The 72089-nt window shown below is 41.7% G+C and overlaps 1 protein-coding gene across 1 annotated transcript; it reads right to left on the bottom strand.

Moving 5' to 3' along the window:
• Positions 1 to 17646: 17646 nt before the first annotated feature.
• CLDN1 (claudin 1) lies at positions 17647 to 34281 on the bottom strand. Its single transcript, XM_063442794.1, has 4 exons — positions 33909 to 34281; positions 23003 to 23167; positions 21294 to 21378; positions 17647 to 19464 (listed from the first exon to the last, which is right to left on the bottom strand). The coding sequence occupies exons 1-4, from the start codon at positions 34129 to 34131 to the stop codon at positions 19302 to 19304; spliced, it is 636 nt and encodes a 211-aa protein (XP_063298864.1). The 5' UTR covers positions 34132 to 34281; the 3' UTR covers positions 17647 to 19301.
• Between the last annotated feature and the right edge of the window lie 37808 nt (positions 34282 to 72089).

Below are 72089 nucleotides of genomic sequence, written 5' to 3'. Positions count from 1 at the left end.
ACTTTCTTGATACATCCACAGAGCAGGTGAATGTAGGTTTCATCCGTGATAAATCCATAATAGATACCCCCCTCAGGGAGTGGAAGAAGAGTGGACGGATTAAGCACCTGACATCTTTGGATGGAAATGTTGTCAGGCAAAAGAAGATGACACTGTAAGCGCAGGTGTCTGGCTGGAGACACGTGCTTGAGCTGGACTTGGTTGATGATGGCAGAGATGTCATGAGGGGCCAAAACAACCAGAGGGTGGCCAAGGACCAGGTCTGAGGTCTTCTCTATGAGTTCTCTCGCAGCAAAAACAGCCCTGAGACAGGAAGGAGTCCCTCTGGCCACAATGTCCAGTTGACATGAGAAATATCCAATAGGCCTCTGGCGGCCTCTTAAGTCATTAGTTTGGGTGAGCACTCCTGTTGCGTGGCCTTGTCTTTCAGAGACAAACAATTTGAAAGTTTTGGAGTAGTCAGGGAGGCCCAAGGCAGGAGCAGAAGCAATGGCTCGTTTGAGAGCATTAAAATTGTCCATAGCTTCTTTAGTTAAACAGAAAGGGTCAGACTTAAGTGCGTCATAGAGAGGTTGCATGAGCAGAGAGGCTTCTGGGATCCATGCTCTGCAGTAGGAAATGAGGCCTAGGAAGGCATGAAGAGACTTAGAAGTCCTTGGAGGCGGAATATCCAGCACAGCTCTTACCCGGTCCCGAGTAAGATGTCTGGTACCTTGAGATAGGCAGTGTCCAAGGAAAATTACTGAAGGTTGGCAGAACTGTAGCTTGATGAGCGAAGCTTTGCATCCTTGTTCTGCCAAATAACAAAGCAGACTAATTGAGCACTCTTCGGTAGTGGGTATGTCATCTCCACAGAGCAGCAAATCATCCACATACTGAAGCAGAACAACTTCTGGGTGCTCGGCTTGCCATGGGTCAAGGATGGTGGCCATGGCCTTTGCAAATTGACTTGGTGAATTTTGTGCCCCTTGGGGCATGACAGTCCAGGTATACTGTTGCATCTCATGAGTGAAAGCAAACAGATATTGGCAGGATGGGTCCAGTGGGACACTGAAAAAAGCATTTGCTAGGTCAATAACTGTGAAGAATTTTGCAGATGGTGGGACTCCAGAGAGCAGAGTATGAGGATTTGGTACAAGAGGGGTGTCCAGGACTGTAGCTTCATTAACAGCACGGAGATCCTGAACCATCCTGTACTTCTCTGGCTCACCCTTCGGAGTTTTCTTTTTCACAGGAAATAACGGGGTGTTGCATTCAGATTTACATTTGACAAGGGCACCCTTCTCCAAGAGTGCCTTAATGTGGACAGAAATTGCAGCAGACTGTGCTGGTTTTAATGGATATTGTGGTTTTCTTGGTAATTTAGCTCCTGAAATAAGCTTTACCACCACAGGGGGAACATTTAGGTGACCTATGTCCTCTGGGCCTGAGGACCATAACTTTGCGGGCACCTGTGTTTTTAATTCCTCTGGGAAATTGGACCTTAATTCTGCTGTCTCCTCACGGGGCTTTTCTAAATGCAGCATCAGAGGCAAAGAGCATAGGGCTGAAGTGTCTGATACAGACAGAGGTGTAAACATTTCTACCTGCCCATCCGGGGTAAAGGTGATGGATGCTTGCAGGCGTGAGAGAACATCAGCACCTAACAGGTTAATTGGGCATGTGGAGGATACTACAAAGCGAGCGAGCAGGCTAGAACCAACTCGTAGTGGAGTTGTTAGAGGGCTATGTCTCGGTTGGCCATCCACTCCAACACAAGAGACATCAATATTTGACAGAAAAGATGGGTCTGGCAAGTCTTGTTCTCGTAGAACACTACGGGCTGCACCTGTGTCAACTAGAAATGTGGTGGGGTGGCCTTCAATGGGCAAAGTCACTGTGGCAAGTGGCCCCCCCTTATCCCCTGTAGACACTGCCATTACAGGGGTTACAGACACAGGCTTGCCAGTTTCCTATTCATCGGGTTCCTCAACTATTGGGACCCCTTTTTCGGTCTTAGTGACCGGGGCAGGTCTGGATGGCTTCCTTATCTCTCTTTTGGGTTCCGGGCAATCACTTTTAAAATGACCTTTAGCTTTGCAATTAAAGCAGAAGCTATCCTCTGGTCTGGTGCCCCTGGGAACAGGGATACTGCGTGATACCATAAGAGGAGCAGAGCTTGGCCTTTTGGGGGTCTGGGCAGATTCTAGGCCCCTAGCGACTAAAAGCAGGGTATCCAGGGGAACAACCTTATATTCAGGGCGTGCAGCAATGATTCCCTTGCGTATAGAGTCTTTAACGCCTTGGACAAACGCACCTGACAGCATTTGTGAATGAATTTTGTCAGTAAGATCAAACCCCAAATCTGTGAACATTTGATACAGTCTTGCATGAAACTTTTCCACTGATTCTCCTTTTTCTTGAACAACATCAGTAAGGCCAGCAGCCTGATCTGCAAGTTTGTCCTTAGCCCATTCTCTTAATTGGGTGCAAAAGGTTACCCCGGAGGGGTAATCAACATCACTGGAAAGCAGATCTGTACTGAGGTGACGGGCCATACTTGGCCAATAGGCATCCCCTGCTTTAATAGCACAAATGCTGAGTAGATCACGCCATGCGGCGGAATAAGTCTTTTGAATTTGAACTATCCCTCGGTAAAAAGGCATAGGCTGTTTTTCTGGGTCGGGGAGCGATTTCATTAATGCGCTAGCTTGAGTGGGGTTAAAGGCAACATATTTAGAAGGGGCCTGTTCTCCCCGACCCTTGTGGCCAAAAGGGTCATCGATAGAACGGTGAGTTGGGGCTCCCGCGGCAAGCTCCGATGAGACATGGGACACCCTGTCCATCTCGTCATCATCGAATTCTATGATATTGGCTCTTTTGCGTGGTGCAGGGCCCGAATGAGGTGAAAGGATCGGTGGTTGGGAACGAGCCCCAGATGCGGGGGTGGCTAGTGAGTCATAACCTGGGGATAGGTAGTCACCGGGGATTACCGGCATCAGGGCCGAACTGGGGGCCGCCATATTGGTGGCCGGAGAAGGTGCTACATTAGGGTTAAGGGAAGAAGCGGCGGCCATGTTGGAAGAGGGCACATCCGGGGCAGACTGTGTCGGACTGGGCATGACCGGGACCTGGGGAGTGGCTTGGGGAAGGGGTAGTGGATATCCGGGATAGGGCAGAGTCATGGGATACGGGAAGGGGTAGGGCCAGGCTGGGGAGGGGAAGGAGGTGGGGTATTGGACTGGGGTGGAGATGGGAGGGGGAGGAGTCGGGGCGAGGGTGGAAGAGGTGGTTAGTTGGGCGGATGAGGAGGGGAGGGGGTCATGAACGGAGAGGGAGCGTAGGGAAGGAATGGCAGATGAAATGTTAGGGGGAGGTACAGCAGGTAGCGTAGGGATGGACGAGGATGATGGGAATGTTAGGGACGGGGAGGGGGAAAAGAAAGATCCATCAGAATTCAGGACCGGGCAAACAGGGGAGGTGGCGGGATGAGTGTTAGGAGGATTGGGAACGGGGAACATAGTCAGCTGGCTATCACCTACTGCTGACTGAACCTTGGGGATAGACGTCCCCTGGGCGCCACTTTGGGGCGCTGGCTGAGGGTAGACCCCAGCAACACAATTCTGATGATACACAAACAATTTCACACCCTTGTGATTTATTTCTTCCTCAACCCAACCTTCTAGCTGAATAGCCTTCGCTACTCTGTACCATGCTTCAGCAGTCTTTAATAAACCATTATCTGTAAGCTTGCCTTTCATTTCTGCCAGTAACTTACGCCAACTTTCTGGTTGCAATCTTCCACCCGTTGGTACAGTAATTTTACATACTTTTGCAATCTTTACAACACCTTTAACCATCTCCTCACCCTCTCTGTTTTCTACCAAATCACATGCTAACCAGCCCTTATTGGGCTTGCTTAAATCCTGCCCCATAATCCCTTTACCCCTATACCAGCGTCCTAGATATAGGGAGAGAGAAGGAAAACGGAACAAGAACGTCTACAATGCTCGACTGCCACCCGAGAACCGTAAAAACTTTCTCAGGTGCGTCTTCCCAAAACGTAGACTAGTCACTGAATCCGCCTACCCGGGGTGGTAGACACGGATTGGAGCGAGGTGAGAAGTGTGTGACCAATCACTTCTCCTTCAAGAGGAATGGGAGTGGATAGTATAATAATATAGGAAGTACAGAAAAGATGAAAGGCAAGGAAAATCCTTAGAGACAGACACAGGAGTTCATGAGACTCCTATTAAACAAACAAGACAACAATACAGTTGAAATACAGTGCATGCATCACAATTCAAATGAAATCAACAATAATTCCTTTCCTTTACTCGTGTGCTTACTCCAAAGTCACCTCCCTCAATCCCGTAGTATCTTACTACCAACGGCCAAGGATAACAGCTAACACCGGTCCGAAATCCATATGCCTCCCTCGTCACAGCAGCCCACTCGTAGTGTCTGCGCTACCCTCACTCTTGTAGTGCCCCCATAAAGACCCACTTTATAAGTCCCACTACTCCGTGGTGATGAAGACAGCAATGCCTGCCCGAATTCACACACCACAAAATAAAAAATTGGAATGGCTCCAGCTCAGCGCTCAAAGCTGGAGGGTACCACCACTCTGCAAGCAGAGTAACGTGCACAGAGAAGCTAGCTAGGCTATCAAAGTGGCACAAGAAGGATCCCCAGGAAACTATGAGTCTACACAATCTCCACAGATCCAACACACCTCTTTTTCCCTACAGCCCCAGCCACGAGGCTCCTAAAAGAGTTAAACAGGAAAAGATGACCCCCAGGAACACATCCACAGGTCAACCCCCCTTTTTCCTTACAACCACAGCACCGTGGTTCCTAAAAGAGGTAAAACAGGCAACAGAAGACCCCCAGGAACGAATCCACAGGTCCACCCCCCTTTATCCCAAAAGGGGTAAAGTACAAACAGATAGACAGACACACTGAAGACCCAGGCAAATCCCCTCAGGTCCACCCCCCTTTATCCCAAAAAGGGGAAAACAAGCAAGACAGAACCCCAGGCAAATCCCCTGCAGGTCCACCCCCCCTTTATCTCAAAATGGGGAAACAGGCAAACAATTCAAACACACCCAGGCAACAGATAGACTAAAATGCAGGTAAACAAATGAGTAACGAGACACCGGGCAAGATATTACCTGTCTTTGATGTCCTCCCGGGAAGCAGTCACAGACACGTGGACGGGTCAATCAAAGGGGCCGGAACGTACCGGTGGCTCTGCAGAAGTCTCTACCGTGTATCTGGAGGTGATCAGTCTCCCTTCCTTCCCCCTGGATTTCTCCGTCCACCCTTGTCTTCCTTAGGACGGCTCACCGGCCAGACATAGCCCGATGCCCCACGTTGGGCGCCAAGTTGTTATGGTACTTTTTGAAAGTAAACCAAAATGTTCAAAGTCTATCTGTTCCTGTCCAAATCAATAAAATTAAATTGCGTATATACGCTGAAGTAATTAAGTCTGACACACGAGGTTCAGGTTAAAATAACTTCGAGAAAGTTTATTGGCAAGTGAAGTAAAAGCGGGCGCGCAGGCCCTTTTAAGAGGCATTTTGCGTCATCATTGATTATTAGAATATCAGCAAATAAACATCATCAATTGGATTAATTGTTAAGTGACGGAGTTAGTGTCTTACCTATTGGTTAGTAAAATTAAGAGGTTAGTCCCGTGCCCACCCATCAGAGGTGGGATTATTCTGGACACGGGTGGGGGACAAGGGGGTCCTAAGCGTCATTTTACACGGTCAATGATATCAGGCTTTATGTCCAGGTGCAAGGTCTCTTATGAATAGAACATTTCATTACTACTGTGTTCTGTGGCCTTCAAACTGTACTATCTTACAAGCTCTTAAGGAGTAGCCAGCAAATCTTAAGGAGTAGCCAGCACCTCCTGGTACTTGTCCTTGAAGGAAACACGGTCTTTGTCTACTGTATTAATTGGGTTGAGAAGTTCAGTCACGTAATGTAGTTTTAAAATGAACAAGTTAAGTCATGAGGACAAAATGGAGGATTGAAGAAGTCAGGTTAGGAGGACAAGATGGAGGACGAAGTCACAGTATAAAGTTAAAATGGAGTTAGTACAATAATTCAATACAAGTACAATAAAGATTTTTAATAATTCCACATCACTTCTAAGCTTGTAAGTATATTTCTCTTGTTTTTGCAAGCAGCAATTGTCAGCTACTTACATATTGCTTTAAGTACATACATCACTAAAGGGGACTTAGGAGGCATGCCCTCATGGCAAAGGGGCCTTAACAGATTGTGGGCTTGGTGAGATGTGAGCACTACATACAACTCCCACACAGCACTACCAAGCACACATAAGCTTTACCATACATATGAATATAGTGTATGTCCCAAATATGATACACCATAACTACTACAAACATACAGGCCCAAAACACACATACACAAACATGTACCATTATGCTCACACATGTAATACTACTATATATACAACAAATAATGCAATATTTGTAAAACTGGCCAGCTGGAGATTTGTTTCTTGCATGAATTTTGCAAATTCAATGTTTAGTAAATATATCTCATATCTTTTCTGCTTGCTTTGACATGATAGATGGAGCCCATTTACTAGCAGTGCATGCAGGCTACATAATCCCAGGGATTCCAGTAGAACAAAACACACAAACATATTATCTCAGGGTATGTAGACTCACTATGTCCTGACATGTTTGCAGCGTAAGGCCAGACATTTTGATTTTGTGATATACAAAAACACAGCTAACAATTATGTGTTTATCTGAACCGTCTGTACACCAGAAAAAAAACACGTGGTGTTCTGTGGCTTTCAATCCACTTATTTGTTCATATTATCTACTAGGTGTGGATAATGTTGCATTACTGAAGGATGCTGAAGGTATCAATTTCATACATGTAGTAAACAGTTATTTGAAGGAGAAAAACACATCAAAATGTATTATTGTTGAAATTATACCTCTATTGACACTCTAAGACACTGAGATGGAGTAATGCAAGTTAAGTGTCTAGAGTAGAAAAAATAATAGAAAAGACCTAATAATTTATTATTGTCAAGACCCTCATAATGACAGAAGCTACTTATTTCCTTAGTGTGTGTGTTGACATTGCCCTATTTCATACCTCCCAATTGTCCCTATTTAGGAGGAACAGTGCCTATTTGTGGCCCAAGTTCCTCTTTTCTACTGTAATTTCCCCTTTTCTAGGAGTGGCATATTGTTGGTGTGTCTGCAGCAATAATACTCACAGTATTTTTACAGTCTGTCTAAATAAGATAAATTGTCCTTATTCTAAATCACATTTTAGTTGACTAAATTGCTATTCATAAATAACCTAAAATGTATCAAAGCAGGTCCTTCCCTGGCAATTTCCGCACTGACAACCGTAAAATTAAAGTATCCCCTTTGTCCATTTGAAATGTTGGGAGGAAGCCAATTCTTCAAAAATGTAGGTGGAAATCTACTTTTCATGTGGGGAACTGGGGAGATCATGCACTTCCTTCTGGTGTCAAGATACTTCCTTTGAATATTTTTAGCAGTTTGTATCATGTGAGAGAACATTTGGCCCTGCTAATTGACATTAGCTATGCTATGACCGTGCATTAGTATTTATAACAAGACGGTGGTCCTACTTACACTCCTTCATGTGCATTGTTCCAGTTGTAACCTTAAAGGATCACTATAGGGTCAGTAACCCAAACATGTATTCCAGACCATATAGTGTTAAAAACACCATCTAGCCCCCTGGGCCCCTTATGCCACCATAAATATAGCAACATCTTACTGTATTCAAGCCAGAAGCTGTAGATATGCATGCTGTTTGCATCAACAACAAAAAAAAACGGAAAAAAAACAAGCAGTCTACTGACATCATCAGAAGTGGTAGCCTGATCCAATCACAGTGCTTCCCATAGGATTGGCTGAGACTGACAAGGAGGCAGATCAGGGGCAGAGCCAGCATGATTCAAACACAGCCCTGGCCAATCAGCATCTCCTCATAGAGATGATTAGAATCAATGAATCTCTATGAGGAAAGTTCAGTGTCTGCATGCAGAGGGTGGAGACACTGAATGTTTGGATGCATTTTAGGCAGCCATGACCCAGGAAGGATCTCTAACAGCCATCTGAGGAGTGGCCAGTGAAGTTATCACTAGGCTGTAATGTAAACGCTGCATTTTCTCTGAAAAGACAGTGTTTACTGCAAAAAGCCTGAAGGTAATTATTCTACTCACCAGAACAATCCAATAAGCTGTAGTTGTTCTGGTGACTATAGTGTCCCTTTAAGACCTAATTAAGATAGGTGAACTCACTTGCCCATGGATAAGGAGGATTCTATGAATATTGCTTTTATCTGTAAACATAATAAAATATGTTTGTTCAATACAAAATACAGAATTGTAGGATTGAGGGAGGTCACTTTAATAGTTTTAGCCTGTGATGGCAATGTAAAAAAGTATAATCATTTTACATGTTTATAGTTAGAACAAACTGTAGCTGCCAGTCAAGAGCGCTGCTGATTGGCTGAGAGTGGTCAGTTAATGCTATCAGTCCATCAGTGACTTCCTATTCATTAAAATGGTTTGCAAAAGGTATGTTTCTCAGCCAGTCCCTGCCCTGCGGCGCTCTACGCTTCCTGAATCTTAAAATTTGGAAGCCGTAACCGGGGGGAGAGAGGGAGTGAAGACCAGTGCTGGAGGCAACTTTGGGGTTAAACCATGCAAGAACAATTTAACCCCTTCAGATAAAAGTACCTTCAGGATCCTCCTGGCACCTAAACTTTATTTAGAGGAAGATACTTTGGTGCCTGGAGTGTCTCTTTAAGGATTTATTGGTGCTATGGAAATAAATTATACATTCAATAAGCTTTTGGAAGGCGATATGTGTAGAGTATTGCAATGCAACGTGCAAAGGGTTACTGCTTTCTCTTGCACTTTTGAAATAGTCTTCTTTTTTTCTTCTCCTCCATTTGAACTTCCTTGCTTTTATCAAACTTTCAATCTATGCCATTTAATACCGGGGCACTGGATCATAGTGAGAGAGACTTGTCTAGTCTACGACTTACATTTCTATCCTGAGTGACAATTAAAGTCATTTTATGCATGGATAAAAGTAAAAGGACCTTTCAATTATCTCCTATTAATTTCCAACGATTAGCAAGAGAAACAAGGGTATTCTGCGTATGTCTTCATATGTTTAAGAAATAATTAATAGATCCAAACATTTGGATGAACAGACCATAAATGACCTCATTCTCCTACATTAACTTTCAGAATATTGTAGACATTTAAATGTTTGACCTCTATTAAAATGTAATTTTTATCATCCAAGTAGATCTAATCTCATTTTTGACTTAGATGCTTAACCTCAATTTGATTTATAGGTTAATTAAGTAAGCAAACTTAAATATATCATTTTTATGAGAACATGCAATGCAGTAATGATAATAGGAATAATAAGAGCTGTAATGTTCAATATGAGTATTTGCAACCCCTAAAATTGTCATTGTCTTCTTTGCTGGATAGTGGGAATAAGTTATATGGCCGTAACATAGGCAGCGCTTATTTGTGAAGATAGATTAGCTAGAAATCCCATTAGTAAGGAGACATCTGAGGTTTAATTGGGGCATGGTTCATTCAGCCTCCACATACACAGGCACACACAGCCTACCCCCTAACATACAGATCTCAGCCTCCTCCACAGACGCAACACTCAGCCACTACACACTCTAGCACATACACAACACTCAACTACCCCCACACACATACAACACTCAGCAGCACCCTCACACACAAACAGCACCCTCACACAGAGCACCCTCACAAACACACACACACACACACACACACACCCTCACCCACATAACACACTACCAGCACCCTCACACACACATCACACTAACAGCACCCTCACACACACCACCCTTACACACACACACACACACACACACCAACCTCACACAGCACACTAACCTCACATACACACACAGCAGTGTATGTATGTGTGTGTATATATACAGTTGCAAGAAAAAGTATGTGAACCCTTTGGAATGATATGGATTTCTGCACAAATTGGTCATAAAATGTGATCTGATCATCATCTAAGTCACAACAATAGACAATCACAGTCTGCTTAAACTAATTACACACAAAGAATGAAATGTTGCCATGTTTTTTATTGAACACACCATGTAAACATTCACAGTGCAGGTGCAAAAAGTATGTTATTTGTGTCTGTTTGCCCCCCCCAAACCATTTGTGTGTTTTTGTTCCCCCGTCCCAGCCCTTCTGGGTGCATTGTGGTCCCCTCAGCCCTTCTGTGTGCCTCTTTGTGCCCTAGCTCTTCAGTGTGTCTTTTTGTCCTCTCTCATCCCCTCTGTATGTCTCTTTGTGCCCCCCAAACCTTCTGTGTGTGTCTTTTTGTCCTCTCAGCCGCTTTGTGTGTCTCTTTATCTCCACTCTGTAAGTCTCTTTGTCTCCCCAGCCCTTCTGTGTGTACCTGTTTGTCCCCCAAGCCCTACTGTTTGTCACTTTGTGTCCCCAGCACATCCGTGTTTCGTTTTGTGCCCCTCAATGTTTCTCACCCCCCAAGCTCATCCATGTGTCTCATTCACCTTCCGTGTGTCTCATTCACCTCCCAAGCCCCTCTATGTGTCTCATTCACTCCCTTAGTTCCTCTATGTGTCTCACTCACTCCCCTGCAGCACCTCCATGGGTCTCATTCACCCCGTCAGCCCCTCCATGTCTCTAATCCACCCATCCAGCCCCTACATGTATCTCATTCATCCCTCCATGTGTCTAATTAACTTCCTCAGCCTCTGCATGTGCATCACCCCCAACCGCTCCATGTGTCTCATCCAGCCAGCCCCTCCATGTGTCTCATTCAATTCCCTCCTCAGACTCTCCATGTGTCTCATTTAGCCCCCAGCCCATCCATGTGTCTCATTCACCCCTCCAGACCCTCCATGGTTTTATTCACCCATCCATGTGTCTTATCCCCCCCAGCACTTCCATGTTTCTCACCCCCTCAAGTCTCTCATGTGTCTTATGCCACCAGCCACTACATGTGTCTCATTCATCCCCCTTAACAGTCTCTCCATGTGTCCCATTTTTAAACATATCTATTTTCTTTCAAAACGTAAAGCATTATTATATTAAAAATGGTTTGAGGTGCATTTGTCTAAGATCTGGCACAAGGTAGAACATTTGATAAATTTGAGTAGATCCAAATGGCAAGAAAGAGAGTCTAATCATTAAGATACAGGGGGATAAGATAAAGAAACACAAATGAAAAAGAAATATGACACATCTATATACAGCACCAACAAATAATCACACACAGTTAGATGATCAATGGATGGTCCAGACTCATATCACCTCATAATCTCTGTATTCAACCAACCCATTTAACAAATTATAAAAATTAACATAAGACATAAATAGGATGTTACACTATGCAGGGTTACATTTTACTTGCCTGGGCTGAATATTCACCCGCCATTGGCTAGCTTGCTATTAGACATTTTGATCCCTATCTATCTGTGTGTCTGTCTACTATGCAGTTTGAGTATAGTTACAGATCTGGAAGATGGCTGATATGTGGATAACCTCTAGGGTTGAAGAGCAATCCTTCAGCAGTCAGGAGAGGAAATAAAACCCTGTGGAGGAAACATCTGGGGAAGAATAGATGGATGACATTAACATACGTTGATTAGCCACACCATTAAAACCACCTGACCATCATGACAAAACAGATTGGATGCATTGAGGAACATACTCCACAAGACCTTTGAATGTGTCCTGTGGTAACTGGCACCAAGACATTAGTAGCAAATCCTTTAAGTCATCAACATAGACACAATTTGTAAGGCACTATTGTATCAACCAAACAAAAACAAATATTATACCTGAAACCCCTACATTTATAAATGGTGCCTTTAAGGGTCAGAGGGGGGTCACAATCAGGACAAAATCTATGCAATTAGTATGGATTCAATTCAGGAGTTTGTATAAAATGAGTTTAGAATTAAATGTGTTTGGTCTAGAGAGAGGTTACATTTAAGGGGTTAAAGTTAGGGTTTGGGTAAAGTGGATATTTTGGGTTATGGTGTTTAGAGTTCAAAAGAGGTTACATTTCGGATTAGTAGGATTTAATATAATAGTAATTTGATTTAAATGGGATTATGCCGAGTGCTGGCTGCTTCAGTTGTAGTCTTTTCCGTTTGTATGTGTTTGGCAGGGTGCGGTGGGGTCTAACCAGCAGTTCCATTAACGTCTCTGGAATTTACACTAATGAATAAAACATTGAAGATCACACATAACCTGTACAACTTTCCCTTTCCTTTCATTCTCTTCCCTTCTCTTCCCTTCCCAATAATCAATTTCAGGCAAGGAAAAGCATTGAAAATAAAAAAAATATTCTTCCGTTTAATTTCTCCTCTTATGTATAATTTCTATGTGAGAAATTAAGAAAATTTATTTTCCAAGTTCTGCATGGAATTTTAACATTGAATTTCGTGATAATCAGCTTTTACTGCATTGGTTTCATAGTTGCTGTTTTTTGCATTATCTACTCACTGTGTTTTACTGTATACTGGTCTCTGAGGAAGTCCCCTGGTGGACGAAACGCGTAAGACCAATCCTTTTTTATACTTTTTATACCAATAAACCTCCTTTTTACCTATCTACCTGTCGGAGTCCTGAATGGTTCCTGATACCGGGTGATACTTGATCCAAAGAGGGAGATACAAGCCCCCCAAAACATCGTTGAGGCTCCAATAGAGCGCATATACTTCCAACATCCTGTGAGTGCAATCTATAGCAGGAAATATTACATTTCGAAAACTGTATTATGCTATGTTTTATTTCATTTGATTTTAGATTCATCAGCTGACCTTGTCAGGTTTCATGGTGTTTTGGAATGTTACAGGGTCAAATAAAGATTTCCGTTTCTACACATTGGAATTTGCCAGATTGGTTTGCTGGATGTATGTTGCCTTTTAGACTGTATTGCAGCCCAGGAATGGAAATTACCCCCATCATGGCATACCATTTGCAAACAAAAAAACCCCAAAACAGGGTATTTAAAATGGAGTATGTCCAGTATTTGTTAGTAGCCATTTAGTCACAAACCCTGGCCATAGTTAGTGTTCTTATTTGTTTTTTGCATTTTTCACACAAAAATTGCTATTTTATTGATGATAACATTGTCACTATACATTTTACTGTTTTAAAAAACTCATATGTGTGTTCAGTGATGTCTCACGTGAACAACAGTGCCCCCAGTGGTGGGATTCAGCTGGTTCCTAAAATGTAACAAGTTCACCGAACCGGTCACTGACAGGGCTGACTGATGTGTTGGCTCCTCAGCCCATGACCGAGGGCTGACACCAAGATGCGGCCGCCGGGTGCAAGGCCCCTCCATGTACCACGGCAATGCTCTGACCAGAGCTCATGAGATCTCTACTAAACGGCCTGCAGTTCTGCACCTGGAAGAGCTACAGACCAGAGGCGCTGGCAGACTACATACGTAGCCCACTGGACCACCAAAGAGGAGGAGGAGACCACTAGACCACCAGGGGATGAATTACACAAAAAAGTTATCAGGAGACTGATCACTAAACAACAGCCTTCCCACACACTACCACCCCCCACTGTCACATCCCTATACACTACCACCCCCCACTGTCACCATCATCACACACTACCACCCCCACTGTCACCATCCCCACACACTACAACCCCCCAATGTCACCATCCCCACACACTACCACCCCCCGCCACCATCCCCACACACTACCACTCCCCCACTGTGACCATCCCCAAACACTACCACCGCCCCACACTGTCACCACCTCCTACACTGTCACCACCCCCCACACTGTCACTTTTCCCCTACACTGTCATCTTTCCCCCACACTATCACCACCTAAAACACTGTCACCACCTCCCACACTGTCACCTTTCCCCCAACACTGTTACCACTTTCCACAATGTCACCATCCGAAACACTGTCACCACATTCCACAATGTCACCATCCGAAACACTGTTATCACCTCCCACACTGTCACCATCCCTCCACACTGTCACCACCTCCCATATAGTCATCATCCCCCCACACTATCACTACTCCCCTATACTATCACCATCCCCCCACATTGTAACAACCTCCCACACTGTCACATCCCCAAATTGTCATCATCCCCACACTGTCACCACCTCCCACACTGTCACCATCCCCCCACACTGTCACCACATGATATATATTTATATTAAATCCAGATATTTCAGTGTATATAAATATATATTTTTTAATATTTCAGTGTTGGGGGATCATGATGTCTTCACAATCACATGGCCCGAATGGGCAGGATTGCCTGGGTTGTCAGTTAGTCCCCACAATCGGGATCGCCACGGTAGTTAAGTATTCTGGCCTACAGATTGTGCAAATCCACTGGGCCTGCTATGCCACACATTCATTTCACAAAGGGCTTATAACAGAATAATGAAATACACTTAAATTCATTTAGCACACTAGAAATATTTCATTTGTCTCCCACATTAAAACTAGTGCAGGATCAACTGATATTTTGGTACTGTTAGGTACTGGTGGGCTTATGATGAAGCCAAATCCCTATATTTGTTTGCTGAGTTAGGTGATTTTTAGTATACTTGTAAAATTTAAAATTTTATTTTTGTTTGTGCACTGTTCCTTAATAGGTATGTTGCTCTTCGTATGTTAACTGCAAGGTGGACAAATCAGAGCTTATAACAATGATTGACAGAGGGTCAAGTTGGAGGCTTTTCAGAGTGTTTCAGAATGTTTTAGATTATGGCACTAGAGGTGCTTCCTGGGTCAGTGCTGCACACCGTGCAGTACTGATGTTCAGTGCTCTGCATAGGGACACTGAACTTTCCCCATAGTGATCCATTATATGTTTATTTATTTTTTTTTATAGCTGTAGGAGTATTACATGAAACATGAGATAAATTAAACATGGGTTTTTACATTTCCCCTGTAATACACAACTATTAAAACTAAAGTGAAAATGAATCAACATATATTCATTAATGTGTCCTGATTTTAGGGGACATTCATATGAATATGATTTCAACCCAATGTTGGCAATATTAAGAAACTTAAGTACATGATAACATGGTTGCCAAGCTTTTAAGAAGTTGCCACAGTAAAACAAAAGCGTATATAAGAGCATATTGGCAATTGATGTAGTAACAATTTTACCATATAGTTGGAACCCTAAAGTAGAATTTAATTAGTGAAAACATGGAATTTGAAGAGACACTAAATACATTAACACATCTTGAGTATTTCATATGTTTTGGCCTCATTAACCTGTTATATATTTTGTGTTGTTTACTCAAAGATAAGAAATGCATTGCAGAATGCTACCCCATAAACCTCCCTCCAAAGCTATGTCCTCTTTTCAAAAAAAGACTCCCTTACAAGAGTATGTGCACTGTCTGTTTCCCTCTCTGTCTGTCACTTGGTTGTGGATTAAATAAAAAACTTTTATCTTATATTAGAATCATATTTTAAGCTAAGCAGTCGCCATTAGAGAATAGGAATACAAAAACAAAGGTGCTAAAATAAACCAATGCTGTAAATGGGAAGTATAAGAGGCAGCAAACCTAAAAATAGGGTTCCCTCCAAGCCCTATTAACAATGATAGTACAAAAGACAAGACAAATAAAGGTTGCGCCAAAGCTGACTATAGTACAGCTACTGATAAACACAGTGCAAACTATGGTGGTAAATCTTAAGAGAAACCTTGAAAAAGAGAGATACCAAAAAAAAGTCCTTAATAGTGCCTGAAGGACAGCAAATGGCCTATGTAGGGGGATATTCTCTTTGTGGATAAGTATATGAAGAGAGGAGACGATAATGGTGCAATACGTCTAGTACAGAATGTGAGTAACAGAAAAATATGGTCTATAGTAATCCTACTCATGTGTTGTAGAGCTTAAACTAGCTCTAGTGTGGATGGCATACAGCAGTACAATCCCCGCTTGTGGGATACATAGAGAGGTATTGGTCTTTTAATCCGTATGTGGAGAAAAAGAGAGAAAAGATGGTGAAATACGTCTAGTATAGATGGATAAATAGTTGGACAACAGGATCTATTTTAGTCCACCTCATGTGTAGTAGAGCTTGAACAAGCTCTAGTATGAATGGCATACAGCAGTTCAATCCCCTCTTAAAGGATACGTGCAGAGTGGTAAGTATCATATTAATATGTAGACCATAGGGAGGAGAAGAGAGACAACTGATGTAGTTGTGAAGTGCTCGCTGTATAAAAATATATTGGGAGTATAAGTAATAAAATGTGTACTCACATATGATTGAGCAGGCGGACTGCTCAATGACTCAGGCATGAGTGGTATAATCCCCACCTAGGATTTCTTTGGAGTAATACTCAACAGGAAAAATAAAATCAGGATACCAAGCAGCAATAGTGAAAATAAAAGATATATATCTATATATATATATATATATATATATATATATATATATATATATATATATATATAAGTAAAATGGCACGATCAAAGTATGTTAAAAGTAGCCAAAATAACTTTATTGGAATACAGATTAAAAATATAAAATATCCACTTTTATTTTTCTGGTATTTGGCTACTTTTAACTTAAGATTTACCGACGTACTTTGGACTGTGTTTGTCAGTAGCTGTACAATAGTCAGCTTTGGCGCAAAATTTATTTGTCTTGTCTTTTGTACTACCATTAGAGAATAGACTAACTAATAACAGACATATAGATATTGATATAATTGCTGTTTTCTCAATGTCTGCAACTTGGTTGTGGATTGAATGAAACAACCTTTCTTTTATGTTACAAGCAAAGGAAAGCGACTAAGTGGGCCAAACATTATTCTCCATGTTCGTGGGCCAATCATTATTCTCCATGTGTGCTTCTCCGGCTTTTACCCAGAATCCTATGGTTTACTGCTGTTTTTCTGCTCATTATGGGGTGTTGGGAGTGCAGCTAAGCCTGTCAATGTGTGGACTAACTGTGTAAGAGCTGAGCTGAAGAGAAAGTTTAAAAAGGGTATTTCGGAGATCTTTATGCAAAGTATTTCTAATGCACATTTTTACCCTGATATTCCCATCCACTCTGTGTTACACACAGTTAACCATCCATTGGGTGTAATTTATAATGACACTGTTCCATTTAACATACAGCCAAACAACAGATTATCAGAAACAGAAGTTAAGTTCTCTCCAAGCAGTCAATGACTGAGCAGTGTATGTACACTGATACACTGATCAGGAAGTATTTTCCTGAAATGGGGACAGGGCTAAAGAGGCAGTCTTATGGCCACATTGTTTAAAACTTTAAATATTTGGCATGCAAAAATACAGCATATTAATGGGACAAAATGCATCATTAATGTTGCGTTGGGGCCTAAAGTGTCTCTTTAATATTCTAATTCAACATAAGTATTTTCTTTATGCATAACATTATCCATGAAAATAATACTATTAAAAAAGTTAACGTTTTTGTTTGTCTCTATTCCTAGAATGTATACTGTTATCCGAGGTTTAACTATGTCAAGCAGAATATAATGATGTCAAATATATTGATTGATGCTTACACGCGTACAGATGATTTTTGTAAAAACCGTATTTATTGAAAAGTATCTGTAAAAAAAATCCATACAAACTGGTTCAATGCACAATGATATATTGGGATACACACCATATTCATCAGCTAAAATGAATGCATATACAGAACGGCAAAATATATCAATTTACATTGTAATGAGCAGAAAGATAAACAAATTGAAAAGGGAACATAATGTACTTGTTATACTGTATCGTTATTTTGTTTTTGCAAACCCTCTTATTATTTACAGCCTTGTGTGCCTGTAATGACATTTCAACTTATAAAATACTTGGGGTTATTCACTAAACAGAGAGAGATTTTGCATGAACAACCAACATAAAAAGTTAAGTGTGCAAAATCTAGAAACAATCTAAAATGCAATTGGGTTGGATTTGTTTTTCTAACTTGGTCACTTTAGCTCATTTTTTAAAGCTTATTGTGACTCGTCACTAGCTACTATTTAGTATTTTATTCTTAATCTTCAAGGGAAATTAGCAGTCTGGGTTTTTGTCAGCATTCTTATAAGAATAGAAAGCTAAAAAGTCGCACCTGTGAAGGTGCCTTGAGGTCAGGATTTGGAACCTCTGGATTAGGGAATAATAGTTTTTACTTGATACCCTATGCTACAAGCAAACATCTACGGTCAATAAATGCTCCATCAATGTAAAGTAAGCTGTACTTCACTCTTTAACAAACAAATTAAATCAATGGCTTTTGAAGATATGTAATTATTGAATGTCTGGCTATACAAGGAAACAATTCTAGTTTTAATTTAAATAAAAATGACCAATGCATTCTGCTTCATCTCTATGTTAATAATTTAACTCTGTGAAAATATTCTTTGTTTCATTTTATCACTCCCATGCAACAGAACAGCGGTTCAGTTTTTAAAGGATTTCCTGTTTTAGTATAAAAATCAGAAGAATGGAAGAGATTTATAATATGTTGTGGCGGCTCGGACCTGCTGACCATTTTAAGTGTTTGCCAGCTTAGTTAACATTCGGTTAACATTCACACACTTTTTAACATTTACGCACTAAATACTTTATAATGTGACATCAATATTTCAACTAAAGCTCTTCAGTTTTAACAAGTACACAGCCTGTTACTTTGGCATTTAGGTTACAAAACAAATGAATTTCTCAAATGTTAGGCATCCAGTTTTTCTCCTTGTAAACCATTGCTCTGAATTCTGTTTATTTAACGCTGTACTCTTTATCCTTTGTTAAGAGGGGTTCTTCCTTTCAAGAATTTACTGTTTATATATATATGTATACTTATATATATATATTTGGAAACATGCATGTTTTTCTCTGATTCTTGACCTTGTTCACAGTGTGTATTGAGTTTTAACTTTCTATATGTATGCAAACACTTACGCATAGGAACAGATACAAATTTATTTCCTGTTTACAATTGTTTCATTTAACAGCATATTTTAGACCTTTCACCATGGCCACCTGTTTAAACATATCACTGACATTGGTTTGGTTTCTTGCTAGAGGGAATTAGTACTACTGCCACATCAAAAGGTTTTACCGGATCCCTGTTTTGCTGTAGAAAGAAATAAATGGGTCTGAGGACCATTTTTACTGTGGCAAATAGTAAAGAGTCTGAATGGCAGTGATTTTGCTCTGTTTTCCTCTGGTATTCTTTTACACGTAGTCTTTCCCTGTAGAAGGTGCATTCTTGTTATAGCTTCTGGGTGGTGGGTAGGATGTCTCATTTCTGGGGCAGGAGCAGCACAACATGGCACCCCCCAAAATAGCCATTGCTGCGCCAGCCCACCCAATAAAGAGAGCTGGGCCAAACTCATACCTAGAGAACAGAAAAAAAGGTTAGGAAAAAGTAGTATATTGTGGAAATAAATGTAAAAATAATAGGCTAAATTTGATGGACCAGAGTCTTTTTTTCTGCCAATATTATTATATAGCTAAGTAACATTATGGGCAATATTTATCATGGCATAATAGGTGCTATTCTGAGACAATGTTTTGAACATTTTGAAACAATCTATTAGTTTTCATGGTGGTCTATATTTAGCACATTTAGCACATTTCCCTAAAATAAATCTTTTATCATGAGAAATATGACTTTACATAAATATTCTAATTACCAGAAGTGCTATTTAGTATAAGACTAACACTGAGTGGAGAAAAATGGAAGGCAGGGGGCAGTCCTGTAGCAGTTACTGTGAAGGTCCTCAGAACTAATTGCTGATCTCTGCAAACCTTGAGCAGTAAAATGTATAATTACAAGTATGTTGAAAAAGAATTCTGTTTTGTTTTCAGATATCCAACAATTTACAATTGCAGCTTCGCATTTTTGTAAACCCATACCCGCATCCATTCAGTGATCTGTCCAACAATCCATCCATCCATAAATATTTTTGGGATCTCCATTTCCCATTTATGTCCACCTATTTCATTTAGAAATGTATGTTTTTCTCCCAGTCTGAGCTGCCTTTCTGTCTTCCCACCCATCTTCCTGTCTATTATATAGAAGGTCTCGAAACACATCCCATAACACCTTTCAATGTCGGATCCTTACCTATAACATTGAATGTATTCAGCTTTGTGATTAGAAGGGATGTCTTGCTTTTAAATACTGTAGTCACCAAGCAACTTTAGTTTAATTAAGCAGTTTTTGTGTATAGACTATGAAACTAAAGTCTCACTGCTCAATTCTCTGCCATTTAGGAGTTAAATCACTTTTGTTTCTGTGTATGCAGCCCTAGCAAGACCTCCCCTGGTTGTGACACACACAGACTTCATGAAAACATGGTTTCATTGTCAATCAAATATAACTTACTTTATCTCCTGCTCTGTAAATTCTAAAAAATTAAAGCTTTAATTGTGTACAGAAGGCTCTTGCAGGGTCTAGCAAGTTTTTAACAATGCCGGAGATAAGAAATTCTAAATTAAATAGAATTTGGAATAAAGGAAGTGTAAACATTAGAGAACTCCATACAGGAAGTATTTAGGGAGGATGTATAAGTCACATACAGGGATGTGTGACTAGAGCTGCATAAACAATGTAATTTAACTCCTAAATAGCAGAGAATTGAGCAGTGAGACTGCAGGGGCATGATCTATACACCAAAACTGCTTCATTAGGCTAAAGTTATTTTGTCCCTTTAATTGTATTATATGATTCTACATAGTTAGATTCTAAGTTAAGTAGGTAAGCATAGTCAAATAGACCAGAACTGTTGCAAGTCAGCTGTTTACTCAGTTAGCAATTCCATAGCAATTGATGACTTTAATTGGCACTTCTGTTTTGAACTCTATAGAAATACCATGTTAATTCAGTAACACCAAATTATTGTCAAACTGCTAAACCTGACAGCACCCTAGAGAGTTAATATTGAAAATGCAACATTCAATCTGAGGACCTTACTACAAACATGGACATGATGTTTTATCTAATTTACCACCATAGCGTTCTATTTTAAGTAAATTATTCCGTGCTTCCTCCAACATTTGCTTGAAGTAGGATTTCAATTGCCTTCTCCCTAACTTAGATTTCCATCTCTATCACCATGACGATGGAATTTTAAAATGCAATAAATGTAGAATAAAAGCATTCATCTTCATTTTTGTACAGTGAAAAAAAGTAACAACTTTCATTCTAAAACTGACACTTACTTGGAATTGCTGGGTGTGAATGCATTGTAGAAATCCCTTGCTATTTTGTTTCCATACCAGGATGTTGCGATCAATACACAGAGACCTAAAAAGTAAACGAAAGCATATTATAATACACATATATATGATAAGGCTGGTATAACTAGAAATATAGGTTGCAACTTATTTTATGATGTATTATTTTCCAATTTATTTAATGTGAGATATAGGATGTGATACATCAACTAATAGCATTAATTGCTGATGTGCAAACAATATATGCTTCCTTTAGCTACCATAGTAACCGATAGTAAAATAGTTCAACCTGTAAACCAGGTTTGTCAAGCAGACAGATAATCCGGATGCATCGTTTTAGTCACATAGTCCACAAAACCACCACAGTGGCTATGGCAAAGTGAGCCTAACATATATATTGTGTATGATCATACTATTGAAACATATAGGCAACATTGCTTTAGACTGTTCTGTTGTTGTTTTGGTTACCCATTCAACTAAATTGCAAGCTCAATGGCACAGGTGCTATCAATCTTCAAAACAAAGGTATACAAATTATCAGCATGCTGCAAAGACTGCAGTTATGAGACAATACCCATTCAGTGAATTAGACATGCAGATTGCAGAAAGTAAGAACTAAAATTGTCATGCTAGCCTAATCAGGTCACATTTTAAAGATAATCTGGTCTGATAACAGTAGTGCTAAATAGCATGACTGATTGATTAACTCATTTCCTGTGTTCAAGCAAGTTATCTTCAAATCAAGGACATTAAAAGATGATTAACCTTTCAAAAGCCAGAGGTAAGTAATTCAATGGATATAAATTTAATAAATATATGTTTAACCCCTTAAGGACCAAACTTCTGGAATAAAAGGGAATCATGACATGTCACACATGTCATGTGTCCTTAAGGGGTTAAAGACCACTGAGAAAGCATGATTAAATTACATAGTGTGCTTATAATGTATATTTAAGAATTATGTCTCAAAATGGAATACACAACGTGCAGCGCTAATGTGTGGCATCTCCATGGCTGAACTTTCCCCATAGAGATGCGTTAAATCAATGCATCTCTATGAGGAGATGCTGTTTGGCCGGTGTGGCACATGGCTCCACCTATGCCCTGCCTCCTTGGCTGAGATCATCAGAATTGACTGTCTCAGCCAATCCAATGCTTTCCTATGGAAAAGTATTGGATTGGCTGAGATTGTCAATTCTGATGATCTCAGCCAATGAGTGGGATTGGGGGCTAGGCTAGCGCTGGCACACCTGCACAATGCTGAAATAAAGGTGAGTTTTTAACTTATTTAATGGGACAGGAGGGACCCGACACCTAAATAGTGTTTTTAACATTATCGTGTCAGTAATACACATTTGTACTACTGACCCTATAGTTTTCCTTTAAGCAGCCACAAGTTTGCTGGCATGGTTCTTTACATCATTATACATGACTAATTCTTTACATCATTCTACATCATTCTACATTCATGGGATCATTAAAGATTTCAGATTATCATCATGTAATTAAAAGTACTTGGGTTGCTTTAAAAATCTTAAATGAATTATTAAACGTTTCTATTTAGTCCCTATCTGACTTATTTTTTTAAGCTATAATATAACATGCCCAAAAGTCCATATGGATGAGATGATACATTGTAAACTTGAGATATTAAAAAACAACATCTAAGAAAAATGAATAAATCTTACACTTACCGGCAATAATGAAGAGAATGCCTCCTACTATGCCAACCTTAGCCTTTTTCACTTCATCATCTTGCATACACGTCAAGCATTTCATCCCCACTGCACCAATGCAAATTGCGAAGAAACCAGCAAGAATCCCACAGATCATCAGTGCTCGTGTGGCCTGCATGGTAGCTGTAAATGTAAAGTAGACATTTTCATATCAATGAATTATTAAGAGGTCATTATAACATTGAAATGTGTGCCCAGAACCTTATTCAATATCAAATAGTCAGTGTATTTGTGACCTTGCTTTTTAAGTATGGATTTTGGAAAGTAAAATTAATTTAGTAGTATTGTCTTTTCCATTTTAATACATCTTTTATATGTGCTCTTTTTTTTTTTTTTTTTTAAATATTGTTTACCTTACATATAATTACTGATCCAAACAGATGGATACATTTATTAAAATACAATAAACACAAACATATATGGCTAATAAAACTACTTGGATAATTGGGAGTGCATTTACTAAAGGGGGAATTGTGGAGAATTGAAAGGGCTATAATTGCAAAGCTGGAAAAAACTGATTTACATGGTTATTCTAATTTGTCTATTTTTGCCTAAAATATACAATTCTCAAATCAATTGTATCCCAGCGTTAGTAAATAAACCTATCTGTGTATATAAACATTCTATGCCAGTAGACATAAGCTGAAATGCTCTGAAAAGAAAACAATCCCTTTATGGCCCCCATTATCACAAGCAAATGATTAGCAGAGAAACAGTGGAACACAAGATGCCAAATTTAAGCTTTCCAAATGCTCTTGCGGTAAAGTCAATCTCCCACTGTAATTACTGACAGACAATAACATAGAATGACCAAACACTAGTAAACACAGGGGAAGATATGTAGATCGTTATTTCTGTGCTTTTTGCATATTAAAGGGCTACTCCAAGTACCCGGACCACTGCAGTGATTTAAGGTTGTCATGGTGCCTGGAGTCTATACTGAAAAGCTGCACATACTGAGTTTAACCCCTCTTCGGCTGGAGGTGTAACTCCACCTCTGGAAGCATCACAGGGTGTCATCAGTCAGCCCGGAAAATTAATTTGGGAGTGGCTAATGATAATTCTGTGCAAATTTTCATGCATGGCATGCCATTAATTTGCTGAGCGTGGACAGCTGACAGCGATTACATTGTCTCCTGGCGTCACAGAGGACGGAGTCACAGAGCCAGGCGGAGATCAGGGTAAGAGGGCAAACTGTAGCTAAATGGTTTGCCCCATTAACAGGGAACAGGGCCAGAGTACTTCTGACATGATAACCACTACAGTCAATGATCCCAGCCTATCCCATGCTTTGGGAGACTAGTGGGCAATGCTGCAGCCACTAGAGGCATTTAAACCCTTACATGGAAACATTGCCGTTCATGCAGAATAGCAAAATTTTCAGTTGCAGGGTCAAAATGGTGGTGGGGATGATGGCACCCAGACCAGTTAATTGAGAAGAGGTCTGAGTGGGGTGCCTATATTGTTCCTTTAAGTCTTTGGTAGTTGTCCTCAATATGTAAATGAGGTGCCCAACCATATAATGCTGCTTACTTATGCCACTTATGGAACTCAGACCATGATTCTGAGAAATGCTTTGTAACAATCTATATGGATCAAATGGATTAAAATGATAACATGAAAATAGATTTGTAGTTCTGACTAGTAGACTGCAATGGATCTGAACCGTTTATGGATAAACTGTCTATGTATTTGGCTTGGCAGTAGCACTATTATTATAGTAGCAGCGAAGGGTGAGTGTTGTTGTTATGTTTCTTCCCATCCCAGATTAGGTGACCATGTAATAATATCTTTGAAAACCTCCTCGTTTAAAGGCTTTGCCAGGTCTGCACTTGGACAAAAAAAAGTAGCAGCATGTCTCTCATGTAAGCAAGTCTGAACCAGATACGATGTTTTCTTTGTAAGTTCATCCAAAATGCTGTGAGCAAAAGCACTTCTCGCTGTATGATCTGACTCACCCTTTCTGAAAATATCTGCAATTTAGTGACAAAAAAATAAATAAAATGCCATTTTCAACCCTTCCATTGTGACACCATGCTGTGCCTTATGTTCACAATTAATAAGCTGCCAGGCTGTTTTTAACAGATAGACGAATACAGAGGAAACACATTTTGATTTCATTCAAAATGCATTTGTTCCTATGAGAACAGAATAGCAGAAAACAACTTGGAAATGATAAAAAATAATACTGCTATAATAAGCGCTGGTAACGTAGTGCACGCATGGAATGGATTGTCAGCGGATGTAGTTGGGGTAAAATACCTAGAAAGACTATCAGCCCATTCGAAAAGAGGAATAAAATACATTATGCTTTTTTATTTTTTTAAGAAATTGTGTGCTGGTTTCTAAGTTTTAAAAATGGCAAAAGTGGGGCAGTCACTATGGAAGCCAAATTAATCTTCCTTATGATTGCTCTGCATTTAGGACTTTGCTCCTTCATTTTCAATACAATTATACTCCTCTGCTGTAACAATAGAGTAACAATAGTTTATGCAGTGCTTGATAGTGGATTCAAAGGGTATTAGAAACTGACAAAGTTAGATAATTACGTTAGGAAGCTGTGAAAATCTCTGTTAAAATGTGCACTCTATGATCTTTAAGTGTCTATTCTACTTACTACATATTTAACTATGGAGTCTGGCTATTAGTGTTTCTCTTTTAGACCGTGAGGGACAAGTAGTTAATAGAAATATGCATGCCTCTGATGTGACGGGTCTGATCTTGACTTCAATGCACTTCAACTGTTTATGATTAGACATGTTAAAGCAGCACTGCTCCTCCCCCACCCTCCCCCACCCGAAAAACAAATATTTCATAAAGATAGAATCTTCAGGAAATACTCATTTTGACTGTGTTGGAATTTAACTTAAATTCTAACACAGTTAAGAGATATACCAAGAGAAAGTAGGGACTGTTTTGTCTCTGTATGTCTCCTCCACCTGGCTTTCTTAGGGAGAAGTCTAAGTGTCAATCCCAACAGCCGTCACCAGTGACAACTGCAGGGAACTGGCTGTGTATATAGAGGATCCCGCGGTCATGGGGAATTTTCTATAGACTTCAATTTTGTAATCTTGTGCACGAGAGTACAGTAGTGACATCGGCTCCAAAGAGAACCCGCCGGATCAAAATGGCCGCGTCCATAAAAGACAGGTTCAGGTTATTAAATCTCGTCTTTAAATCTCACTGCGGCGATGTCACCATTGTGGGTCTTTGCAAGTCCCCAGATGGTGACAGTACCACTCTAAGTATTATCCACATTCTCATTCAGAGGGAACAAAATCACTCTGTGACTTTATATTTTATAATCATTTATTTTAGTTGCATATAAGAAGTTTTATTCATTACAAAAGTTGAATGATACAAGAGAAGAAAGTTTCCCTCAACTATGAAGACTGAGAGAGAGCATCTCTCTGTTCCCTTGTCACTATCATGAGAAATAAAGGCTCTACTTATCCTTTTATTGTTGGGAATACATGGAACAGAGATGGATCACAGGCATTACACATGTCCAGAAAGTCAATACATATAGTTGGCCACAGCTTGTTTCTGTTCAAGGGAATATTCTGATAACTCTCAAGAAGTGAGGGAAGCATTTTGCAACTAAATGCTCTCTAAGGCTGCTCACCTGATCCCATAGTTTGTGGATCCCTGACCCCAAATTAGAAGCTGAAATATACTGTTTGTACTAGTATGCATTGCAGCCTGACCAGGAAGAGCTGTTAGGAAGGCCAACATGTATAAACAACATAACACATTTATACAAGCCATGTATACAACTACATTGTCATTGTATGTGTAAACATTTAATTCATTTACTGGATTGGATCTCTAGTGATTATGTTTCCTTAGAGCTCCTGTTTATCACTGCTGACAACATACTGCTCACCCTTCATCCTGCTTTGGATTCCCCTACTACAAGTAAAAGAAGGCCAACAAATATCAAACATCCAAAAATCAATAAACTTGATAAAAGACTGTCATAATAATTTCCCTATTCTGTGACCTTCAGCATACAGATTCTTAGACAAGTGAGACAATATTAAGAATCATTCAACAAAAAAATACATGACTATCGCATGGTACAACTTATCAATGGATGTGTTCTGCAAATTACACAGATACAGTATAATGAACATAAGGTGTGTTCTAAGTGTAGCAAGAGGAGCTCCTCATTTAGCTTAACCCCTTAAGGACACATGAGATGTGTGACATGTCATGATTCCCTTTAATTCCAGAAGTTTGGTCCTTAAGGGGTTAAACTCTCCCAGAAGATCTGTTTTACCATGATCCTAGATATAATATAGGACAAAATAATACTGGGAATAAAGCAGAAAAAAATAAGTATGCAAATGCAATTTTAATTTGATACTTTCAGGACCATGGTAAAGCAATCATTATCACGACAGTCATAATTTCATTTTATTGGTTTAAATTCTAATTGATTTATCTAATTCTGTATTCTGGGCTGGGTTTTCTCCCCCCACCTATAGTATTCCCTGGACCATGGTCAAACAGATCTTTTGGAGATGAGTTAAAAGTTAGAAAGACTGACCATTTTAGATTTTGATTCCACCATTTTGCCCACCTAGTCTTCAGTTCTTTACTGTGGACACTTTTGCTTTTATGTACATATGGAGCCTGTGCCTATGATACTGGCAATGAAACCCATGTTTCTGGCTTTAACAGCTCCTAAAACGACAAACATTAAAAACTTTTCTACGGATCACTAATGGCATGGTGTAAAATGAACATCCGTTCTCTGCTTGGACTATCTCTCCGGCCTGATGCTGCATACCTTATGATTTGCATTGTGTGTTAGACTATCACTGTGATATATCTTATTATTGCTAGTGATTTGTGTTATTCTTATAGCTAGAATGTTTCCCTATTCTATGTTGCTTGTATTTCTGTCCCTGCTTCCCCCTGGCTGTTGTAGTCCTTTGTTTATATAAACCATCTGCTGGAACTAATCCCTTTTGTCTTGCTTCACTCTACCTGCCTTTGGCATTTCTACTTTATCTTTCTGCCCTGTCTTCCATTCATCCAGAGAGACTGCTCCATTTTAGATAGTTTGTCACTTCAATATCCAGAAGTCTTGCTTCAATATGTCCCAGCACCAAGTGTTTGTTTCAATAGGTATTTTTGATTTTGATGTTGTATTGGCTCTCATAGGATTAAATGGCAAATTTGTCCATCTCTTTTAAATTCCTTAGGTTCTACATGATTTCTTAAATAAATTCTCTCTTTCTAGTCTTCTAGTATAGACTTTGACAACGGGCAACTAATAATCAGATCTTTGGAGTGTTTGGTGGCAAAGGACACTCAGTACGAGCGAGTACACAACAAGAACAAAAAGCAGTCTACACACCATAACCATGACCTTGCCATAAGCATGACCTTGCCAAACCATGACCATGACCTATCTTCTCTATAAGATCATAGAGAAGAATTCTACAACCAAATGTAATAGTTTTGTTAAAAATATTTGTATGAGTTTTCTTACCATTTTTACTTTGGTTATTCAGCAAATCGCCATGTACATGCACAGTATGTATCATTTCCATGTCACACCTTTCATTGTATCACCGATATAGGAGTTTAGCATGCACAGTGCTATCTGAACTTTCAGATACTTGGATATATTTATAAAACAGCCTTGCCCCCACTGTGTTTTCAATCATCAAGCTATCCAAAGACAACACTCCCATAGGACACATGTATTTTCCTTTCTGCAAAGAACAACACATTACCCTTGTTCGTTACAAACAGTATCTCAGTTTCCAGCAAGCTTGAAATTATTTTCATATATAATTGTATTGTGCGCTCAAGCTGAACCTTTTAATAAATTTACATCTACCTTAATTATCTTAGCCTCGTGTTGAAAAACACCAAGTGTCTGATATGAAAACACTAGTTTTACTGAGCTTGATTAACTGTCTTACTAACAGTAAGGTGTTTTGCCTTCCTTAATGAAACAGGATTTATTTATACAGAAATATTCTAAGACTAATAAGGTTTCTTACTAAAGGAAAAATTTCAGGTGAATTCAAAGTGAACTTTAAATTTAAGGCCAGAAACGCTGAACTGAAAACATATTTGACTTTTTTTATTTTTTATCTTAAAGTTGAAATTCACTATGAATTCACTTGGAATTCTCACTTTAGTAAATAACTCTGTAAAATCCTAAAAGTAGAGAGATCAGTGTATCCATTCTGTTGGTTTCCAATGTAATGCCCTCTAAATTCTTTTATACAAGTAATTTAAAAAACAAATGGATTAATGGCAGGGTAATGTTTAAGAAATAGGTTCCTCCCAGAACAAATTATCTCAAAGAAAGACTCCAAGCTAGCATAGTGGAGGGAGGTTTCCTGTAAAAGACATCATTTCCCCAGGCTATACAAGCACTTGTATGGAATATACTCCACCTTTTTCAGAAACTCTTTCATAGCTAGCTGTGAAAATCAAGAATATACCTATTGGTAATGATGTTTGATTATCCACATGGGCAGCAGTGTGATTTACATGTTTTCAAGAGGGAAACTGATGCCAAATACTGAACTACTTATCCTATAAACACCTGCTCAACATGGCTTTATGGGATACAACCAGCACTCCCAGATAACATTGGCTCACCGATTTCATTTCTTCCCAGGAAAAAACTCATAGGTAGACACTGCAATTCCCAAGGATTTAAAATGTAAATATGTTATTTAGTTATAATTTGTGGTATACAGTTTTTGCATTATATTGCGTTATGATTTTATGACGGACAACATTTGGTTTTGTTTTTTTTCATATGGCCAAGGAAACTGGGTATCTCCTAGGTCCTGTATTACTCTCCACCACACTGCCTAAATTTGATAAAGAATAGAGGCCACTTGCTCGAACTCTTCTGGTCCTTTTAGGGGTCCTGGGGATCTTGAATATTTTGAAATGGAGTAACCACATTTTTTAATATGGAGATACACGATTGGCTCTCAGTTAGAGAGTCGACAGGATGCGTAGCATTTACAATACTTAGAAGCTTTTTTGACAGTGAAACCATACTGTCGTCTAGTGAATAATAAATGATGTTAGGGTTTCTGTGGTTTACTATGGAGTGTTCCAACCAGAATGTGTAGCAAAAGTATGCCAATAAGAATTTTGCAATTTTGGAGTTTCTAGAATGCCCCCTGAAAAATGTGCAGGATCTAGTAAATTGAGCTGAAACACCAACATTTGGCTGGCATTTTGGGAATTCCCATTTCCAAAAATGCTACTAGATTATTAAAGGGACACTGTAGGCACCCAGACCACTTCTGCCCATTGGAGTGGTCTGGGTGCCAACTCCCACTACCCTTAACCCTGCAAGTGTAATTATTGCAGTTTTTTTTAAAACTGCAATAATTACCTTGCTGGGTTAAGTCCTCCCCTAGTGGCTGTCTATTAGACAGCCACTAGAGCAGGGGTAGGCAACCTTTTAGCAGCACTGTGCCGATATAGGATTGTGATGTCCCGTAGAGTGCTGATCCTATTTTTTTTTAATTAAGGTGTGTATGCTGCCGTATTCTGCTTGGGTTATTTTTACTGTAATTGCTTTGTATCGTTGTATTTGTCCGTATATGAGCTATTATATTGTACATGTTCATTAGTAGTTTATGGTATCGTGCATGATACATATGAATGTGGGCTGTGTATGGCTGCTTGTGGAATTGTGTGTGGATGGATATGTCACATTGTGTGTTTGGTAGTGTGTGGGGGCTGTTTGGGGTATTGCATGTGAGAGGCTGCATGTGGGGTTGTGTGCATGTATGTGTATTGTTAGTGGTGTTGCGTTTGTGCGGATTGTGTGTATGTTTGTTTGTGGGCTGTTCATTTTATTTGTATGAGGGGAGGGTTATTCTGCATTTCTGCGTATATCTAGCAGTGTGGGTGGGTTCTCTGGGTTCCAGTGGGGACCAGGCTGGCCAGGTACAGGTCAAGGACAGGAGCTGCGATAGCTGCTCTACTAAAGTGTGGATTCCCATTCACAAGTGCTGGGAGGCAGTGATCTGAGATCAGTTACTCCATGTGCTGCAATGCATAAATTGAGGATTGTCCTTCACCATTTCTTCGTATTAGCAAATATCTGAAGTTTTACTGGGACTCCTGATAGGCCAGAGTGCGTTTGGCTCCAGCAGCCTTGAGTGGCGTACAAAGACACCTCGAGTGCCGTGCATGGCACTAGTGCCGTAGGTTGCCTACCCCTGCACTAGAGGGAACTTCCTGCATTGGGTTTTCTGTGCTAGAGCGTCGCTGGACGTCCTCACGCTGTGTGAAGACCTCCAGCGTCGCTCAATTCCCCATAGGAAAGCATTGAAAATCGCTTTCAATGCTTTCCTATGGGGTGCGCTAATGCATTGCCGCGCCGCGCATGCGCATTAGGTCTCCTCGGCCGGTGGGCGGGATCAGTCTCGCCCACTGGCCGACGTAGGCAGAAGGTGGAGCGGCGGGGGAGGAGCAGGCAGCGACGTGGGACATGTCGCTGCCTCAGGTAAGTCACTGAATGGGTTTTCACCCCTTCAGCAACTGGGTATTGGGGGGTGGGAGGGAGAGGAATCCTGAAGTGCCAGGAAAACTGATTGTTTTCCTGGCACTGGAGATTCCCTTTAAGTAACTATTAGCAGGATGTTTGACAATTTTTACGAATAATTTCATGTTATATTATTTAATATAGTTTGATCTGTGATATTTGTTTTTCTATATTAACATAAATAAACTTTTTGGAAGGCAAAATTTATACCCCTAATATTTCCTGAAAAAATGATTAAAAATGTTAATTTTAGGTATCCCTAAATTTTACAAGACTGAGGAATATGTAAGTGCTATCTGTAGCTATCTGTAGGCTATTTCTTACAAGATACCGGTACATATATTCATTGAATGGATGTGTTACTTTCAAGTAAGTATAAATATGTTAAAGAAAGATATTTATCAGCTAGATGGGTTGTCAGGTTCCAAAGCACAGCACTGGCCAAAGCCACAATGGTTATTTATCAAAATATTTATCCCAGGTCATAAACAGACTGTTTTGCTCTTACGTGCATGTTGCTGTACTCGCATGACATGAACTCATGTGTTACACTTAGAACTGTTTACATAAAGGAAATCTGACTTATGGGTGACCTGCCTACCCAAGTGATTTTAACTTTGTTATCCTGTGCTAAAATATCCTACTTGCGATCTGCATTTGTTATTGACTAATGTTATTGTGCCTGAGTCTTATTTGGCTTAAATAAAATACATCCTGTTTTAATTTTCTTATGTATTTACCAGTTCAGTGAAGCACCTACAGTCATATCGCAAGGATTAATGTGCGACCTTCTAGTACTCAACGAATGTAAATAGATTGCACAGCATTTCCAAATAATGCACCTTGGTATAACTCTCTAATGCTGTTAAAGGGATTCACCAATATTTACTAATTTAAGTACAAGTGTAAGTAGGACAACTATGCATTTCAGTTACCAATCTGTAAGCTACTAAGTTATCAAACTGCAAGCAGTTATTTGTTCATGAATTTTTTTAATTTTTATGCTGCCCATGTCAATTAGATTTCTACCTTGCTGCCGTACATATTTCTAGAATTTCTAGGAAAAATACTTAAATGGTCTTTGAAAGATCCTTGAGTGTGCCTGGTTAACCGATTTATATCCAAATGAAGGTTAAGTCATCTCATCTGTCCCTTGTTTAGTTCTTTACGGACACTTTTACAACAGTTGGGATATATATATATATATATATATATATATATATATATATATATATTTTATATTTGTGAAGGAAAATGAAACATGACTGTCTCTAAATAAACCTGGTTACCACTAAAGAAAAAAATATTAGTTTTTAAATTAGTATTTTAAAGTAAAATGTAGATAATTTTCTCTGGGTGCACACCCTAATGCAATGTGCTGTGCACACCTATGTTATTCAGATCTCAGGAAATCTAACTGATGCCCTGTAAACTCACGCAAAACAAGGATGTGATCAGACATGCTCAAGTATGCAGCTCTTTCATGATGCTATGCTAGATAGTGGCTTTTATAGAGCAGTACAGTTGTTAAAGTACCGTATCTGTGCTCACAATATTGCTATTATCTCTGTAGTCCAATAACAGCTGGAGGGGAGCTTGGGATTCAAGGCATATAAAATAGTTCACTGCAGTTATTTTTATACTGTACATATACTTTAGCACTGTTCTACTAATGTCCGTTTAAAGCACAGGTAGGAAACCTTCAACACTCCATCTGTTGTGGACTACATTTCCCTTGAGGCTTTGCCAGCATTATGTCTGTAATCATAACTGGAGATGAAGTCCACAACATCTGGAGTGCCACCCCTGTTTTAAAGCAACCAAACACAAACCTATGATTCTGTTTAATATGCATATATGGAGCTTGGCTCTCAACATTAAGCAATCAATGTGTATATTGTCTGGAATCAAATATCGAGCAAAATTAAATTAAGAATGCAATCACAGGTCTCCAAAAGCGGGAACAAGTTTAATACATTTATATCACAATATTAATACTCTCACGGCCTTTGTGGCTCAATTTTACTAAACTGGGCTTTGTTTTCAGACCTTAATAAATATTACTTGCCTGTTAGTTCACCCATTGTACAGCGCTACGGAACTTGTTTGCGCTTTATAAATAATAATAATAATAATAATATACAGTGCATTTTGCTCTCTTTATAACAGTAATAATATCCCATGTTCCTTGCAATTTTACATAACTAATGAGCATTTCCTTACCAGTCGAATATACAATATTATAATCTCTTTACCTTTATTATTACTGACAGTAATACATAAACATATTTATTAATAAATAAATCTACTTACTGTCTAATTTCAGTAATGAGTCAAAGGTCTTGCACTGCATCTGTCCCGTGCTCTGCATAACACATGACATCCAGAGTCCTTCGTAGGTGGCCTGGGCTGTGATGATGGCATCTCCAGCGAAAGATGACATTTTCCATTGAGGAATAGCTGTGCAGACGATAAACCCAATCCAGCCTAAACTAGCCAACGCAAATCCTAATATCTGTAAACCTGTGTTGGCCATCTTCAAAAGCTCAACCTTGTGATGGCTATTATTTGCGTATCTAAAATGAAAAAAAAAAATGTGCCTTACACTAGGAAAAGTTGCACCTTGAACTATCTTTACAAGAGAAGAAAAGTAAGCTGATCAGCAGAGTGAGTGTCAAGCATCTAAATGAGCAAATCCACTTTTCTGCCTTTTTAAAGCATCTTAAAGTGTCCTCCTAGTGGTATGTCTTGGAACTGCATTGGGTTAGTAGGGAAACTCTCCAGTTGCAAAATCCCAATAAGTTATTATCACCCTCCCACCACTGTCCTCCCACCATGACACTACATGTTTTTATTTCTGTTTGCTTTGACTGCTGGTGAGTTTGTGGCTCAATTCATTTAAGCCCTGAAGTCATTGTTTTGGTTCCCATCCATAATAGATGTTCGCAAAGCCAGGTGCTAACTGCTCACAAATACGATGGGCATTGAAATGCACAAACAGCCACAACAATAAAATGGAAAAACAGATGAATCAGGCAGTCAGAGCTTTTACATCTGCACAAATATTTGTTGTTCCTCATTGTTTTACTAATAAGGCTTAAACTTAGTTCAAAAACACGTTTCTGTTAGAATGTAAAATATATGACACCTTTTACCTACTTTAGAATAATTTTATATTCTTGAATGCCTGCCTGAAAAACAATAAGGAAAACAAGACAACTATTTGTTTATTTAAACTGAATACAGCTACATGCAATACCAATTAAAGGGCCAGTCTAAACTTTGTACTCACTAACCCTTTAGCATGCTGTTGTAGTGGTTATGGTGCTATTAGCCTATGGGTACCATTCCTAAATGGACCAAACCTACAGCCCAGCCCCCTGTTTACCTATGTCCTGTAGGACAGGGTCAATGCTAAGTGACAAAAAGGCCAGGGGCTTCAACCTATGGGTACATTTTATTGCTCCTCCTACATATATGTACAAGTCTGGAACGGATTTCCCACAAGCATCTATGTGTGTCTGCATAGGTCAGTGTGAGTGTGTCTGCATGGGTCAGTGAGTGTGTGTGTTTTTGCAAGGGGCCCTGCTAGGCTGTTGGCTCTGTCTCACAGTCATTGGCGTACATACCGTGGTCAGAGGGGTCGCAGCTGCGAGCGGGTCCGTCACTCGAGCCCGCCCAGCCACCCTGCGGACACCTGCGACCATGTGTCCATCAACATGTGCTGCGGCCCCGGCCACGCAGTATAATTGCCGGGGCCACACGTGAAGGGGCCCATCGGGTGGCCCATGCTGTTAGTGCCACCAGATAGAAATGAATATCATAATCAGAGTGGGCCAATAACAGCGCGACTGGGCCCCCTCTGATGATGTCAGACGCTGGGAGGAAGTGACTGCCCCGGTAACTCCTCCTAGCAACAATCGGGAGCCACACAGGAGGAAGGAGAGTTCCCACTCTGACTCCCATTAACCTGAGCCACTGGACCCCAGGGAAGTCACCCTCCTGCACCTAAAAGGTAGGTAATAGTAGGGTGACTAAAATATTTTGCATGTGTGTTTTAGTGTATGTGTATGTGTGTGTGTCTGTGTATGTGTGTCTGTAAGTGTGTCTCTGTGTGTATGTGTCTCTGTATGTATGTGTTTGTGTGTGTGTCTGTATGTATGTGTGTCTGTTTATGTGTGTGTCTATGTATGTGTCTGTATGTATCTGTGTGTATGTGTGTGTGTCTGTATGTATGTATGTATGTATGTGTGTCTGTGTGTGTCTGTATGAGGTGGCGGTGGGTGAGTGGTTGGGGGGCCCCATGCATCAGTTTTGCACCGGGGCCCCATGGATTGTGTGTATGCCACTGCTCACAGTTCTTGGTCAAATTCTTTACATCTGATGCACTCAACGTATCATTGCCATCCGATTATGATATCATTTTATGGTGTTTTGCTAATACAGTGCTTTTCATTTGATGAATTGTCACTAATTAGAAGTTAGCAATATGTATGGTGATTGCATATTTTCATTTATTACTTTTACATCTTTTTATTCTAGCACAATGGCTCACTTCACATACATATAATGGTACGAATGTGTAAACTTGTTTTAAGGCTTTTAAGTTCTACCAGCAAATTTCCAAATTGACACAAATTCACAAATTTTACTTCACAGAATTGGTCTGAAACCTAACCCATGGTATTAGTAACTGTCTGTAAGTCAAGTGAGAACTAGTCCACGTCTGCATTGAGGTCCCCTATTTTGTATTAAAGTGCCAAAAAAGGGGGATGCTGCCTATAATCAACTAGCACTATAACCACTGCAATAGTAATTTATAGTGCTTGAAGGAACACCATAGGCACCAAATAATTTTAGCTTAATGTAGCAGTTTTTGTGTATAGTTAATGCCCTGCAGTCTCACTGCTCAGTTCTCTGCCATTTAGAATTTAAATAACTTTGTTTATACAGCCCTAGTCACACCTCCCTGCATGTGACTTGCACATTTACAGAAAATATACCAAGGTATTCAAGATTCGTGTACTGCACAGTCTGTTTATTTTAGAAATTATTTTCTCCTGCACAGGAGCTTCCTGTGTGTGATCTAAGTTTAATTTACAGAGCAAGAGGTAAAAACCTCTAAAGAAAGTTAACGTCTGTTTAAAAATTAAAGTTTTTTTTTATGCAAGCTTTGTCAGTCACAGTCAGGGTAGGTTTGGCTAGGGTTGCATAAACAGAATCAAAAATGATTTACCTTCTAAATGGCACAGAGAGTGAAACTGCAGGGGCATGACATATACATGAAATCAAATATCCCTTTAAACTGTCCTGTTAAAAACATACATTGAGATTCCTAAAAGCAACCAAGTTTACTTGAAGAAAATATTGTCTTCTTTATGGGAAGCCAACGTTATTTTAAAAATGTATTTAAACTTTACAAACATTGAATTATAGTTTTTTTACATCTTCTGTTTTAATTACACTTACATTCATCATAACAGGTGACATTAATTTTGAATTTCCATCTGTGGTTAACATTTAACATTGGGAGGTATACGATCAGATGGGTGGGCATGTCAACCTGGTATGAGTTCACACCTGGCTGACTGACAAGTTATAGGCCAGCTCCATCCACAGAAAGCAATGCAGAGAGCAATACTGAACCAGAGCTGTGAGCTATGAGTGGAAACTGAGATCACTAAGTACTCAGTATCACATTGGACCCTGTGACAAATATATGGATGCAGTTGCTATTAGGCTTTCATTCTGAAGAGCTCCATAACATTTTTCTCCTGGTGTCATAGCAGGAGGAACAAGTGAACTGTGCCTCTGGTGCAAAGACTAATTCAACCAACTATCTCTTCATGTTGTATTAGTAAACTTAAAGCCCTAAAATATGTCAATTTAATTGCTATTAAGAGGGTCAGACCCCAGCTCCAAAACAACTTAGCAACTAGAATTATAGATTTTAATTTCCCCATCCTAGAAATCTGTAACCTCTGACTTTTCTTTCAAATTGAAAGGCAGATATTACTAGAAATTAGTCTTGGAGATTCGTTTAGAGCGGTACTGCAGCTTGGCCGAATTTGGATGAATTCCTGAACTCCGAGCTGAAATGTACCTGAATGATGAACCAACAAGGATGCGCGATGGCTGAATATGTCCATTTTGGTTCATGGTTCTGAATTTCATCTGTGGTGTGAAAAAAAAAAAGGGATGGTAAAAATGATGATTGATGACTTGGGGGCAGTCAATAAATGCTGATTTTATTCACAGATTAAGTGAGAAGTGACCACTAGAGGGGCAAAAAAGGAAAAGCATTAAAAAAATCTATATTTATAACATACCTCTACCTCTCTATCAGTATAGTGGTCTTCAGGTTCTCCTTTGTGCTGAAGCTTCATATGTTTATGGAACCTAGCAATGCCTGTGAGCTTAGGTATTATACCAGAGCCAGCGTAAGGTTACCCAGGGCCCTAGGCAGGGTGCCTATGAACCCCCTGTGAGAGCCCTGGCCTTTGTTTCTTTAAATGGTGTGTGTGTAGGGGATTCTGAGTGTTATGTTTTGCTCCCCACCCCCCACTAACTTACGTTTCCTAGTGGTTTAGTGGAGAGTGAGCAGAATCCCTGGTGGTTTGGAAGGGGAGCTCCATCATTTGAGGGAGCACAAGGGTTCTCTTAAGGTAGTCTGTGACTTCTATAGGTACAGATCACAATGCTCCCTCAATAAAGACCTCATGCAGGGCCCATGTAGAGCCAAAACTCAATTCCAAGGCTGCAGCCCACAGGACCTTTGTCTGAGCCTTGGCCCTAGGCAGTCACCTTGGTAGCCTAATGGGTAATGTAATATACTTTAATACTGGTTTCATAGATTGCTTTTATTATGTCAGTAAAAATGTTGGATCCTTTTGAAATGTCAAATATCCTTTAGCACTAGACATTTCCATTTGTCATTTAAGGTCTAGCCATTCAACATGATTTTAATGCTAAAATACTTGTTCTGAAAATAAAATGACTACAAATCATAGAAAAATTGCATCTAAGTGTTCTATCCAGTTTATTCCAAACATAAAACCACTTCCTGAGTATGAAAGATTGACTTATTTTCATAAGGTTTAAGTAGATCATGTAAAAAACGGTGGCAAAAAATAAATGATGTATTTTATGTTAAATATGGACAGTACACCATTTAAAGGATGATGTTTGAAACAGTGTATCAGGGTGGGGAAGGGGCAGTTATTGCAAGCCTAAGGTCATTCTAAGCTGACACTGAAGACCAGGATTACAAGAGGAATGTGAAATTCTTGTGATACCTGAAGTAGTCAGCCATGTAGAAAAAAGGATTAAATACAAATATAGAACACATTTTAGGATGAATGTGGGGGTGTATAGAATGCAAAAGTTGCCTGATGAGTTTTTCTGTAGGTAATGGGTGCACTCGGTAAACTGAGCGGTACTTATTTTAACTAATCTATTTTTCTTTTTGTCATTTTATTGTAGAGGGAAAAACATTACTAGGTTCTCATACTGTACAGACTGTGATATGAATTTGATGTCTCCATCCTATGTCAAGCTCAGCACATTTTATCAGCTCATGTCCAATTTTATTACAACTGTAAATGAATTCTCTGCGTGTGCAGTATTATAGCTTTGGGCCCAGGAAGAGGTGCTAAGACAAAAATTCAGTGGAAAAAAGGACAATAAATTCTATGTTAACATATTTTTAGCCATGTCCATAGTACAATTTTAGAATCTAATTCCTGAAAGTTTCTGAGGTAATTATCTGTATATGCTGCAAATACAGTATGTGCAAGAATATGTGTTTAAAAAATGACCTACGGTCTTCCTGTCATGTAAAAAAAAATCAACATCCTTTATAAAATTCCTCAGTTTGTATCCATACATTACGCACACAAAGGTTTATTCACTAAACAATTAATTGAAGTGAATTCAAAATAGCCAGACTTGAAAGGGAGTTAAAGGACCACTCGTTTTCCTGGCACTAGAGTGCCCTGAGGGTGCCCCCACCCTCAGGGACCCCCTCCCGCCCGGCTCTGGAAAGGGGAAAGGGGTTAAAATTTACCTTTTTCCAGTGGTGGGCGGAGAGCTCTCCTCTTCCGATCCTCCTCTTCTCCTCCCCGTCGGCTGAATGCGCACGCGCGGCAAGAGCTGCGCGTGCATTCAGCCGGTCACATAGGAAAGCATTCATAATGCTTTCCTATGGACGCTTGCGTGCTCTCACTGTGATTTTCACAGTGAGAATCACGCAAGCGCCTCTAGCGGCTGTCAATGAGACAGCCACTAGAGGAAATAGGGGAAGGCTTAACCCATTCACAAACATAGCAGTTTCTTTGAAACTGCTATGTTTCTGAAAAAATGGGTTAACCCTAGAAGGACCTGGCACCCAGACCACTTCATTAAGCTGAAGTGGTCTGGGTGCCTAGAGTGGTCCTTTAAGTAAGTTTTTTTTCCAATTTTTTGTCTACAGTTTGTAATTTGCTCTTTACTTTACCACAACTCATTAATTAGTTTTAATAAACTCCAATATTTCTTCATCTTTGTGAAGTTCTGCCATAAGTGCAGGACTCATTTCTGTATGCTGTTAGTGCTGTCATCATATCTATAATCCAGACCCGTAATCATTGCTATACAACTTCTACCCTTGTTTTAGATAAATGCTTTTATTGGCCCTTGCAAAATATTTCTGGGTTTGGGGTTTTACCTTTATACATAGGGATCCATCAAATTCATCCTTAGTGCAACCTCACATTTTATTATATATTTTTTAATCGAAGTACTAATATTTCTCATTGCTATTGCTTGTCTGTCTTCTTTAACACATTCTTATGATAGTGTTAGTGTGTTTAAAATGTTGTTGATCATAATTGTGGCGCTTTTATAGTCTCTACAGTATATCCTGTTGGCTCTAGTTGTAACAGAGACTTGACACCTTTTCGATGTATCTATTTATCCTTGCATAGAGCTATTTATGCTTGCAGGGCACTGGCTAAAATGTGTATTGACGCAACCTTTCAAGATGAACAAACAAATCTATGCCCAATGATTTTAATAATTATCCATTGCTGTTCACTGTATGCATCCATAATATTTATTTATATTAGTTTTTGTCCCAAGCTGACTTGTAAAGTCTATGAGAAAATATCTTCACCGGCTGGTGACAAAGGTGATTGTGTAGCAGGACCACTCTTGACAATTTTGTGGTCACAGGCAATAAAGTTTTTCAGGACCCTTAAACCACTTTTTGGAATTCCAACTTCTGCTATCAGTAATACAATCCCTTAACTCCCCCACGAGATATCAAAGATCTCCCTATATCACAGGCACACCTATAGTTGAACTATTCACTGTCACATTTTAAAAACATTCTTAGCATCAAAACAACTTTAGTTTAATTAAGCAGTTTTGGTGTAGGAAGGGAAGATAAAAAATGTAGACTCTTTTTCTGGAAGTGTGTAGGTTGGCCATGTGAATCACAGTCAGGGAAGGTGTGGCCAAGGCTGCTTAAACAAATTGATCTAACTCCTAAATGGCAAGAAACTGAGCATCTATACACCAAAACTGGTTCATTAAGTTAGAGTTGTTTTGGTGCTTAGAGAGTCCCATTAAGGAAACCCTGAACATCTCTATTTCCCCAAACCTTGTATATGTATATGTAGTATTTAGGTGCCACATTAATATATCTGGATTATCATTCACACCATCTCAAACATCTAGGGACCGCAATAGAGGATCTTCTGTATCCTCTACCCGGTCTGACAGGAAACGGTTTGCTCTCAGTGAGTACTTCCTGTCAGACAGTGTAGATAAATTTCCTCTACCACGGTTAACTTGGCCACACTATGTGAAGTGACTGGTAAGACATTTAGCACTGTGCTGTTAGCTCTCCTCCTGCCAGTCACCTGGCCATTGCGACCACCCAAAGGAAGGCTCCATAGCCGAAACTTTGGGGTTTTAATTTCTCCTGCTCTTGGTCAGTATACCTTTTTAATGGGTGTTTGCATTTATCACTTTACTATTACTGTGGTTTTGGTACTATGAATAGGTTATGCACTATACTTTGCACTTTTTTCTCTGCTAAGATATTTTGATGTGTACTTTATGCATAGTGATGTTGCGAACATAACATTTTCCGTTCGCAAACGGCGAACACGAACTTCCGCAAATGTTCGCGAAAGGGCGAACCTGGCGAACCGCCATAGACTTCAATAGGCAGGCGAATTTTAAAACCCACAGGGACTCTTTCTGGCCACAATAGTGATGGAAAAGTTGTTTCAAGGGGACTAACACCTGGACTGTGGCATGCCGGAGGGGGATCCATGGCAAAACTCCCATGGAAAATTACATAGTTGATGCAGAGTCTGGTTTTAATCCATAATGGGCATAAATCACCTAACATTCCTAAATTGTTTGGAATAACATGCTTTAAAACATCAGGTATGATGTTGTATCGATCAGGTAGTGTAAGGGTTACGCCCGCTTCACAGTGGCAGACCAAACTCCCCGTTTAACGCATCGCAAACAACCGCAAACAGTCCATTTGCACAACCGCAATCTCCCCATTTGCACAAGGTTGGATACCAAGCTAGCCATGTCCCGTTCCTTGTCCTCACTGATGTCATTGAAGGTCTCTTCCTCCACCCAGCCACGTACAACACCAAGGGTCCCCGAAAGGTGACAACAAGCCAGCCTGTATTTTTTTTTTAAATGTACACTACTGTTACATCAGATATGAGTTGCACTGGTGTGACACTGTGCCCTGGCAGGTCCTGAAACGCACACGTGTGAAGGAAACTGACTGCTATTATATTACAGTGAAAAAAGTTTTTGTTTTTTTAAATGCAAGCTATTGTGCCCCCAAAACGTTCGTGTGTGGGGGTGCTGGAATGACGTGGGCCAATGGGAGCCTGAATCAACTTTTGGCTCCCACTGCCCCTTTAAGAGCGAGCTCGTGACTCGAGCCGTGCTCCTAGTGCCAGGCGGGCCACGTGACCGATCACTGCGGTCAGTGCACGCGGCTAGGTCAGAAGAGGAGATCAAGCCGCATGCGGCTCGTGTGGAGGCAGGAGTGATCCAGCCATGCGCGGCTCAAGCTTAGGAGCCAGGTCGGTCCCAGGATAAGATAAATACAGCCACAACTACTTATCCCAATCACACACCTTTCCTAACGTCCTAACCCATTAAAAGCATATTACCGCGTATTTAATAAAACAGATAGACCCCCTACTCCATCCAGGTTACCGATCGATGGTTCGATATTCTGAGCCCTCTCTGATTTACTGTACACGACTTTTCGATATTCCCACAAATTTTATATAGCATTTTATGTTTGTTTGAGACCACCTTAAAAATATTGGATATCGCTAAAAATCATGATCACTATATACTTTCTCTACAAACCTCTAAAACGAACCAAACTACTCATCCATCCGCTATACCACTTTATCCCACCTAGAACTAGTGCCCAGTTAAAATACTTGACTCTTACTTACCCACACTCAGTCATGCCACACACATTTCACCACTACTCTCACTGAATCCCTCTGACTACGGCTAAATTCATCTTCTACATCAGAACACTACTCCTAAGATTGGGTTGTATCCATGTCTCGGGTCTTTCATTTAGAATAGGGGCAGCTTCGGTCTCCTTCAACACTGACACTCCAGTGCATATTATTAAAAGATTGGGCAGATGGAAATCCTCAGTCTACAACCGATATATTCCTCATCCCGAGAAAGAAATAAGGAAAGCTTTTAAAAGTTTGGCTTTGTAAATTTGATGCAATAAGTGTGTTTTTCTTTAATACCTTTTCACCCTCTTTGCATGAACCCGATTTACATATATTACTAATATGTTTCTGAACATATATATTATATTATTCACTCACTTACTCACTCACTCTCTGGGCCAGCCTAAGACATCATGCTGCCTAGGTCCAACGATAAATGACTATGGGGGATAATGTATAATAAACACAGGTTACTGGCTATGGGGAAGATAATGTATAATAAACACAGGTTACTGGCTATGGAGGGATAATGTATAATAAACACATGTTACTGGCTATGGTGGGGATAATGTATAATAAACACAGGTTACTGGCTATGGGGAAGATAATGTATAATAAACACAGGTTACTGGCTATGGAGGGATAATGTATAATAAACACATGTTACTGGCTATGGGAGGATAATGTATAATAAACACAGGTTACTGGCTATGGGGGATAATGTATAATAAACACAGGTTACTGGCTATGGGGGGATAATGTATAATAAACACAGGTTACTGGCTATGGGGGGATAATGTATAATAAACACAGGTTACTGGCTATGGGGGATAATGTATAATAAACACAGGTTACTGGCTATGGGGGGATAATGTATAATAAACACAGGTTACTGGCTATGGGGGATAATGTATAATAAACACAGTTTACTGGCTATGGAGGATAATGTATAATAAAGACAAACATACACAAAAAAAAATGAATATAGCTTCAGAATATAGTGTCAGTAAAACACACACTCTGCATTCACTACACTAACACACACTCTGCATTCACTACACTGACACACACTCTGCATTCACTACACTGACACACACTCTGTATTCACTACACTGACACACACTCTGTATTCACTACACTGACACACACTCTGTATTCACTACACTGACACACACTCTGCATTCACTACACTGGCACACACTCTGCATTCACTACACTGACACACACTCTGCATTCACTACACTGACACACACTCTGCATTCACTACACTGACACACACTCTGCATTCACTACACTGACACACACTCTGCATTCACTACACTGACACACACTCTGCATTCACTACACTGACACACACTCTGCATTCACTACACTGACACACACTCTGCATTCACTACACTGACACACACTCTGCATTCATTACACTGACACACACTCTGCATTCATTACACTGACACACACTCTGCATTCATTACACTGACACACACTCTGCATTCATTACACTGACACACACTCTGCATTCATTACACTGACACACACTCTGCATTCATTACACTGACACACACTCTGCATTCACTACACTGACACACACTCTGCATTCACTACACTGACACACACTCTGCATTCACTACACTGACACACACACTGCATTCACTACACTGACACACACTCTGCATTCACTACACTGACACACACACTGCATTCACTACACTCACACACAGGGCCAGATTAAGAGCACACTGGGCCTGGTGCTGACAATTATGATGGGCCTAATTACGGAATATTATTTACCTAAAACAGTCATACCTCCCAAGCGTCATGTATCAAATAGAGATGGTGCTGGAGGGAAACTCATAGGATGCGGCTATAAGAAAACACATACTCTGTTCTAATCTCTCTCTAATTTATGCTTTCATCTTTCAAGTAAATCCATACCCCCTAACAGCAGTGTCCAGTGAAGCAGGAAGTCAATGGGCGGGGTAAAAGGTGGGCCACTGGTGCGAATCATGTGACTAGACCTGCCAAAAGGGGAGAACATGCCCAAAAAGGGGGCGTGTCTGTCCAAAGAATTTGAAGGACAGCCTGGCATGAATGCATGTCAGGCTGCCTGCCTATCCTGCAGGCTGTCCAACTAAGGGCATACTATGCAGGCAGCACCCTGAGCTTGACATAAATGCGTCTAATGTTGCGTTCACTCCATGCTTTCTAAGGACTGTCCCCTAGCACTCACGTGTCCACTTGTCTCCTTACCTTCTTACTAGCAGGCAGAAGTTCCTGGTATATAGTCTGAGAAACAGAAAAGGTGTATGTAGTAAGTGTAGAAGAAAGGGGACATGCCACAGTGTTAGAGCGTCTGCATTACCCAAACTAATTTTACTGTCAGCCAGTCCACACAAGTTTTGTTCCCATACATCCCTCTTAAGCTTTCAAACTTAAAGCAACACTATAGTCACCATAACAACTACGGCTTATTGTATTTGTTCTGGTAAGTAGAATCATTCCATTCAGGCCTTTTGCAGTAAACACTGTCTTTTCAGAGAAAATGACTCCACTGGCCACTCCTTAGATGGCTGCTAGAGGTGCTTCCTGGGGCAGTACTGCCTAGTGTGCAGCACTGCCATTCAGTGTCTCCACCCTCTGCATGCAGACACTGAACTTTCCTCATACAGATGCATTGATTCAATTTATCTTTATGAGGAGATGCTGATTGGAATTGTGCTGGCTCTGCCCCTGATCTGCCTAGTTGACAGTCTCAGCCAATCCGATGGGGAAGTATTGTAATTTGCTCAGACCACCACTTCTGATGATGTCAGCAGACAGTCAGTTCAGAGGCAGAGCCAGCAGCTGCAGACTTGAATACAAGTTATATTTTACTATACTTAGGGAGGCAGGAAGGGGCCAAGGTGGTGGTTTTAACATAATAGGGTCAGAAATACATGATTGTGTTCCTGACCCTATAGTGCTCATTTAAGCAAGAGTATGTAAAGAGTAGTTAGGGTTGCCACCTTTCTTGGAAAAAAATACCAGTCTTAATCATTTGTTTAATCACAAGGAGTGACATCAGAGAAAATTCAGTAAAATCACCAACAAACTACTCACAGTTTGATTCTGCTGTATAGATGCATTGCTCCCAGTGTCTCAGTCTCGTAAGTCACCCAGTGTCTCAGTGTCCCTATGTATAACAGTGTCAGTGTCCCCATATCACCCAGTCCCCTAGTCTCTCAGTGTCCCCATTTCTCCCAGTGTCCCAATGTCTCAGTGTGTCCCCATGTCACTAGGATACTGGGGACACAGAGACATGGGGACACAGAGACTTGGGGACACAGAGACCCGGGGACACAGAGACCCGGGGACACAGAGACCCGGGGACACAGAGACCCGGGGACACAGAGACATTGGGACACAGAGACATGGGGACAGTGGGAGACATGGAGACACTGAAACATTTAGGGAAACTGGGAGAAAAGGGGTCACTAAGACACTAGGGACACAGACACTGGGAGACATGGGGACACTGAAACATTTGGGGACACTAAGACAGTAGGGACACAGAGACATGGGAACACAGACACTGGGAGACTAGGGGACACTGGGAGACTATGGGACACTGGCTGGGAGACAGACACTTGGGGACACTGGGAGACATGGGGACAGTTGTGGACATAGACATGGGGACACTGGGACATATAAGGACACTGGGAGACATGGGGACACTAGGCACACTGAGACACTAGGAACACAGACACTCTGAGACATGGGGACACTGAAACATTTAGGGACACCAAGACACTAGGGACACAGTGACATAGGGACACTGGGAGACTATGGGACACTGGCTGGGAAACAGACACTTGGGGACACTGGGAGACATGGGGACAGTTGTGGACAAGGACATGGGGGCACTGGGACATATAGGGACACTGGGACACATGGGGACACTAGGCACACTGAGAGACATGGGACACTGGATGGGGGACATAGGGACACTGGGAGAAATGGGGACATAGTGTCTCTGTGTCCCAATGTCTCAGTGTCTCCCAATGTCCCTATGTCTCACAGCATCCCCATGTATCCCCTAGTGTCTCAGTGTCCCCATGTTTTCCAGTGTCCCCAAGTGTCTCAGTGTTTCCAGGTCTCCCAGTGTCTGTGTCCCCCAAATGGGGACTATAAATGGGCCTATTACATGGGCCTGGGCCTGGAGCTGCAGCTCCATCAGCCCCTATGTAAATCCGGCCCTGCTCCCACACACTCTGCATTAACTACACTGACACACACTCTGCATTCACTATACTAACATACACTCTGCATTAACTATACACACACATCCACTACACAAACATCCTGCATTCACTGTACACACACTACATCCACCACACATTCAAACACTCTGCATTAACTATACACAGACACTGTGTATAATACACACACTACATCCACTACAGACACTGCATCCACTAAACACATTGCATCTAGTACACACAAATACTACATCCACTACACAAACACACACTACATCACTGTACACAAACTACATCCACTACACAAACACACTCTGCGTTCACTATACACACTGCATCCATTACACAAACACACAAACACACACTCTGCATTCACTGCACAAACAGTATCTAATACACATAAACACTACACCCATTACACAAATTCTAATTCACTTCCACAGACACTGCATCCACTAAACACATTGCATCTAGTACACACAAATAGTACATCCACTACACAAACACACACTACATCACTGTACACACACTACATCCACTACACAAACACACTCTGCGTTCACTATACACACTGCATCCACTACACAAACACACACTCTGAATTCACTGCACAAACAGTATCTAATACACAAAAACACTATACCCATTACACACATTCTAATTCACTTCCACTATACACACCACATTCAGTCCTGCATCATTGTCAGCGGACTAGGTAGAAGTCCTGTGGGCGGACTCGCGGGCGGCCCCGGGGATGGGGCCCAGACCTTGTGCTTTGTCAGGGGCCCCAAAATTTCTGATGGCAGCCCTGGCAGTAAGCACTGTCTTTTCAAAGAAAAGGCAGTGTTTACATTACAGCCTAGGGAAACCTCCACTGGCAACTCCTGAGATGGTTACTAGAAGTTCTTACTGGGGCAGTGCTGCACCCACTGACATTTAGTGTCTCCACCTTCTGCATAGAGACACTGAACTTTCCTCATAGAGATGCATTGATTCAATGCATTTCTATAAGGAGATGCTGATTGGCCAGTGCTGTGTTTGGCTTGTGCTGGTTCTGCCCCTGACCTCCCTCCTTGCCAATCTGAGTCAATCCAATTCTTTACTAGGGTAAAGCATTTTGATTGGTTCAGATAAGTGACAGTGTGTATGGGGGAGAGATAGTGTGTCTGTGCAAAAGGGACAATGTTTGTATTAGAAAGCTGTTTGCTGTCTGTGTAGAAGGAGCAGTGCGTGTATGGGAGAGAGAAATTGTATTTGTACATAAGGGAAAGTGTGTGTATGGGAGAGGTATAAGGTGTCTGTGTACAAAGTATACTTTATGTACAGGTAAGGGACTGCTATGTACAAACCTTTCCACTTCTAGAGCTGAAATGTTTAATCTGCTCAAGACCTTTAACTAGCATGCAAAACATAATTACCACCAGCACACAGTATAAAAATGCTTTTTACTAATCAGCTTTTTTTCAAAAGTAAATTGTACTGAGAAACGAGATAACAGATTTGGAAATTTTTTATCAGAAATGTGAATGCGGGCATATGGATTGAATAATGGCATGGGGTAAAATTACAATCAAGATGAATAATGGTAAATAGGCTGAAATGTAATATAAAATCAGTAATGGTAAACTATAAAGAATGTATACATACATAGTGGGTGGTGTATCTCGGTTTGAGGATGGTATAAATACAGATGGAATAACTGTAAAGATAAAATGGTAGACAGGCACCTAGTGCAATATCATACAGTATGAAAATAATATAATATAAAACCTATATTTCAGTACTCACAAGGAGAGAGCCAGGGAATTATGGCTCAATCTGGATGCCTGTGGGATAATCAAAAGGGATCCCACTCCCTTTAAATGTGCAGATGGTCCTTTGCTGGTTCCAAAGAGAAATGTCCACACCAAATGATTATTGGGGACTACATTTATTTTAATAAACAAATAAAAAATAAAATCACAATAAAGTGCATAAATTAAAGCAAGACTCTAGCCTGCTAGAAACCACTATATAGTGGAAAAGTAGATAAGTCCTCTGTGGGATAAAAAAAACAAATGCAAGACGCGTTTCACCTAAGTCCTAGGCTTCCTCAGTTGATTACGGGAATTACGGGAACCACTTCCCAGTCATAGATCAGCTAGGGTCCTTCACGTGATGCGGCTATGTCACATTGCCATAGAAGCCGCCGAAACACTGCGGCTATGGGCAACATTGTGTCTCCGTAAGCCGTGAGGAGAACTCCTCCTCTCATCAGTGACAGGTCCACCCAGAGTGGGACCTGGGGATGTGTTCCCACTATTAGCTGCAGAGATCGCCATGCATGGGGAGATAGACATTATAAATACATAAAAGACAATAGAAACGGATTATTGAATATTATTGAATATTAATCTGTAAGCACTATCCTCTGCACAAATATCTACATGAGCATCTTGCATTGTCTAATATGTAGAAGTCCTAATAATTATTCCTAAATAAAGAAATACATATATTAATGTGTAATAATATATATATTTTTTTAATATATATATATATATATATATATATTTTTTTGCTCAGAATTTATCTAATACGTAATGGAATGTAGAAGGAGAAGCAAAGTTGGTTGAGGTGTGCCGAAACCAACGTACGAGTAGGCCTGTAAAAGAGGGCAAAAAGAGGATTCAAAGAAAACACACTTTATGCAAGTTAAATACAGCGTGGGTACTGAAAGCTTGTAAGGAGCTTATACTCTGATTGAGGTATATATGTAACTGCGCTGAGTATTAGCCGTGGCCCCATCAATTAGTGATGTAGACTGGGGTGTAAGAGCTTGAAGCTGCTGATGCAGCGCTTTGTGACAGAAAGACCAGCGAAGGAAGCCATTATGTATCTCCACCTTAATGGAAGGTTTAGACGTGGAGTAGTGGATTAGGACTGATAGTGTGTGGTTGACCTTGGAGACATAAAGCGGTGTGACAGCATAGGAGGTTTAAGTAAGATGCTTGATTTGTAGGTTTGGAGAAAGAGGCAAAAAACAAACAAACATATTGTAACTGCTAACGTCTTGATTCAAGCAGGCTCTAATTGTGATATGTACAATATACAAGGCCCTGGCATGAGTGATGGAGTAGTCGTGAAACTGCGTGAAGTGTGCACACCTGTACGTGGTGAAAATGTGTGCTTAGTCCAAGATTAGCTCATGGAATGTTGGCATCTTGGATGGTATGTAGTGGATCGTAGGGAATGCCTGAAAGAAAACCTTAAATTGAGAGCGTGCAAAGTGTCAGCAGTTGTGTAGTGGACACCAGGAATAAAAATGTAGACTAGAAAGAACTGAGGGGTTGCTACCTGCCAAATCAGTCTGCAAATCAGCCACAGTGGCGGTGAGTATGACCGCCCTTGCTAATGAAATCTCAGGCTGCGGAGTTGACAGAGCAGCATTTAACTGCCTTGCCGGTCCAAAGATGACCCCATGTGAGGGTGGCCGCCACGTTGGGGTAGATCTCTGACAAAGTCTCTCTAAAGGCCAGTAAGGCATCCGTCACAGTGGGCCAGGCATCCCTAACCCGAGGTTGCCTGGTGACAGAGGGACCCAGAGTGTTGTGAAAAGGAGGCTGTGGTGGTGTGAACACTGTTAGGTGTTTGTAAACCTGCTAAATCAACAAATTCATCCAGATAGTGGATAACCTGAATATTTTTAGGAGCGGCCAGCAGAGGGTTTGTGCGAAGATGTTGAATACTTACGGCTGCTCCTAGAACCAAACGTAGACAAGGTGCCATTGTGGAGGGTGAATAGGTAGTAGATTAACCCCTTAAAGACCAAACTTCTGGAATAAAAGGGGATCATGACATGTCACACATGACATGTGTCCTTAAGGGGTTAAAGGCATTGGATAAGTCTGACTTGCTCAACCAAGCCTTACTACTTGCTGAAGTGCTTGTATGGCATGGTCGATTTGCGTAGTGCAGTGAGAACTCCTTAACGGGAATGAGGAGTTTTGATGCTGGGAATGGAAGTAAAGTGCGGTGTGGAAGGGGACTATGATCAGACGTATAAAAGGGTATTGTGAATGGCTACCTCGATGGGAATGGTACGCCAAGATGAGAAGTATGAGGACCGGAAAAGAGGAGATTGTGAAACCAGCGTATGATTGCTGTGGACAGAAGGTGGTCCACCATAAGATGGTTAATGGATGTAGATAATAGGTTGGGGCACATGAGTGTACCTGTGGGAATGGCGATAAGGCCGTGTGATTGGAACAGAGTGGGCCGGTGAGACGTATGGAGCAGGGCCGGACTGGGAAAAAAATTAGGCCGGGCATTTTTCAATCAGAGCGGCCCCCTAAGAAGGGGGCGGGGCAAGAGAGGGTGTGTTTTGTCATCACTAATGACAAGCACGCCCCCTCTCAAAGTGAGCATGTTAGTTCAATGCGCAGAGCCCCGCTGAAGAGCTCTGGCATTAGAAAAAAGCCCTGAATTTGTTCTGCGCAGCGCAAGCAAATTTAATAACATGCTTGCGCTGTGTTTGCTTTTAAATTGTCTCTGGTGTCTCCACAAGTGGGATACCAGAGGAGAAAAGGGCCAGGAAAGTGCATGGTGCATATGTTTGGAGCCTGCTTGTGGGATTGCGTGTGTGTAGAGTGTGGTGTGGTATTGTGTAAATAGGTCAATTTCATTTGTGTTTGTGGTGTAATATGTGTGGCTAGGGGCTGTAGAGAGTGTGTGTATAGGGGGCATAGTGTTATAGGGGATGTAGCGAGTGTGTGCATACGGGCTGTAGTGTGTGTGTATAGGTGACGTAGTGTGTGTAGGGGTTGTAGAGAGGGTGTGTTTAGAGAATGTTGTATGTGTTTGATGACAAGGAATGTAGTGTGTGTGTAGGTGGTGCAGTGTGTGTGTGTAGGAGATCTACTGTGTAAAGGACCCAGAGTGTGTATAGGAGATTGTGTGTGTGTGTGTAGAGGATTAAGAGTGCATATAGGGTAAGGGATCTAACGTGTATCTGGAGCGTAATGTGTGTAGTGGTGCAGTGTGAGGGGTGCTGTAGTGTGTGTGTGTGTGTGTGTGTATATATATATATATATATATATATATATAAATATATATTTGGACGTATTGTATGTGTGAGGGGCGCAGTGTGTGTGTATGTAAGAGGGGTACTGTGTGTGAGGATGTTTTTATGTGCCGTCACATTCTAGGTTTCTAATTTTCTTTGTCTGTTAACTCACTGAGGGTTATTTTATATATTATATATATATATATATCTATATATATATATACATATATATATATAGATATATATATATATATATATACATATATATGTGTGTGTGGGAGTGTGCTGTATATGTGTGAGCGAGGGTGCTGTGTGTGTGTCTGAGGGTGCTGTGTGTGTTTGGGTGCTGTGTGTGTGTCTGAGGGTGCTGTGTGTGTGTCTGAGGGTGCTGTGTGTATTTGGGTGCTGTGTGTGTTTGGGTGCTGTGTGTGTCTGAGGGTGCTGTGTGTGTTTGGGTGCTGTGTGTGTTTGGGTGCTGTGTGTATCTGAGGGTGCTTTGTGTGTCTGGGTGCTGTGTGTGTCTGGGTGTTGTGTGTTTCTGGGTGCTGTGTGTGTTTGGGTGCTGTGTGTGTCTGGGTGCTGTGTGTGTTTGGGTGCTGTGTGTGTTTGGGTGCTGTGTGTGTCTGGGGTGCTGTGTGTGTCTGAGGGTGCTGTGTGTGTCTGAGGGTGCTGTGTGTGTCTGAGGGTGCTGTGTGTGTCTGTGGGTGCTGTGTGTGTCTGAGAGTGCTGTGTGTGTTTGGGGGTGCTGTGTGTGTCTGAGGGTGCTGTGTGTGTGAGTGTGAATGTATATTTTATTTAAATTTAAATATATTTTTTTATTAATAAAAAAAAATAAGTTATACCCCCGCTCCCTTCTTACCTTTATCCTGGGTGGAGGGGGGGATCCGTTCTGCCTGGGGGGAGGGGGGGTGACGTGCTGCCATCCTTCCCTGGTGGTCCAGTGGTGAGAGTAAACTTTAGCCTGTAGGCTAGAGTTCACTCTCGCGAGATCTGAGTTGCCGCGGTAAACGCGGCAACGCTCAGACCTCGCAAGAGGACCCGGCGGAGCTGCTGGCTAGAGCTCTGCCGGTGTTCTCTCCTCCCTCCCTCACACCCCAGCAAGCGGCCGCCTATAACTGCCTCTGGGCCGGTGGGGAGATCTTTGATCTCCCCACCGGCCCATGGAGGCACACAGCAGGGCCGGTGCTCGGGTAGCGCTGGCCCTGCAGGATCTCCCCTGCCGGCCTCAGCCTCACGGCCATCGCGGCCCACCGGGCATTTGCCCGGTATGCCCGATGGCCAGTCCGGGCCTGGTATGGAGTAGTGATAGTGGATGGTGTGGGACGGGGAGGAAAATGAGGGGTAAGTCAGACTGTATGACCGAGATCGCCAGGTGAGGGCCTGCCGGGTTTAATGAGACACCTGGTGTGGCTATAGCCGATTCCACTTATCAGCCTGTTGATCATTTGGAGGCTGGCCGGGATAGCGACCGGGGTCTACTGATTGGAATCTGAGGAGTAAGCTGATGGCCTTTGTGAACCGGGCCTGGGGACGTTGGCCTGAGCCACCATGAGCCTGTGTAGTCCTGCCTTACTGGTAGTGGCTGGAGATGGGATACCCCTGTGACTGAGCTCTGCTGACATTTTTGGAATGTACCAGTATCCCAGGTAACTGAGGGTAGAAGGGGTGAGGGATTCCTTTGGAGACCCAGGCCTGACTGGCGTGCTGGGTATTTCGTCCAACAGCAGACCGATTATAGGGATGGATTCTCGTGACATTCTGAAAAAGAAATAATGATTTGGATAAGTAATGTGTCTTAGAGGTGTGGATGAGACCTTCGGAGAACTGGCCTGCTAGCTATTGCCAAAGCGAAAAAAAAATTCTAGAACCAAGTGACAGGTGAGGCCCTGCTAGTGCCAAGTGGCGGAGAGAGGCTCTACCTATGATTTGGGCCGAGGGAATTTTGTGGCCACTTGAATGTGGTGGCAGGGTGTCGGCCTCTCGGTGACCGCAAGAGATTCAAAACGTATGGCCGTGACTTGGGAAGCACTAACTGTAGCCCTAAAGAAGGGCGAGCGAGGTAGCTAACAATGATTTGGTCTTGGAGCTGAACCTCTGTGTATGAGGTCGGGCTGTAGACCTTGCAGGACCGTAGTACTAGTACTACTTAGGATAGCTAAGGCCAGCGCCTTACCCTCAATGCCAGTTCTCTAGTCTGATGGGACTTGTCTCTTAGAATGGTGTGATATAACGTATGTAGATACTTAACCTTGAGTGTTTGTCCTCTTTCTTTGGGCAATGCGCAGGAAGATTACAAAACAGTCTTGCTTCTGCAGGGAACGGGCCTGGTCCGGGAAACCTTAGGGGAAAAAGATGCTAGTGGGCCTGAGGCGTGCCACTAGTATAATGAGTGTAAAAATGTTGAGCGTATGGGTAGGTGTGTAGCAGAGATACTGTAACGTAAGAACTTGTTGAAGCTGAGGGACCTGAACGTAGGTCCGTAAATTAGAGACAAGCCCCTGGGTTCCCACAAATGTGAATATTTTTGAATGAAACAAAGGCGAAGTGAGGCCTTAAGAAGAAACATAAACGTAGTAAGATTACCAATACCTGATACTGTAATGCAGAGAACCAGGTAGCCTGTATGTTGTCGATGGCATAGGACTTGGCGAGCTGCGGTAATGACGCAGGTCTAAGTAATGATATGTACAACTGAATGACAAAAACATGTACCGTTAAATATGGTAGTAATACGGTGGATTATGATAATGAGATTGTTGTTGACATTTGTGAGAAATCTTAGACCAGGTACGTTTTGAAGTTTAGAACCCACTTTGGGAGGTGGGGGCTGTATGAGACCGTGGAGGCTGAATGAGGCCTCAAGGGAAAACGTAAAATGGTAAACCTTCTTACCTGTTACCGAAATGCGGGATACTAGGAACCTCTTCTTGGAGCTTTGCTTGAAGAAAAGTATAAGTAGAAGCAAGGTGGTGTAGGTTTGTGTGATTGATGTTATAATCGCAGTGAGGAAACACAGATCTGGCTCGTTTGAAGTTTAGAACCCACTTTAGGAGGTGGGGAGGCTGAATGAGGCCTCGGAGGCTGAATGAGGCCTTGAGGGAAAAGAGAACTGGTAAACCTTCTTACCTGATACAGTAAAAAACCTAAAAAACATATGCAGACTAAGTGTAAGGAACTAGTATATAAGGGATTTTAAGGAACAGAGGTTTTTAAAATCGTGCTAATGGTCTGTTATGAGCCTGTTGAAAAAGGATTGGAAGGCTTAACCTATGAGCAGAGACCTTAGTTGCGTAGAAGACTAATACATAAGGGAAAGTACAATAGACTAAGTGTCAGCAGTGTATGATAATGCCTGGAGGTGTACTTTATAACTTAACTTATAAGAGAAAGTGGACAAACTGTGCCTTTAAGAAGATTTACCCTGTAAAAGATAGGTGTCCCATAATTATGTGACCATAGCGGAAAATTAGAAACACATATTTAACCAGTGGTGACTTTAAGAGCCATATAATAAAAACACATAAATACATATAGGATAAATAATGCGAGTGCTTAGATACGTGAAAGCATCACTATGTACTATTACAGTTGATTAGTGAATTTAAACACTGTAGTCTCTTGTGTTTGGTAAACGAATGAACAGGAGAACTGTAAAAAGAAAGAACTCCTGCGTTCGGTTAAATGGAGCATACAAAACAGATTTTTAAAATGAAAGCCAATTGTACCTGTGGTCAATGAACGAACAAACGAACGAATGAAATAGTCGAACGTAAGTTTGTTTAGTGCGGTCGGTAGTTAGCTTATACAAAAATAAACGAGAGGAGTGTGTACTCTGCGGTCGGCTGTTAGCTGCACGAATGCAGAAGTACACGAATGGTGTAAACGCACGAATGGGTAAGTAATAAAGGGAGCCTATCCCCGCGTTTTTCGGCCGAACGCCATTTCCCACGTTTATGCTTATGTGGACGTGCCGGTCTCGTGACCGGAAGCCGGGTAGCAAGTGGCGGAGTCGGGTAGAAGCCGGTGGACGGGCACGGAAGACGGAGGCAGGAGCTGCTGGCAACAGCTTGAGACAGGACTTGGCGGGAATGATGAACCGGAAGTGCAGGTAACTATGGGGATGACAAACAGCTTGCACGACAAAGGTAAGTAGGGGGATAGGGTTTATATAGGATCATAACTCCTCCCACAAATTAAGGACAAATGGCCTTCCAACATATATACACACACAAACACACACGTATATATATATAACAATGTGTTGTCTACATTTGAAAATGGTATGCTAACTTTCCAAAACACCATAAAACCTGTACATGGGGGTATTGTTATACTCAGGAGACTTTGATCAACACAAATATTGGGGTGTTCTTTGTCAGTAACACATAACAGCAGCTGAGAATCCATGCCTAAAGTACAATGTGAGAGGAAAAATAACACAAAAAAATGACTACCCAAACGGTTGACAAAGACTGGTGGTAGAATTAGTGCATGGAAAGTGTTAAAATACCACCATTTAAAATACCCTAGGGTGTCTACCTTTCAAAAATATATGGTTTGATGGGGGTAACTTTCACTGGTCGGCTTCAAAAATGTCCCAAATAGGACATGGGTGCATGATGGCGAGCTATGAAAATTCCAAGTTGGAAAACTGTAATGCACACCCTCCAAATAAGGTATTTTAGTCCCCAGAGAACCTGACACACCTGTACATGGGTGGTATCACTGTACTCAGGAGATGTTCCTGAACACGTATTGGGATGCTCTTTGGCAGTAATACATAACAGGAGTTGATATTCCATGCCTAAAGTACAATGTGTGTGAAAAATAACACAAAAAATTACTACCCAAAATGTTGACAAACACTGGTGGTAGACAGGGCCGGCGCTTCCTATAGGCGACTTAGGCAGTCGGCCCCCCTCATGCTGCAGCCACCTGAGTGTTCTATAGAGAGCCTCAGGTGGCTGCAGCACTGTCCAAGCCGGCGCGTCCATGAAAATAAAAGAGGGATTGCTGGAGGAAGGAGCACAGCGCCCCCTCCCGTCAGTCCCTCAGTGTAGCGTGGCCGATCTCTGCTCAGTAGGCACTTCCTGTCAGTCCGGCCGGGTACAGGAAACAGAAGCTCCTGTACCGCGGACTGGACGGAGCTCAGCCACGCTACACTAGAGGTAGGGTAGAGACAAGAGAGGGAGGGGGAAGATTGGGCCCATGGGGAGGGGGGTGAGAGAGAGACCATGGAGCGGGGTGAGAGAGAGAGACCATGGAGGGGGGGGAGAGAGACCATGGAGGGAGGGGGGGAAGAGAGACCATGGAGGGAGTGAGGAGAGAGAGACCATGGAGGGAGGGGGGGAGACAGAGACTGTAACGGACCGTTTCACTCACAAGAGGATAAAAACCGTTTAGGCGATAATCCCCTTTCCGATAGACCAGCAGCTACTACAATCACCAACCTCCCGAACTCCAAACTGCACGAATCCCCCAACTCCCGAACAGGAAACACACAAACCCTGGAAGCAGCCGAACAGGAAAAGCCATACAAACACCTTACACTCCTGGCAATCGGCATACAGTCAAATTCCCCCTAAGAATGAGACGACACTTCACCTTCAGGGTTAAGCAGCAACAACGTTTATTAACACAAGTGGCTTATAAAGGATTCTCCCATGCAAGGGAGGGATTTACAGTACACCAATCACACATGCATTACCTCCCACACATCTCCTCCCCTCAGCATGACACATAATCCCCTTAGCCATGTCCATTACTTCCCCACTTTCTGGATGTACCCCAAATACTTAGAGTACACTCCTAAATAGGGGATCCCCTGATAGCCCTGATCTGGGTGAGTAACATACTCAAAGATCACCCAGATCGGGCCAGGGGTTATAAAGGTTGAAAGTTATGACCGACCGCACAGGCAACAGTAGCCGAAAATAGTTCCATAAGGTTTGGCCCTGCGGTCGGTCTCCGTTAACGCATTCAAAAGTCCCGAACGGCTTGTCATCCATGGGTTTCCTTGGGTTTGTTAGATTCCCCATGTGAACATTAGTCTTTCTACCGAACGGTGGCTCGTTCGGTAGTTGCGGCACGAATCCACGGAAGTCTGGAGGTCTCAGCGGTGTTTGCTTAGTCGAGTGTCCGATTTTAGTTCTAGACCCTCGACGGCAAAACACAGCTGTTCGGGAGTTAAGATGGCCGCCGCCACGTGTTCGTTTGACGAACAAAGGCCACCCAGCGTTTGTCAATTAAGCTGCGGTTAACCGCAGCTTCTGGGCGGTCAATTGAGGAGGGGAGAGCACTACAGGAAAGGGGGCAGGGAGATCACTTTCGGGGGGAAGGAGGTAATGAGAGAGGAGAGCCCAATAAGGGATGGGGTTAAAGAGACCAATAACGGACAGGGGAGAGCTCTAAGGGATGGGAGGGGAGAGCTATAAGGAATTGGGGGCAGGGGAAAGCAATAAGGGACAGTGGGGCTGGATACAGCAATAAGGGACAGGATGGGAGAGCACTAAGGGAAAGGGGGCAGGGAGATAACTACGGGACAGGGGAGATCACTAAGGGGCAGGGGGGAGCACTAAGGGACAGGAGGGGAGAGCTCTAAGGGACAAGAGGGGAGAGAGGCTGAGGAAGGAGGGAAATAGAAGCAAAAAGGGTCTGGTAGGATTCAGCCCCATCCTACCCCACAAACTCTTTATTTCACACTACACACACACAATGCATCCCTATACATACACAGAAATACACAATGCATCCCTACACACAAAAACACACCATGCTTCCCTTACACACAGAGAAATGCATACACAATGCATCCATTACACACACACAATGCAAGAATTACACACAAAGACAGTGCACCCTTGCACACATACACAGAAACACACAATGCATCCCTTACACACATTGCATTCCTTACACACAGAAACACACAATGCATCCCTTACACACAGACACACACAATGAAACACATTGCATCTCTAACACACACTCAATGCACCCCTCACACACTCTTAATGCACCCCTTACAGACACACACACTGCATCCCTTACATACACAGAAACACACCTTGCATCCCTTACACATACAAACACAGATTCACAAAATGCATCCCTTACACACATTCAGAAACACACAAAACTGGAAAACTGGACAGCACATCTTCCAAATAAGGTCTTTTAGCCCCAGAGAACCCTACACACTTAAACATGGGAGGTATCACTGTACTCAGGAGATATTGCTGAACACATACTGGGGTGTTCTTTGGCAGTAACCCTTAAAGTTCTCAGGACATTCTTAAATTGCTATGTGTTTTAAAATGTTTTTAGTTTTTAAAATTTGGCATAGATTGGTGGTAAAATGGTATAAAAAGAGCACGAAAAGAGTCAACTACCCCAAGTTTAATACCTTAGGTTATCTTGTTTTAAAAAAATATATACATGTGAAGGGTTATTCAGGGATCCCTAACAAATATCAGTGTTACAATGTAACTTGCGTTAATTTTGAAGAAAAAAAAATGGTTTGAAAATAGCAAAGTGCTACTTGTACTTATTGCCCTATAACTTTCCAAACACAGCTAAGAACATGTTAACATTGCATATTTCTAAACTCAGGACAAAATTTAGAAACTATTTAGCATGGGTGTTTTTTAGCGGTTGTAGATGCGTTCAGATTTTGGGGGTCAAAGTTCGAAAAAGGTTTTTTTTTTACATTTTTCATCATATTTTATTTATTTTTTTATAGTAAATTATATGATATGATGAAAATAATGGTATTTTATAAACATTTTATAAAATGGTATATAATATGTGTGGGTACAGTAAATGCGTAAAATTACAGTAAATGAGGAAAATTACAGCTAAACACAAATACTGCAGAAATGTAAAAACAGCCCTGGTCCCAAACGGTAAGAAAATTGAAAAGTGGTCTGGTCACTAAGTGGTTAATGACTGATGAGTTTCAGAAATCTATGACTTTGCACGGTAAGATTAGACGTTACTAATCTACCTTTCCACCATCAATCCATATGGAAGTAGTTTCTTAGGCCAACTAAAATCCAAATCAATTACTTTCTAGATAAATCGCATGAACAGGAAGGGAAAACATATCAAATGTGCCCTGAGTTGACAGTAATTAGATACATTGGGAACGGTTATATTCTTTGGACACTGAATGCAACACATGCATTCCTTTTTAATTTCAGCTTCCTGGGTTTCTTTCACATCTGGCAGACTGGCTGTGACAGTGGTTATTAATTCAAATGCAACCAATATATGCCAATTATGGAATAATTAGTTCATCAAAAAATACCAAAAATAAAGATAGAAAATTATAGAGAAAAATAATGAACATACCAAATTATGAAATAAATGCAATATCATAGTTTGAAATAAGCCCCTTATACCTCTTGTAACCTCTATAGAGGTTGGGGAGTTGGCTTTTCCAACACCCTATATCTCTTTATCAATAGTTTGAAACAATTACATGTAATACTAGAGTGGGTTGACAGTTCCTATTTATAATACCTATGTATAAATCAATAAATATTCCTATCTACATATAAATCGATAACATGCACTCAAGCACACACACCCACGAACTATTCAAGTAATGGACACAGGGCCGCCATCAGGGAGTGACAACCATAACGGTTGTCACAGGCCCGGCGGCCCCGGGCCCCACGTGTAGCAGCGGAACTTCAGGGGCCCGGTCAGCGCTGTGGCCGTGGTATAGCACGACCGGGCCCCTTTAAAAAATAAATTGCCGCCGCAGCGCAATTGCTGCTGGGAGGAAGTAGTCACTTCCTCCCAGCTCACTCCGCGCGGGAGGAGGGAGCGCCCGCCCGACAGCCTGCCCGCCCGACAATGAAGAGGGAGAGCCCCGCCCGCCCGACAATGAAGAGGGAGAGCCAGCCGACTGACAGTCCCATCAGCCCCAGCCAGCCACCCTCCTGCAAAGACAAGGTAAGAAACAGGAGGGTGGCTGGAAAATGAGCTCTGTGTGTATGTCTGTCTGTCTGTTTGTGTGTATGTCTGTCTGTCTGTCTGTCTGTGTGTATGTCTGTCTGTCTGTATGTATGTCTGTGTGTATGTCTGTCTGTGTGTATGTCTGTCTGTGTGTATGTATGTTTGTGTGTATGTATGTCTGTCTGTTTGTGTGTGTATGTCTGTGTGTGTGTATGTCTGTCTGTGTGTATGTCTGTCTGTGTATGTATGTGTGTATGTATGTCTATCTGTCTGTTTGTGTGTGTGTATGTCTGTCTGTGTATGTATGTCTGTATGTCTGTCTGTGTGTATGTATGTCTCTGTGTGTGTATGTATGTCTGTGTGTGTGTATGTATGTCTGTGTGAATGTATGTCTGTGTGTATGTATGTCTGTGTGTATATATGTCTGTGTGTATGTATGTATGTATGTGTGTATGTATGTATGTGTGTGTGTCTGTCTGTCTGTGTGTGTGTGTATGTATGTTTGTGTGTATGTATGTCTGTCTGTTTGTGTGTATGTCTGTCTGTTTGTGTGTATGTCTGTCTGTTTGTGTGTATGTCTGTCTGTGTGTATGTCTGTCTGTGTGTATGTATGTTTGTGTGTATGTATGTCTGTCTGTTTGTGTGTGTATGTCTGTGTGTGTGTATGTCTGTCTGTGTGTATGTCTGTCTGTGTATGTATGTATGTATGTATGTGTGTATGTATGTCTATCTGTCTGTTTGTGTGTATGTATGTCTGTCTGTGTATGTATGTCTGTATGTCTGTCTGTGTGTATGTATGCCTGTCTGTGTGTGTGTATGTCTGTCTGTGTGTGTGTATGTCTGTGTGTATGTCTGTCTGTGTGTATGTCTGTCTGTGTGTCTGTGTGTGAGTGTATGTCTATCTGTATGCATGTCATTATGTGTATGAATGTCAGTGTATGTATGTATGCATGTCATTATGAATGTGTGTATGTCTGTCTGTATGCATGTATGTCTATGTGTATGCATGTCAGTGTATGTATGTCTGCATGTCATTATGAATGTGTGTCTGTATGAATGCATGTATGCCAGTATGAATGTATGTCATTATGAATGTGTGTATGTATGGATGTCAGTGTCTGTATGGATGCCAGTATGAATGTATGTCATTATGAATGTGTGTATGTATGGATGTCAGTGTCTGTATGGATGCCAGTATGAATGTATGTCTGTATGTATGTATGCATGTATGTCTATCTGTATGCATGTCATTATGTGTGTATGAATGTCAGTGTATGTATGTCTGCATGTCAGTATGAATGTGTGTATGTCAGTATGAATGTCTGTCTGTATGTCAGTATGAATGTGTCTGTGTCTGTATGTCCTTATGCATGTGTGTCTGTATCTATGTTAGTATGTGTCTGTCACTATGTGTGCCTGTGTGTCTGTATATGTGTGTATGTCTCAGTATTTGTGTGTCAGTATGTATGCCTATATGCGTATCAGTATGTGTGTCTGTTAGTATGTATCAGTGTGTGTGTGTGTGTGTGTGTGTGTGTATCTGTGTCCTTTTGTATCAGTGAATGTGTTTGTGTCTGTGTGTGTGTATTCCTGTGGGCGGGATTTGGAGGCGGTCTCTGTGGGCGGTTTTTGGAGGCGGGCCCCCAGGGGCCCAGACCCTGAGCTCAGTTAGGGGCCCCAAAATTTATGGTGGCGGCCCTGAATGGACATGCATCCAGTGAGTAGATTATTGCCATAGTTTCCACCATATCACTATTACAGCCAAATAAGTATAGTTATATAATTGCACCAAACGACATCGACCTTCCCTGCACATATGCATGCAATATATTGGCTACTCTATAAAAGCTGGTTGCACTGATTGAACAAAACCATATAGTGGTTTCTAATACTACAGTCTGTTCCCTGAGATATAACAGCTATTGTTTTTCATTATCCGTAATGCTTGACCTAGCCAGTACTGTGTTTCCAACCACTCTAAGCCTTGGTTTTTGATAAGCATTAATCAACCAAGTGCTGGCTTTGCCAGGTTCTATCAATGGTCTATACTTAGAATTTTGGATTTGAGTATTGGTAGATAAAAGACAAAATGCTTCACGCAAAGTTGAGTTAAATAAGCAGCTAAGTTTCCCACAATAGAGAAGAGATCTGCCCAGTCATGTGGGTTGGATCGCCTATCAAACCAAGAGGTAACAAAAAAGATAATGAAGGTTAGGGGACACAGCAACTAAATATTGATTTTATTTACAGATTAAGTGAAGCGACCAATCTATATTTTTTTTACGATTCTTCTGGACGCTTTGACTGCAGTTACTGAAGGAGACAGATCAGCAGTTACTCTGTGTACTTTACCCTTGCTGTGCCTTTGTGGGAGTTGGAGATAGCCTGGGCCACTGTTTCGAGTTAGAGACTGACAGGGTAATACACTTTTGTCCTGGAGCAATTGGTGTCCAGATTATATTGAGTGCTTTTGAACCCTATACAAAGTACAAGATTTGGAAGATTCACAGAGCACAAATTTAACTTAAATTCAGAACTGAATGCATCAGGCAGGATTCACATTTGCAAATTGCTATTCATTCGCTTTTATGCAAGTGTACAATAAATTTAAGTATAATTTAAAAAGCATTTAACAATGCAAGGGTTATTTATGTGACAGCTGACCAGCAATTGCTAGCCATTGGCAACAGTAAATAGTTTAAAATTAAATCAATCAATTAATAAATAAAAAAAAAACCTCCCCATGCCCCCACCTGACGTGCTGCATGTGGGGACATATTTACTAAATGTCTAAATATAACGACTGGGCAGTGATGTAATATCAGTAAGAGAGCTCTGCTTGGTTGTCTAGTAAGTTTGTGGGGGTCATTAGAATAACATTTTATTGAGGACTTAGCACAGAGATCCAAAGTAGTGTCTCCAATATCTGGTCATAATCGGTGATGAACCCACTGATGGCAATTCTGTTTCCCACACCACTGCAGACAGAGCACTTTTACATCTGGCCCAGTAGTTACTCAAATATGCATATAATGAGTCAGAGGAATTAGAAGAGCAGAGTTTGGAGAGGACAGACAGCCGCCCAGTATTTTCTCTGGCACCTAGCGTGCACTCACCTCCTGCATCTTCTCCACCATGTCCAAGTCCATCTGTATCTGTTTTGTAATGGCCTCATCTAATAGAGACATTTGAGACATCAGCTGCCCCTGCAAACACTGGCACATGTAGCTCACCCACTACCACCACTACCACCACCACTTCTTTCCCTAGTAACATACACAGTGTGCGGCTGCAGTTTACAGCACAAGTAAACTCTGCCTGCAAAAGTGTTGAAGGTCTCAAACGTGTTGAAGGTCTTTGTTTTAACTCTCTATAGAAAAGAAGTATTCTAAAATGTGGTGGTGATGCTGGTGGTCCACCTCACCCACTTCATAAAAAAATGAAATTAAAATGAAATTACTCCTGCAGGACATTCTCTTGCCATTAATGCAAGATAGCAAAAGGAAAATGAATCTAATCTAAATTTTCAACTCAAAGTTGGCATTGCAAAAATGGCTAATATTGCATAGCCATTAAGCCAGGCAATAGTGTATGTGTTTTTGTATGTCAGCACATTCAGAGCCCCTTTTTCCTGCTGTTCTGACTGCAGGAAATTCTTTCCAGATTTTTTTATTTTTCGGTATCAAAATTTGGTCAGGCTGAACAGTGGCACAAATTAATTCCCTTAACTACCACCCCAAATAAAAGAAAAATTACAAAGTGTTTCAGAAGAACCACACTTTTTTTGTGCTGCCAAGTCTAACATATATACTTGTGCATGCTCACTCATATTTTAAGGAACACTATAGTGCCAGGAAAGTAAACTTGTTTTCCTGGCACAATAGCTTCCCCATTCCTCGCGGCCAGTCCCTGGCGCAGAAGGAGTTAAAAACCCCTTCTGTCCCTTACCTGGGTCCAGTGCCAATGTCCCTTGGTACTGACTTGGGTCGCTCCTCCCCGGCCAATGTCAGCCGGTGGGGAGACCTAATGCGCATGCGCGGCAAGGCCACACTCGCTTTAGGACTTCCCCATAGGAAAGCATTATACAATGCTTTCCTATGGGGATTTAGGTGACGTTAGAAGTCCTCATGCATAGCGTGAGGATGTCCAGTGTCAGTTAGGTGAACCAAGTCGCCTAACAGCCCGGAAGTCCCCCTAGTGGCAGTCAGGTAGACAGCCACTAGAGGTGGAATTAACCTGCAAGGTAATTATTGTATTTCATAAACCTTTGCAGAGTTATGGGACCTGGGAAAATGAGCTACGGTGGTCTGGGTGCCTATAGTGTCCCTTTCAGGCAATGTCCCCCATTTGTGGTTTATTGTCATGATTAGTCAGTATGTTATCCTCTGGAAACTAAGAAAAAAAGAAATCGTAAAGGAAAATAGTGGAAATCACAAAAATTGCGTCAGTGACATCCTTTAAAAGGGAGTTAAAAAAGCCTCCCAACTTAAGGTACAGAGAAAAAGAAAACAAGCCTACATTTTGAATAGATGCATCCATGAGAAAAAAATCCCGTCATGAACGTTACCAGACTAAATGTTCTTAACGACAGCTTGTGTAACTAATGTCCTTTTTGGAAAAAAGCAATCAGATGCTTGTGTTCACCTTTCCAGATGTCAAGCTCTCCGTGATCCATCATTAGACATGTCTCTTAGCATCAGTCTGTCAAGACACGTTATTTTCCTGAAATATGAGTAATATTAGAACAGATGGAGTTTAATTTAATATATATGTGTCCTCTAAATCTCTCTTTATCTCGGTTGTATATCTACTTTTTACTATTAGAGCATCCTTATAATTTATATCACAGTTTTCACCAACTAAAAGAAAAAAGTACCATACTATAGTTCAATACTATGAAGGTTATTTGCTAACCTCTTCATTTACAAGTAAGACATTCAGAGAAAACCATTTATGGGATATCTTTACCAATATGAAGGCAAAATGTCTGAGGCAGGGATGAGTGAGAGGTTAATAATGGCAGATAATGGGTTAAATAAATAAATTAACCAGGATGGAACATAAGTCTTCCATCCAGTGTCATAACTAGTGCCCTCATAGCAAGCTGGAGATACCCAGGCTTCAACATTTAAGTCCCCACCTTTCTGCCTCATCAGATCCATTTGAAGATCAGTCTCCATGGCATATTTCTTTTAAAACAAAACTCCTTGCCTCCATAATATACCCCTTAAGAAATGTGATCCCAGTGGCAGAACACATGGGTTGTTTAGGTTACTAAAGCGACTGGGCCCTCTGTGTTTCACCTGTCATGGGGACTCAAGAGCTGGCTGGCCACCTTAGGGAGCAACATGAGGTGGGCAGCTATGTAGTAAGGCAAAGTAGGCAAGCACCTGCTTGCTCAAATATCAGGTGCCCACTCTAGCTAAATATACAGTTCTGGGGAGGGGAGGTTGGGATCAAAGGGGCTCTGATCTATTTGCTTTTCCTGCACAGTTCACTTGCACACTCTGTGGGTGACTGGGTGGGCCTAAAAAAAAAAAGAAAACTCTATATATAAAATTTCTCTGAGTGTGAGAAAATGTGTATATGTGTGAGTATATGTGTGGCTGGGAGAGCAAGCCACAAATATGCAAAGCGTGGCTGGCTCTCCCTTGCCGGCCTTGGCCCATGGCCATTGCGGCTCAGTGGGCCTCTCAATATGAGTGAGAGCGCATATCTGTGAGGCCCACTGAGCCGCAATGGCCATGGGCTGAGGCCGGCAAGGGAGAGCCAGCCACGCTTTGCATATTTGTGGCCGGTGGGAAGATCAGGGACTAGGGAGGCTGCAAACTATCTCTCTCGTGAGCTCCTGAGCTTCACAGTTCGGAGAGCTGCCGCAGGTTGCCACAGCAACACTCCAACACACAAAAGTGCAAGAGTTCGCAAAAAAAAGTGATCTTGTCCTGCACCCGGTGGAGGTGCAGGTTTAGACACTGCAGACACCACTAGACCACCAGGCTTTCAGTGTCCCCCCTCCATACCCAAAGACAAGAAGAAGAGAGGGATTAATATAAAACTTATTAATTTATAATATATATTTTTTTTAAACAAAGATATTTATACATATTTAGTTAATAAATCGCTCCCCTCTTACCCCCTCCCCCACACACAATACAGCCCCAACACATTCACACACACTGCACCCATCACAAACACTGGATTCCCTACACACACATTGCACACCCCACACACACAAACTGTCAGCAGAACATCCCTGACACACATAACATCCCTGATACACAAAGTACATCCCATATACACACTAAAGATCCTTTATGCACACACTAGATCCTCTACAGATACACACTGCATAACATACACACACAGTGCATCTCATATACACACTGGGGAACACACTAGAACCTCTACAGACACACACTGCACCACCCCCACACACACAAACATGCACAACATCCCTGACACACATAGTACATCCATGACACACCAGAACATCCCAGATACACAGTACGTCCCTGAAACTCACAGTACATCCCTGACACACACATTACATCCCTACACACCGTACATTCCATGACACATGCAGAACATCCCTGACATACACAGTACATCCCATATACACACTATGAATCCTTTATGCACATATAGTTTCCTTACAGAGACTAGGGATCCCTTGGGAACACACTAGAACCCCTATAGACACACACTGCACCACCTACACGCACACAGCATTCCTGACACACAAACAGTTCACTCTACACATATACAATACTACAATTAGCTACCGAACGCGTGCACAGTACTTTCTCCTGGAATGTTTTATCCTCTGGTATCCGACTTATGGAAACACCTGAGATAAGTTATAAGCAAACACAGCATTGCACATTACACTGGGCCTTTTTCCGAAGCAAGAGCTCTTTAGCGGAGCTCTGCACATAGGCTGCCCTGGAAGAGAAATTAACTAACATGCTCACTTTGGAGGGCTGTGCTTATTATTGGTGATGACATGACACACTCCCTTTTTGGCTCCATCCACTACCAGTGGGCCTCTCTGATTAAAAAATACTCTGGACACCTTTTGTTCCAGTTCGCCCCTGGTATCTGTCAATGCTTATGTGTGTCTGTGAATGAGTTTGTGTTAGTGTGTGTCAGTATCAGTGAGAGTGTGTCTGTCAGTGTATGTATGTCAGTGTGTCTATCAGTGGGCGTGTGTTAGTTTGTGTCCCTGATATCACCCCTGGTATCTGTCAATGAGTATGTGTTTATGTAAATGAGTTTGTGTTAGTATGTATGTCTGTCAGTGAGTGTGTTAGTGTGTGTCAGTATCAGTGAGAGTGTGTCTGTCAGTGTGTGCTTGTCAATGGCAATGGGTGGGAGCCAGGGGGGGTACAATAGGTGCCCTTATCACATAGGGCCCCACTCTCCATTAATGGGTAGGGGCTGGAGAGGGACACTATGTTCCCACTGTTAATTAGTATAATAGGTGCCCCACCATAGGAGCATGGGAGGGGGGGGGGGGCTGTGCTAGGTCCCCATTTATTGGATTGGGAGTCTTTATTTACAACAGTGAACTGCCATTGTTTAGTAGACATGCCCTTACCCACAGCACAGCGAGTAGGGTCAGGAGAGAGATTTCAGTCTCCCTTATGCTAATATGGGGATCATATTGAAACCCCTAGAGTGAGGGGGTGTTTATAAAGTGGCGGGGAGCACAGTTCCCTGACGCTTCTATTTTTTCATATTGCAACAAGGGAACCGCAAGTCGGTAGCTCCCTTCTTGTGGGACAATGCTTGGTTGTATAGGGAGAGGTATTAGCAGTAGAAAGAGGGAAGTGCTCACGCCATTGTACAGAACACTGGTGAGACCTCACTTGGAGTATTGTACGCAGTACTGGAGACTGTATCTTCAGAAGCAGTGGCGTACACATGACCCATGGGGCCCCGGTGCAAAAATTGATCCGTGCCCCCCCCCCTCACGCTTACTCTGCGCGGGCCGGGGCAGCAACACATGGCGGCGGGCACCTGGTCGCAGGGGTTGCAGGGCTGCGACCGCGGTATGTACGCTAGTGCATGCAGATGCACACACACTTAAAGGACCACTACAGACACCCAGATCACATCAGCTCAATGAAGTGGTCTGGGTGTCAGGTCCCTCTAGTTTTAACCCTGCACCTGAAAGCATAGCAGTTTCAGAGAAACTGTTATGTTTCACTGAGGGTTAATCCAGCCTCTAGTGGCTGTCTCACTGACAGCCGCTAGAGGCGCTTCCGCCATTTTAAGACACTGAACGTCCATAGGAAAGCATTGAGTATCCTATGGGCGGTTTGAATGCGTGCGCGGCTCTTGCCGTGCATGTGCATTCGGAGCGATCCCCAGCGCCATGGGAGTCCGGCGCTGGAGAAAGGTAAGTGCTGAAGACACACACACACACTCTCACGAACAAATGCATACACACTAGCTAACAGACACACACATTTACTGACAGAGACACACTCAGCGGCAGACATACATACACACTCACTTACAAAACATACACTCTCACTGACAAACACACACTCACTAACAGACATCAAACAGACTCACTAACACACACACAGTAACACTCACTGACACTCACTAGCAGACACACACACTCTAACACAAACACCAACACTCACACACACGCACACTAACACACACACACTAACACTCACACTCACACACACTAACACTCACACACACTAACAATCACACACACTAACACTCACACACACTAACACTCACACACACTTACACTCACACACACTTACACTCACACACACTAACACTCACACACACTAACACACACTAACACTCACACACACTCACACACACTAACACTCACACACACTAACACTCACACACACTTACACTCACACACACCAACACTCACACACACTAACACTCACACACACTAACACTCACACACTTACACTCACACACACTTACACTCACACACACTAACACTCACACACACTAACACTCACACACACTTACACTCACACACACTTACACTCACACACACTAACACTCACACACACTAACACTCACACACACTTACACATGTTTTTTTTTTATTTAATCCCCCCAGCCTCCCTACCTTTTGGAGTGCTGAGGGGATTCCCTGGGGTCCTGTGGGCTGGTCACCCGGCGGGCAGTCAGGCTGGCCGGTGCGCGAGGGAGCACTCTCCCCTGAGTGCTTCCTCTTCAGCTCCCTCGCGCGCCGCGTAATCATACCGGAGCCGGAAGATGACGTCATCTTCCGGCTCCGGTATCAGTGCGGTGCGCGAGGGAGCTGAAGAGGAAGCACTCAGGGGAGAGTGCTCCCTCGCGCACCGGCCAGCCTGACTGCCCGCCGGGTGTAAGCAGGGCCAGCCTCGGGGGGCCCTGAGGTGGCCGGCTCCTGGGGCTCCCAGGAGAAGAGGCTGGCCCAGAGCGTACATACCGGGCCGCAGGGGCGGCCGGGCCCCCTGGTGGGCCGGGCCCGGTAGCAGCCGCGACCCTGGTATGTACGCCACTGTTCAGAAGGATATTGATACGTTAGAGAGAGTTCAGAGAAGGGCTACTAAACTGGTTCATGGATTGCAGGATCAAACTTACCAGGAAAGGTTAAATGATCTTAACATGTATAGCTTGGAGGAAAGACGAGACAGCGGGATATGATAGAAACATTTAAATACATAAAGGGAATCAACACAGTAAAGGAGGAGACTATATTTAAAAGAAGAAAAACTACCACAACAAGAGGACATAGTCTTAAATTAGAGGGACAGAGGGTTACAAATAATATCAGGAAGTATTACTTTACTGAGAGGGTAGTGGATGCATGGAATAGCCTTCCAGCTGAAGTGGTAGAGGTTAACACAGTAAAGGAGTTTAAGCATGCGTGGGATAGGCATAAGTCTATCCTAACTATAAGATAAGGCCAGGGACTAATGAAAGTATTTAGAAAATTGGGCAGACTAGATGGGCCGAATGGTTCTTATCTGCCGTCACATTCAATGTTTCTATGTTTCTATGTAATAAACTAAATGAATGAAGACCGAATTGCAATTCAGTTTTCATTAGTTTCTTTTGTAGTTTCTATTTGTTCATTCATCTTTCTGATGAATGGACGAAGAGACGAAATTATGTCCAAAATTTGGACAATCATGAATAACCAAGTGTACAACTGGGCATGTGCAAGAATTTCATAGCATGTCCAAGTGTCGGCAGATGAATCCTATGCGGTGCACGTCATTGGGGGAACACTAAGATGGCGGCACATAGGAAATAGATCTGGGCTAAAAAATAAAGCAGTAAAAAAGGGTGAAATGGGAGATCATGTGGCATTTGGGGGTGACAAGGAGGACAATTAAATGTAGAGGAGTTGGAAAGGGGGGGTCAAAAAAAATGGATGAGTCCATGACAGTGCCACTTTAAAATCAATTTTATTAATTACTATTTTAACTTCAACTTATAACCTATATTCAAATGATATTAAAATATAATTTAAAAAAAGGGGAGGAGAAGATATACATATATTTTATGTTTTCCATATTTTCCTTATTCCTACAAGAAGTGGCAGATTTTAAACTCCCCATTTAATCCTCTTGGGGCAAGCTTTTTTTAGTTTAAATTTGCACCTCATCCCTTGCTGTGACAACTTATTATCAAAATCTTTCCTCCTCCAATTCCTACTTACTCTCTCTATCTCCCCAAAAAACAAACTTGAGATCGCCATTAG

Source organism: Pelobates fuscus, chromosome 2, assembly GCF_036172605.1.
Source record: "Pelobates fuscus isolate aPelFus1 chromosome 2, aPelFus1.pri, whole genome shotgun sequence".
Taxonomy (NCBI): Eukaryota; Metazoa; Chordata; class Amphibia; order Anura; family Pelobatidae; genus Pelobates; species Pelobates fuscus.
The sequence above is the reverse complement of the archived record's forward strand: the minus strand, read 5'-3'. Positions and strand labels throughout refer to the sequence as shown.

What these genes read in the sequence shown, in the direction of transcription:
- CLDN1 (XM_063442794.1), bottom strand. Translation starts at nt 34,131, where the DNA reads ATGGCCAACACAGGTTTACAGATATTAGGATTTGCGTTGGCTAGTTTA. An exon ending in CTCATTACTGAAATTAGACA is followed by an intron (nt 23,168 to 33,908) that starts GTAAGTAGATTT and finishes TTACATTTACAG; the next exon opens with CTACCATGCAGGCCACACGA. An exon ending in TTCACACCCAGCAATTCCAA is followed by an intron (nt 19,465 to 21,293) that starts GTAAGTGTCAGT and finishes TCTGTTCTCTAG; the next exon opens with GTATGAGTTTGGCCCAGCTC.